Source organism: Centroberyx gerrardi, chromosome 18 (genome assembly GCF_048128805.1).
Source record: "Centroberyx gerrardi isolate f3 chromosome 18, fCenGer3.hap1.cur.20231027, whole genome shotgun sequence".
Taxonomy (NCBI): domain Eukaryota; kingdom Metazoa; phylum Chordata; class Actinopteri; order Beryciformes; family Berycidae; genus Centroberyx; species Centroberyx gerrardi.
In genome coordinates this window covers 24,782,904-24,854,992 of record NC_136014.1, presented here as the reverse complement: position 1 = coordinate 24,854,992, position 72,089 = coordinate 24,782,904, and the positions used below count along the sequence as shown (strand labels likewise).

The 72,089-nt window shown below is 40.2% G+C and overlaps 3 protein-coding genes across 6 annotated transcripts; 1 reads left to right on the top strand and 2 right to left on the bottom strand.

Annotated features, from left to right (window-relative positions):
- Window positions 1-36,863: 36,863 nt before the first annotated feature.
- Window positions 36,864-43,452, top strand: atf3 (activating transcription factor 3). Its single transcript, XM_071920221.2, has 4 exons — window positions 36,864-36,987; window positions 39,174-39,432; window positions 39,650-39,757; window positions 40,349-43,452. Exons 2-4 carry the CDS (start codon window positions 39,175-39,177, stop codon window positions 40,655-40,657), a joined length of 675 nt encoding a protein of 224 aa, XP_071776322.1. The 5' UTR covers window positions 36,864-36,987; window position 39,174; the 3' UTR covers window positions 40,658-43,452.
- An 8,482-nt stretch (window positions 43,453-51,934) lies between these two features.
- On the bottom strand, window positions 51,935-56,696 carry LOC139927913 (ladderlectin-like). Of its 2 annotated transcripts, none has more exons than XM_078289876.1 (6): window positions 56,620-56,696; window positions 56,389-56,477; window positions 55,743-55,837; window positions 54,475-54,609; window positions 54,265-54,376; window positions 51,935-52,445 (listed from the first exon to the last, which is right to left on the bottom strand). In XM_078289876.1, exons 2-6 carry the CDS (start codon window positions 56,447-56,449, stop codon window positions 52,375-52,377), a joined length of 474 nt encoding a protein of 157 aa, XP_078146002.1. In that variant the 5' UTR covers window positions 56,450-56,477; window positions 56,620-56,696; the 3' UTR covers window positions 51,935-52,374. The 2 variants fall into 2 exon arrangements, with proteins under 2 accessions (XP_078146002.1, XP_078146001.1); XM_078289875.1 differs by having other exon boundaries at window positions 56,625-56,696.
- A 6,892-nt stretch (window positions 56,697-63,588) lies between these two features.
- On the bottom strand, window positions 63,589-67,804 carry LOC139927916 (ladderlectin-like). Of its 3 annotated transcripts, none has more exons than XM_078290112.1 (7): window positions 67,679-67,749; window positions 67,456-67,544; window positions 66,776-66,870; window positions 66,182-66,316; window positions 65,972-66,083; window positions 65,625-65,661; window positions 63,589-64,176 (listed from the first exon to the last, which is right to left on the bottom strand). In XM_078290112.1, the coding sequence occupies exons 2-7, from the start codon at window positions 67,514-67,516 to the stop codon at window positions 64,104-64,106; spliced, it is 513 nt and encodes a 170-aa protein (XP_078146238.1). In that variant the 5' UTR covers window positions 67,517-67,544; window positions 67,679-67,749; the 3' UTR covers window positions 63,589-64,103. The 3 variants fall into 3 exon arrangements, with proteins under 3 accessions (XP_078146238.1, XP_078146237.1, XP_078146239.1); XM_078290111.1 differs by having other exon boundaries at window positions 63,591-64,176; window positions 67,684-67,804; XM_078290113.1 differs by lacking the exon at window positions 65,625-65,661 and having other exon boundaries at window positions 63,595-64,174; window positions 67,684-67,804.
- Window positions 67,805-72,089: the final 4,285 nt, after the last annotated feature.

The window sequence follows — 72,089 nt, the reverse complement described above, 5'->3', positions numbered from 1 at the left end:
CATTCCAAAATGCTCTGAATCTGTTTTTAGGGGAGAAAAAATCATTCCTTAAAATGTGACACTCAATAGTTAAGAAATATATGCGATTCCATGTTTAAAAATGTTCCTATTTGGTTGGCAAAGTTCTTAAAATGGCCAATAATTTTGATTATTGTGAAATTTCCTGTCATGCCATCTGTTATTTTGTAAGAGTGGGTGGCATTAGGTATCTCATTTTTGGAATGAAACCCTTTAATTTGTAGAATAGTGATTCCTTTATCCTTTTTGTTTACATTTTGTTTTTTGTTCTTTCACAATATTTGTTTATTTGTGTGTGTGTGTGTGTGATCATAAAAATCTGTAGTGTTTTTAGTGTTTTCTGTTGGGGAATAACACAAGATGTGGGAAACCTCTTTGACTGAGCTGACAACTGAGGCGTTTGGTTTTAATAATACAATATACGACACAACAGGTAGGTTCAGCCGAGCGATCTGATTGGTCAAGACGGGTTTCAGCCATGTTGATCACTCACTCGAAATCCAGGGATCAAGTGGGCGATCTTTCTCATTTTCTCCTGTTTTTGATTCTTATACATGTACACTACTTTGAGGAAACCTCTTGAGACAAAACACATGCGTTGGTAATTGTTGTATAAAAGTCATTAAACCCTAGAGGGCGCTGTTTACTGTGATTATAGGTACTTTGCATCACCTTTCTACCCAGAATCCCAGTAAAAAATACCTTCTTGAGTTGAAGTACCATTTCCAAATACTTCTTATACTTTGATTTATCCCTCTTGGCTGTCAGATGGGTGGGGTTTGCCACATGGGAAAGTGTTTGAAAGTCAATTTTTCCTATAATTTTCTGTGACTGACAGTTTACCTGATGCTATCTGAGTTGTCCTGATGTGGTAAACTCCGCCCATCTGCTACTCCAAGATGCAAATTAAAACAAACAAACTGAAAATTGTTTGCAAATTGAATTCGACCCAGTCCTGATGTGTTTCATTCAAGCCAATATTTGCCCAAACGCCCAACTGCTACTGTTTGTATTTGAGTTACTCACCGTCTGATTGGTCACGGGAGTCCAGTACTGAATATGAAATGATAGATCAACACCCGTCTCTCTTGATCTCACTGGAGAATGATGAGAAATCACCAACCAGCCAAATGCTCTTCAGTTTTTGGCTGATAACACCTTTATTTGGAGTCTTATTTTGTTCTAAAAAAAAAAACCTTGCTGGCTGGTTGGATTGTAGAGGAGAAAAGTTGATTTACTTGCCTAAATCTTTGTCTGTGGACGCTCATTTTGTCTCCATGCGTTGGATTTATCAGTCACACAGAAAGGTTCATTTCCTCGTCAGGTTCTGCTAACTTGGCTCCTGTTTGGGTTCTAATAAACAGTCAGGTGAGAATGTAAAACTCTGTATGTACTCTATGATATTATGCCTTTTTGTAACTTAATGTTCTGGATGACAACTGAAATGTATATGTTTGTAGCAATTTATTGAAGAGATAATAAAGTAAAATGTGATTTAATATATATCCTTTGTTGTGTGTTTTGTGTGTGTGTGTGTGTGTGTGCTTTTAAAGCCCCAAATTAGAAATGATTTGGCCTTGTGAATTTTGGTTATATACACCATAAAAAAGGGAAAGATTTTGATTTATACATGGAAAATAAGCTTTTGGCGGCTTTCATAACCCATTAGAATTTAAAATAAAAATCTGTTATATTTGCGTTTATAAATGAACAACATAAACCTTTTAAAGCGTTGAAATAAATGTAAAGCTCAAATGTAATTCAATTAAAAGCTGAAACAGTGGAAAAAAACTGCTTTCAAGCGAATGAATCAACAGGTAAACAAAGCCAGTAGAAGTGCCGCAGTGTTTCAACAGGGGGCGCTGTGCTGCAGCTGAAGAGTCTCATTTCAAAATAAGAGCCACCCATGGGGTAAAAAAAAAACTGACAGCTATTCTTATTGCAAAGTGATTGGTGGCATGAAACTAAAGCACATGATGGATTACAGAACTATTAAAGATCTGAGTCACTTTATGATCTTTGCTTACAGAATAGATCAGAGGATGACATCACCGTTGGTTTTGAAATATTGAACTGATGAATTTTGGGTAGGAAATGGATATCTAGCATTTTAGAATTAAAGTCAGCCTGGAGTGAGATTTCAGAAGACAGTCTGTTTAGATTTTGATATTTATAAGGAAATAGAGGAATGTTTCTAGAGAGGAATATCAGTTTATTATAAGAGCCGGGGTCTGAATCCACTCCAACTGAACTACAAAGAACTATTTTTTCTTTTCAAGAGTTTTTTTTTTTTACTAGGAGATTGAATGGGGAAGTACAGTATTTTCATCGAAACACCATATTTGGTCAAGTTTACTTATGGAGGCTCTTATCAAACAGGTCTGTATACAATAAGTGCTTTACAGAAAACCAAGGACACAGAAACAGATAAAAACAAGACAGTACATCACAATCTCTGAGAAATGTGGCCAGAGTGTGTGTGTGTGTGTGTGTGTGTTCTTGTATTTCTATGAGGACCAAATGTCCTCACAAGGATAGACAGATGAGGAAAATCCTCAAAAGTGAAGACATTTTGCTGCTCCTCACTTCTTTAAGAGACTAGTTGAGGATTTGATTTGAATTTAGGAATTGAGTTTAGGATTAGGATTAGGATTAGATTTAAAATTAGGGTTAGGGTTAGGCATGTAGTGCTGAGGGTTAGGAAATGAATCTAGTCAATGCAGGTCCTCACAAGTACAGTACAAAACCAGGGTGAACTAAGTTTTTTTATTTTTTTATTTTATTTAACCTTTATTTAACCAGGCAGGTCAATTAAGAACAAATTCTTATTTACAATGACGGCCTAGCAAGAGGACAAAAGGACCTCTCGAAGGGTAAAGGGAAAAGGGGACAAAAAAAAAAAAAAAAAACACGCAAAAGAAACTAAACAAAGAACAATCCAGATAAGACTATCAGACACAAATGTTCCATACATCGCAGTGGCAGAGAAACCCAACACAGCATGGGAACGGGGAAATAATCAAAACACACACCAAACAAACAACCAAATAAAATTACAAGTCATGCAAGTCATGAAGCAGAACAGACAAATTTCTTCGTCAGTTAAAAGGCTCGGTGACAGTTGCAGGTGTGTATGAACAACTCTGCAATAGAGTCCTTAAAAGTAGTGAGGGAGATCAATTTGTCCAGTTTGTCCATTTGTCCTGGGAGCAGCAGACTGGAAGGAGGACTGGCCAAAAGAAGTATTAACACGGGGAACTTCTAGCGAGATATGGCTGGCAGCTCTGGTGTTATAGGGAGTGGATGACAATTTTAACAAGTGTATCAAATAAGGAGGAGTCAGGAGGAGGGTTTTGTAAACGAGTGTAAGCCAACCTCTCGTCGAATCTCGTCGAATGTGTAACGATGGCCAATTAACAGAAGTGTATAAGTCACAACGATGTGTTGTATAGGGGGCATTTGTGGCAAACCTAATTGCTGAGCGGTACAAAACACTGAGGCGTTCAAGGACACTCTTGCTTGCATGCCTGTAAATGACATCGCCACAGTCAAACAAGGGGAGAATGGTCATTTGGACCAGGGAGCGTTTCGCAGAGTGAGTAAAGGAAGAGCGACTCCGGTACAAGAAGCCAAGTCTTGCTTTTACTTTTTGACTGAAGATGTAATAAGTGCTGAGAAAAAGAAAGAGTATTATCTAACCATATACCGAGGTTTTTATAAGAGGTGACTTTGTCCAGAACCGAGCCATTAGTTGTTGTGATGCTTCCAGGCGGGATAACAGACTTCCTACCAAACCACATAACTTTTGTTTTCGATGTGTTTATAACAAGGTTAAGACTAGAGAAATGCCACCTGTGTACCTGTATATTGAAGCTGTTAAACAAAGGTAAAACAATAGCAGCTTTCCAAGAACAAGGGCTTTCAGCAGTTTGAATGGAAAGATTAAAGAGATAAGAAACTGGGGCAGCAATTATGGGACCTTGAAATAGTAAGGGTCAAGGTCATCAGACCCAGACGGTTTTTTAGGGTCTAGCTTACGTAGCTCATCCAGCACTTCATCCTCAGTGATAGTGCGAAAACTGAAAGAATGTGCTGAAGATGAGATGGCACTGTGTAAAGACACAGCGTCAGACAGGCTAACAGAATTGGGATCAAATAAGAACCCAAATGTGATGAAATGGCGATTGAAGACCTCTGCCATGAGCACCTTGTCTGAAATGATTGTACCATCAGAGTTAAGGGAAACCGGGAGAACGGGTTCCTATCTTCCGTAACTCTGATCGTTTTCCAGAACTTATTTGGATCTGAGATACTACGGGAGAGCTGATCTTTACAATAATCAGCTTTGAGTTTTCGGATGGTCTGAGTGCATTTATTTAGAGGTTGTCTGAATGTCAGCCAGTCTGTAGGAGACTGTGAGAGTCATTTTTGCGATGAAGAAGCTCAACCAGATCCCGGTTAATCCATGGAGACGAACTAAGTGAATGACAGACTGCAGGGAAGTAAAGAAAAAGAAAGGAATGGTTGGTAAAGTGGGTTGTAGGCTGTTATGAATAAACCGGTTTTGAGTCTGGACTTAGATAATATTTGTTCCAGGGAAGGTGCAGCAACTGATGACGTAATAACTTGTCAAAATATAATAAATGTCTGTATAAATCAGTTAAATATTAACAGCAAAAACTGTTAATGTCATGCTGTTTTTTTCCCCCCTGATAATATAATACATTAGTACATTACCTCGCGATTATTATATTATCACCTAACAGGTTTTATAAGATTTTTTACTCCTTCAGTGGGACATTTTGACAACATTATTTACATTATTCAACAGTTATCACATCATCAGCTGCTGCAGAAGCTCCACTCCACTGTAACATCTGTCAGATATCAAATAAACAGAGATTTATTTTTGCTTTTCTTGTGTAATATTTAGTCATGATGATTTTATTTGTGTCAGAGATCACACCTCAGTAATCCAACCCCCCTTTCCCTGTTCCTCATATTTTTAACTCCTTAGCTGTATCTAAAAATGCAACCATCACCCTGCTGGCAGTAACTTATTCACACACTACCAGTCAAAAGTTTAGAAACACCTGATTGAATGTTTTATGTTTTTCATTCTCTTAAAGCCATTTTGATCTAAAAGCTTCTGCTTAAATGCTTGAAATTAGTTTCTTAGACAAATATAAATAGTGAAGTTGATCCTATGTATGAATTTCTTTCCTTTGCCTTTCCATCAAGGCAAAGGGCGGCTGCTTTAAATAATCTAAAATATAAGATAGTTTTGATTTAACACTTTTTTGGTCCCTGCATAATTCCATTTGTGTTATTTCACAGTTTTGAGGTCTTATTCTAAAATGTGGAAAATAGTAAAAATAAAGAAAAATGTGGTGCGTCCAAACGTTTGACTGGTAGTGTATGTTCTCTATTGATTCATATTGTGTTTGTGTGAATATTTTCAAAGTCTCTACCCCCCCCCCCCCCCCCAGAAATTTGGTTTATTTGACTTAAATTGGTACAAAAATGACCGGAGCTCTTTCCAGGAAGTCTGGAGGATGAAGCGTCCCTGGAGGAGCGGCTGAGGGAAGCGGCTCCGTCAGACCGACCCTCAGGAGAGTGACTCAGGAGTTTCTGCTCGGCACTCGTGTCACATCTTGAAACTCCTTCTCCCTCCATCCCTTCCTCAATCGTCTGAGAGCTTTCTCTCACTGTTGCTGGAACTGGTTTTATAGTTACAGTAAGCCCCGGGAGTTGCATCACCGTTCTTTAACAGGTGCAGCAGTCCATTGGGACAGGTGGGTAGGTGTATTTTTTGGGCAGATTTAAGGATATTGAGTAAAAATATCAGCTTCAATCCAAAATTATCAGTATTGATATCAGTGTTCAAAAACCCATATCGGTCAAAACATAGTACTTATTTATAGCAGGAACAATAAATACCAACAGATTCAGTTAATGACAATGTGACATTAGCGACATCAAATGGTTCAATTACAAATCAATCAATTATTCAAAGGATCCATTTATCTAGGGACATAAAATCTGCATTCCCAAAGTCTTTTAGTTAATATCTGTCTGAAATATTTTGCTGTCAGTGTAGCACACGCATTTCTTTTCTCCTAGAATTTATTGCAGTTTTTCATTCGAGTTAAACTTTTCAAAATGACTGCATATTATTTTGAGCTTATAGGAAGACAAGCTTCTCTTATTTTTCATAATCAACATTCCTTCTGTCGCTCTTTCTTTTGATTAATTGAACATGTTTCTGTGTCGTATCTCATCGTTGGACGTGAATCTGTACTGCATACTTTGCCGCAAACCAAATTTTCCCACGAAACCTGTTAACGTCTCTCCTTTATCCTTAAATAAACAGACATTTTGGTGATGAATCATTTCCAGTGGAGCTGACGGATTTAAAGTAGGTAACGAGGCCATTTGAGGGCGCCGTGAAGCCATTAGCCAACACTCTTATCAAACCTGCAGTAAGGGCAAACAGTGGAAAAAGCCAGCAGACAAATATCACCGCCAAGAGACGGCGTACAGAAGTACAAGGGTCAACAAAGCAAGAAAAACAGAATGAAGAGGTGGGGATGGCGCTTCAAAACTCTGATCAATCATCAACTTTATTGATATTGCATATTTCATACACAGAATATAACTCAGGGTCCTTAAAAAAGAGCTGGGACAAAACAAACTGTAAATCAAAGCTGTAAAAACAGTGACACATCACTCCGGTGGAAAATAAGACATAAAAACATAAAACAATTACAAGTTGTAATCCTGGTGTGTGTGTGTGTGTGTGTGTGCGTGCGTGTGTGTGTGTGTGTGTTTGTGTGCGCATGCTATCAGTCACATAATGATGATCCTAACAACATTCATTCTCTTCCTGGTTGTGTGTGTGTGTGTGTGTGTGTGTGTGTGTGTGTGTGTGTGTGTGTGTGTGCCTGTGTATGTGCTTTCAGTCACATAATGATGATCCTAACAACATTCTTTCTCTTCCTGGTTTTGTGTGTGCGTGTGTGTGTGTGTGTGTGACTCAAAAGATGACTTCATCTTTCTATTGACCCTCTCTTACATTTTACCTTATATGGGGGGTAGATGGGGGAGGGGTGTGCATGTGTGTGTGTGTGTGTGTGTGTGTGTGTGTGTGTGTGTGTGGAGTGGGGAGGGGTTGTGTGTGTCGATATGGATAAAAGATATTTTACTGAACTGCTGTTGTTTCCTGTCAGATGTCGGTGAGCTTTGAGAAAGGAAATTGCAATTTAAAACTGTATTTTTTTTTTTTACTTTGGCAGAATCTTTTCATTTCTTCATTCTTCATTTATTTATTTATTTATGTTCTACTCAGTTGAAGCTGAATTTCATGGCATCTGTGCTTCATCAGAGTAAAACTACCTGAGGTTTAATCGGGATTCTGAGCCTGTGAGGTCTCAGGTTCGACTCCAGCAGGGGGCTTTAATTAAATATCAGATATCGACCAATCGGTGTCGTCCACCTCTGATACGATGCAGGTTCCTCCCTGAACACAGATACAGAAAAACAGCCTGACAAGGAAATTTTCCTTTTTATTTATTTATTCATTTAATTGTTCAATTCTGTTTTCTGTGAATTTTGATCTCCATTGTATTCCTCATGTGCTCTGTCAATAATTCCAAATAATCCCAAAAATGGAAAAATACAAATAATCTCTGTAAAAAAAAATTGGGATTAAGTCTTTAAAATAAAAGTTTTTGAAACTGCTGATAGTCAGGGTGGGTGTTGATGTTGATTCTTCATCCATTAACTATGTGTGAGTTTGGGTCGACTAAAGTGATTAGAATATTTCATGTTAGATTACATTGGATTAGATTAACTCATGATTAGATGAACTCATATGGAAAATAATCGATCTATTTAACTAAAATGTTTACATTAGATTAACTCATAGTATGACTCAAGTGCCTTTATTGTATTATAACATTACATCATAGGAGTATGAGTGGAAAAGTGGAAAAAACAAAACTGGCTAAAGTGCTTATTTTATATTATCATGTTATATATTAGACTAGATTAGATTATATTAGACTAGATTAGATTAGAATTTTATGTTCATTTTTAAGTTTTACTTGATTTTTAACTATAGTTTAGATTTTTCAGCAAAAAATGTAAGTAAATTAAGTCAAATAAGAAAACTTTTTAAGTTTGTGTTTTACTCAATATCTGGAATAGAATAGAATAGAATAGAATAGAACAGCCGTTTGTCACATTGGCAGATATGGGTTTTCCTACTAACTTTTGTTGTATTCTATCCTTTCACACACACACACACACACACACACACACACACACACACACACACATACACAGGAGTAACAAACATATTAATATTCTCACAGTATGAGAAATTCCACATGAAGGAGAACACAGTGAACACAGTGAGTGTGATGTGTTCGACCCTCTGTAAGTTTCCCAGAGTTTCAACACAGAGCTGCCAGTCAGCCGCGGCGTGTGAAGCAGAAACAGTCTCGTGTTCTCACAACCCGCCCGCAAAAAACATAAGGGACAAACGATGCTGAGAGACGATAACATTCCTCTGCCGCCCGAACGAGGCGCGGAGGACCGAACGTTTCGCCGGGCCAGTCACGCTGACGAAATAGTTTTCGTGTCCCAAAATAGAGCGAGAGCCCCAGATAAACATGCCGAATCACACAGACTGGCAGAATGGAGGCTTTGTTACGTAAAAGAGCCATGAGTTGCTGAGTAACCGCGCGACGAGTCACGTTCGGCACGGCAAAACAGGTTCGGCTCAGATTAGCTCGTGTCACATGACCGTGTGTCACACTTTTGAACTTTTGTTGTGGTGCGTTTGTTCTCGCTGCTCTGTGCCCTCTCTGCCAGCTGTGGCGGCAGGCTGGAAATTCCCCAGTCGTGTGTCGAAAAGGCTGCGCTGCGGCTGGGCCTGTCTGGCTGCAGGGACACCACTGAGCCACACTGGAAATACATACTGGGGCAGGGAGAGATGGTTATGTTTCCCTGGAAGTGTCTGTTAGAAACCTTTAGAAATGCAGTAAGACTGTGTGAGGCGCTGGGAAAACGCAGCAAAGAAATGTCCATGAAAACCGGGTTTACCCAAACACTTACAGGGGCAATAAGTCTGGTTTTTCCCACCCCATAGCACAAAATGACCGTAATTGATCAATAGAGTTGTTGATCAATACCAATGACTCAACATAAACAAGTGCTGAGATTTCTGCCTTTCAAAACTCACTTTCCAGCCCAAACAGTTTGCAGACTGAATAAAACATTTTATTGGTTCATTATGCATGTAAAAGCATTGAGAGCTGCATTTTGCATTTCACATTGCAATGTAAAATTAAAGATAAATACTTTGAAATATGTTGGTCTAAGTTGACTGATTAAGTTCTTGGGGGAGCCCACATTGAGTGAAAAAGTACTTTAAAAACAATACAACAATGTGGGTGGAAAGAGGGATAGGGATCATTTTTCCAGTCGAGAAAAAGTTGCTGCATTGCATTCTGGTCTCTCTCCTGCTCCTGTGGGTGGAGAAACTGGTCTCTCTCCTCTTCTACGATGGATTTCTCCCTGTATGATTGTTGAGCGTCTCTTGGTGCAAAATGGCGGCTCTAGAAAGAAGCCCTCGCTCTTTGATTCTGAGGGACTGACACCAAAACCTGACGTTTACCGCTGATGTTTTACATCCTGAAACATTTTCTGATATCAAACTCCACTGTAGCAAAATGGGCTCAGAATCACCAGTTGCTGGTTTCCTAACAATGTCACAGTGTTTTTGGGTGGATTTTTTCCTCTTAAATATAGCAACAAGTGTGGTTTCTGTGCCTGGATCATTATGTTCAGTGGGACGCTCAGCTAAAAAAGACTAATTCCTGCCTGTGGAACCAGCCGAGTGACACAGTGACTCAAGGAAGTCATGTGATGTCTGAGCTGGCATCAACCTTTTACATAACCACTGTGCTGTGTGTGGCCTACGTGTGTGTGTGTGTGTGTGTGTGTGTGTGTGTGTGTGGTGTTGACAAGACTTTCCAGCAATGGGACATTTCCTATGGAGAGACAGGTTGGATCATTGTGGGTAAATGTTTCAGTCCAGTTGCATCAGTGGATTGTTCCAGATGTTTCCACAGTGTTCCTGCAGCTCACAGTGACTCAACAGCTTCTGATCTGCCAGTTCATTTACTAACTGATACATGTTCATGTTGAGTATTATTCAGTACTAATACTACTAGAATTAATACTACTTGTAGTGTCAATACTACTGCTACTACAACTGCTACTACTACTAATACTGTGACTACTACTACTACTACTGCTACAACTACTACTACTATAATACTGCTGCTACTAATACTACTACTACTACCAATACTGCTGCTACTACAATTGCTACAACTACTACTACTACTGCTACTACTACTACTACTAATACTTCTACTACTACTACTACTACTACTACCAATACTGCTGCTGCTACAACTGCTACTACTATTACTACTACTACTAATAATAATAATAATACTGCTACTATAACTACTACTACTAATACTACTACTACTACTACTACTACTACTACTACTACTGCTGCTGCTGCTGCTGCTACTACTAGATCTACTACTAGTACTAATACTACGACGATTATTACTATTGCAACTACTACTACTAATACTAATACTACAACTACAACTAGCCTACTAGTACTCCTACTGCTCCTTCTAATGCTATTAGTACTACTACTACTACTACTAGTACTACTAACACTACTACTACTATTACTGCTGCTGCTACTACTACTACTTTTACTACTACTAGTGCTACTACCACTACTAATCCCATTAACCGTACTACTACTACTACTAGTTCTACTTCTACTACTATTACCAGCTAAAAAAAACATATGAACTATATTATAAATAGTATTAGATCCAGGTGTGTGACCACCTGCCAACAGAAAACAGATGATCAGCAGTCAGTCAGTCAGTCAGTCAGTCAGTCAGTGATAGTGAGTGACAGTCAGTCAGTGATAGTGAGCGACAGTCAGTCAGTGATAGTGAGTGACAGTCAGTCAGTGATAGTGAGTGACAGGCAGCAGGAGCAGGCAGCAGGCTGACTCAGTAACACTGGTGTTAGATTGCTGCTGCTGCTCAGCTAATAGAGCCGTGAGTCACAGCTACTGGCAGTGAATCACACAGACAAGCCTGTCAACACACTGAGCTCACCAGGCCTCCTGCAGCTCCTCTCTCACTTTCTGCTGTTTCTCACTCTCTCTTATTTCTCACTCTCTTTCTTTGTTTCTTTCTTTTTCTATCATCGTCAAAATGCTTTGGTCATCCCATTCTCTCTTATTTTATTTCTCACTCACTCTTTAAAAAACATTGTCTTTCTTTCATTTGTTCTTCATTTGTTTCTTTCTTTTGTTGTCTCTCTCTTTGTCTTTTTTCTTTCCATCCTTCTATTTTCTATCACTTTGTCAAAAGGCTTAGGTCATCCTTTTCTCTCTTCTTTTCTTCTCACTCTTCAATTTCTTTCTTTCTTTCTTTCGGCACAGAAGTCCATCTCTCCCTCTGTCTCTCTCTCTCTCTCAACTCCGTCATTTACTGTAATGGTAGTAAGGGCAAGCTCAGGGCAAGCGTGTGTGTGTGTGTGTGTGTGTGTGTGTGTGTGTGTGTCTACATTATTGATTCCCTCTGAGCCGGTCCAGGCAGTAATCTGTACCTGAAATCTGATTGGCCGTCTGCTGTCAGCCCTCATTACCCGTTAATCCAGGCCTCTGCTGATTGGCTGCCGTCAGCTCCCTCATTATCAATTCATGATGATGCAGGCTGAGGTCACGCCACTGATCGGAGAGATGATGTCATCTCACCTGAGCCCTCTGATTGGCCTTGATTGACCCCCACATAGATAGATAGATAGATAGATAGATAGATAGATAGATAGATAGATAGATAGATAGAGATAGATAGATAGATCCTGTCTGACGCAGGTAACAAAAGCCATTGAATATGTTTTTTATTATTTTGAATTTTATGTATTTATGTATTTATGTATTTATTTTTATTTTATTTTTTTTTTTGGGGGGGGGGGGGTCACCTCACTACATATAGTGAGGTGACATATACTGTATACATATACCACAAATTATATGACATCAAATGAGATGAGGTGGGATGAGGTTAGATGAAGTTAAATGAGATGAAATGGAAAGATAAGATGAGGGTATGGGACATATGATGTATATTACATCATATGGCCATATAATGTCATATCGCATCATATCACATATCATTTCATATATCATATCATACATGTATAATGTCATATCACATCATATCATATATCATGTCATATATATTACATCATATGGCCATATAATGTCATATCGCATCATATCACATATCATTTCATATATCATATCATACATGTATAATGTCATATCACATCATATCATATATCATGTCATATATATTACATCATATGGCCATATAATGTCATATCGCATCATATCACATATCATTTCATATATCATATCATACATGTATAATGTCATATCACATCATATCATATATCATGTCATATATATTACATCATATGGCCATATAATGTCATATCGCATCATATCACATATCATTTCATATATCATATCATACATGTATAATGTCATATCACATCATATCATGTCATAATCATGCCATTCATACATCATATATAATATATCTAACATGGAATATCATATCTTATATCATATATCATGTCATATCATATCACTATTTCCTGTCAAATCATATAATTTCTAATCATATCATATCATCATATATCGTAATATTATATTGTGTATGATCATGTCATCAGATGAGGAAATCCCAGTGTAAGTTGGATCTGCTGTGTCATGCAGGCTGGCAGCATGTGATCAGAGAAGGAAAGAGGGAATAAACAAACGTGTTGACAGCGCTGGGGATGAGTCAGCGATAACATGCTGAGTCATGATTAGCTGACCGAGGAAGAGAGTATCAACAGAAAACAAGGTGTCTGCTTCTGTGTGTGTGTGTGTGTGTGTGTGTGTGTGCAGCCTGATATCGAGAGAGGAATCAGTAAACAGTTTCAGGACCAGTTTCACTTCAGCAGAGAATAGCGGAAGTCAGCATTAGTTTTGCTTATGTATATTGTTTTCTGTTGTCTGTTGCCACTTTCTTGGTCAGATTTATCTTGAAAAAAAACAAATTCTTGGTCTAAAACGAGACTTCCTGGTTACATGCAAGTTAAAGAAATATCCTTTTATGACATAAAATTGCTGTAAAATTATATCAAAAAAAGCTTATTAGCCTGTAAAGCTTAATGTTGGCTTGGAAGACAGAAATGTGATCTATGACTTTCAGTCTATTTACACTAAGTATATCCCACCTATTAATGTCCAAACAGTGATGTCATTTCTTTTTACATCACTGGTTTGCACCGCTTGTAAGAGACAAATAAAGATCAGTAGTGTTTTAACGTCACTGATATTTGAAATAGGTTGTGTGTGTGTGTGTGTGTGTGTGTGTGTGTGTGTGTGTGTGTGTGTGTGTGTGTGTGTGTGTGTCCCAGCTGCCAAGGCCATCTAACCCAGTTTACACAAGCTCCAAAAATACCACCGCCGAGCCGACAGGACGTGACGCCGCGTCGCTCTGTGACAGCCGAGGCCCGAGGGAGCTGGGAACCCTGGGACACGTCTCCTTCCAAAGCTCATGCCCTTTGCTTCATCCTCAAGTGCAGATGCAATGTGTCTGAATGGGTGTTGTCAGTGTGGAAAGAGAGGGAGAGGAACCATGTTAAGACTCAATAGAGAAGGTGATGGTGATTTTGGTGCTGGCTGATTCACAACATCTTTTATGAGACTTCGTAAAGACTTCCTTTGCCTTTATAGAAGTACTATATAAATAACGTTTATTATTATTATTTAGATACCATTCAGCTGTTTCAGACCGTTAAGGAAAGGACTAGGAAAGGATGCATCCTTTTCAGAATGGTCCTTTTTTATTTTATTTACAAATTTTCTTTTAAATCTATATCCCAATTTTTATCTATTTTTTTTTAAATATATATTCTAATATTCCTTGTTTTCCTGCACTTTGTTGCTTTTAGAGAAATGCTGTAAGAAAATGTATTATTGTTATTATTATTATTTTGATACTACTCAAATCTGTAAAGGACATAATAATAGTAATAATCTTTATTGATAGTGCACTTATCAAAACAGTGCGTTACTGTAAAAAAAGAAAATAGAAGAAATAACATACAGACCCAAGTTCAAGGTTAAGGAAACCTTAAGGAAACGACAAGGAAAAGGATGCATACTATTCAGAATGGAACGCGGCCCTGGCAGAGGCTTCCCTTCTCTCTCTCTCTCTCTCCCTCTCTCTCTCTCTACCTCGCTCGTCCGCATGTCTGCATGCCGGGGTGGAAGTCCGCAGGGTGTGAAGGGGCTTGTCGTCACGGCAACAGGCATGTAAACATAAACAGTGGGTTTTGTAGAGCAGAGAGAGAGAGAGGAATAGCTCTGCAGCCTAAAGCCTCGCTCAGGGATCCGCTGACACACAACGCATCATGAATCCCCAGTGTTCGCTAGCATGGATTTCAGAGGAAATATGAGGTAATTAAGCAGCTGAGTTTCTGCCAAAGAACTCCATCTGTTTTGTTACCTGAAAGTTGTGTCAGTCCTTAACAATGCAGTTGAATCCATCTTTGCACTTTTATAAATAATAAATAAAGAGTTGTTGTTGTTGTTTTGTTTTGTTTTTAAGATCTTATTTTGGAGTTTACTTTCAAAATGAGATATCCACCATTTGAAAGAACTGACACCTACAATTTACAAAACTTAACTTATAAAATTATTTTTGGCATGAAAGTAAAGAACATTATGGGGTTTATATTAAAATTATGAGTCATCTTCAGACATTTTGTTGACAAAATAGTTCTGTTCTTGAGGATAAAACCATCTGTGTTTTTAAAATATTGACTTGTTTCAGGCAGCAACAAAACAGAAGCATGCATAACACCACTGGAATGAAAACCTGTCTGGCTGCATTCTCTGAATTTGAACACATTGCCCACAGGCTATACCTATAATGAACTGAATGGGAAGTTCCCTCACTGCACCGGTTTGCAGTGGAAATGCCCTTCCTACCTGTTTCCCTCGAGAGGAAGCTCACTGCTTCCCTCAGGTATTTTGTTGTACTCTACGAGGAAATAAACAGCTGATGGTAAACAATAGGACGACGGAACAAATGACGCCCGAAAACAACGTTAATAAGAAATCGGCGGGACTTTTCTCGTCTTTTCCGCCTTTGTGAGATGACTTGGTGAATATTTCAGCCTGGTGTAAAAGTAAGACTCACAGCTGGTTGAGAACACACACCTTTACCTTCGGAGTATCCTGCACTTTACATGAATGGGGAAAAATCGTGGAATGCACCTTTAACTGAAGTAGCTAAGGAATTATAAATAGCTATGACTGGTGCGGCTGGAGTATGCTGCTGGTGTACAGTACGGGGGGGCGGGGGGGGGGGGGGTATGAAATGAGGTCGGGGGGAGGAGGGAGGGAGGGAATAAGGGAGGAATGTAGGGAAGGAGGGAGGAAAGGAGGAATGGAAGGAGGGAGAAAGAACATAAGGTGGAGTCTAGGAGAGAGTGGAGGAGCAAGGTAGGAGGATAGGAGAGAGGAATATAGGGAAGGAATGGAGGGAGGGGGAGAGGGAGGGAAAGAGGTAGGAAGGGAGGGAGGAAAGGAGGAACGTAGGAAAGGAGAGAGGAAGGAAGGGGGGGGGAGGGAGGGATGTAGAGAAGGAAGGAGGGATGGGAGAGAGGAAGTCAGGGAAGGGGAAGGAGGGAAAGCAGTAGGGAGGGAGGGGGGGAAGGAGAGAGGAAAGGAGGAATGGAAGGAGGGAGAAAGAACATAAGGTGGAGTCTAGGAGAGAGTGGAGGAGCGAGGTAGGAGGATAGGAGGGAGGAAGGGAGGAATATAGGGAAGGAATAGAGGGAAGGGGAGAGGGAGGGAAAGAGGTAGGAAGGGAGGGAGGAAAGGAGGAACGTAGGAAAGGAGAGAGGAAGGAAGGGGGGGAGGGAGGGATGGGAGAGAGGAAGTCAGGGAAGGGGAAGGAGGGAAAGCAGTAGGGAGGGAGGGAGGGAAGGAGAGAGGAAAGGAGGAATGTAGGGAAGGAGGAAGGGAGGGAGGAAGAAACCTGGGAGGAAAGGAGAGAGGAAGAAAGGGAGGGAGTAGGGGAAAGAAGTAGGAAGGGAGGGAGGAAGAGGGGAGGGGAGGGAGGAAGAAGGGAGGGGAGGAAGGAATGTAGAGAAAGAGGGAGGAATGGAGGGTCAGGGAATGAGTTTAAGAAGGAAGGAGATAGGAGGAAAGGAGGGAGGGAAGGAGGGATGAAGAAAGTTGGGAGGAGAGAGGAAGTCCATGAGGGAGTTGGGGAAAGAGGTTGGAAGGGAGGAATGAAGGGAGGAAGGGGTGGAGGAAGGAAGGGAGAGAGAAGGGAGGGAGGGAGTAATGTAGGGAAGGAGGGAGGAAGGAGGTCAAGGAGGGAGTTTGGGGAATAGAGATAAGAGTAAGGAAGGGAGGAAGGAATGTAGGGAAAGAGTCAGGAGTCAGGAAGGAAGTCAGAAAGTCAGGGAGTGAGGTGGGGAGGGAAGGAAATAGAAAGGAATGAAGGGAGGAAGGAAGGAAGAAGGGAGGAATGTAATGAAGGGGAAAAGGTGGCAAAGGGAGGAATGTAAGGAAGGAAAGGAAGGAGTGAGGAGGGGAAGGAGGAATGTAATGAAGAGAAGAAGTGACGAAGGAGGAATGTAATGTAGGGAAGGAAGGAGAGAGGAAGGAGGGAGGAAGAGAGAAATGTAGGGAAGGAAGGAGGGAAGAAGGAGGTAGGAAGGGAGGGAAGAAGGAGGTAGGAAGGGAGGAATGTAGGGAAGGAGGGAAGAATGTAACAGGGAAGGAAGGAGGGAGGAAGGAGGTAGGAAGGGAGGAATGTAGGGAAGGAGAGAAGAATGTAACATAGGGAAGGAAGGAGGGGGGAAGGAGGTAGGAAGTGAGGAATGTAGGGAAGGAGGGAGGAATGCAATGTAGGGAAGGAAGGAAGGAGGAAGGGAGGAATGTAGGGAAGGAAGGAGGGAGGAAGGGAGGAATGTAGGGATGGAAGGAAAGGATGAATGTAATGTCGGGAAGGAAGGAGGAAGGGAGGAATGTAATGTAGGGAAGGAAGGAGTGAGGAAGGGAGGGATGTAATGAAGGGAAGGAAGCACTGAGGAAGGGAGGAATATAGGGAAGGAGGGAATGAAGGTAGGAATGTAACGAAGGGAAGGAGGGAAGAAGGAAGACGTTTAGGGAAGGAAGGAAGGAAGGAAGGAAGGAGGGAGGAATGTAGCGTAGGAAGCGTTCTGGCACTGCGTTCCCACGCTGTGAGCTCGTCTGCTCCACTTTAGACTCCCAAACACTATATTTACACCGCTGTGCTAATGTTTGACTTTCACCTGTTAGTGTGTGTGTGTGTGTGTGTGTGAGAGAGAGAGTGTGTGTGTATGTGTGTGTGTGTGTGTGTGTGTGTGTGTGTGTGTGTGTGTGTGTGTGTGTGTGTGTTATGTAGCTCACAACTCTCTTTCAGCCCACAACTACAGTCCAAATCTATTAGAGTCGCCTGTTTTGGCATTTGCTTAAGAATACTATGACTCATCAACATTCAGCCTGCTTTACTTAACATTACATTACATTACATTATATATCATCCTATATATCACATAATTACATTACATTTCATGATATATCATAATGTCATTATATATCACATAATTACATTACATTATAATAAATCATTATATATATTTATGTGTCACTGTACTTTATTTTTCTATGTTAGTTTTTAATGTGCAAATCTCACTATGAAAACTCCCTGTACATTCATTGTATTTAGTCAATAAGGTGATTCTGATTGTCCAGTTTTAAATACATTGCAAAAAAAAAACATTACATTGGAAGACATAATGTTGTTCATATACTGTATGTGAAGCGAGGCAGGAAAATCACATTAGCAATTCCAATTCAAATCGCATCATTTTACATTATCAGTAGCGATATTTCCATCCAATCATCAAGCAATTTTTATGCATGAATTAAAAAAAATTTAAAAAAACATAAGAGAGTGTTTCAAGAATCGATCAGTATTGGGTCAAGTTGTTATTTTTCCTCAGTGTCAGTTATAATGCTGGTGATATTTCATGCTTTCATCCCAAGATCAAAGCAAAGAAACACACTTTGTAATATTCAAATGCAACAACTAACAGTTTGTACCTGGAGAAACAGCAGGTTTGACATTTCCGGAGGTGGTGGGGGAGTTATATTTCTATTTCACAGATGTCAGAAAGTCCAAAACCACTTTTCAAACTGTTGTGCAATGAGAACGGAATGATTCACCAGGCTGATCATGCCAAGAATACGTCATTATTTATTCCACAAATGTGTTTCCATCACTATTTATCACACATTCTTTACAGACAACATGTCCACCTCAAGGGAGTGTAAAAACTTGCACAATACTGAGGAAATTTTAGCAAATTTAGCTGTTTCCATTCATCTTTTTGAATTCGATACATGGATGGAAACCCAGCAAGTGAGCTAAATTTAAATTTTGTATATTTGTCAGTCTGTCGCAATGTCAGCCATGTCGGCTTTCACACCGCCTGTCTGTAAAGCTGATTGGTAAGAACCAGAGGTGTCACCAAGTCAACTTTGCTCCCAAGTCGGTCTCAAGTCTTGAGGCACAAGTCTCAAGTCAAGTCTCAAGTCTAAATGTAGAACAGCAAGTCAAGTCAGAACAAATCAAGACTCCAGAATCAATTTAATATCTTAAAGAAAACTAAATATCTGGGACTTTTCAATGCAACATGGTTTTAATAGGATAAAAACTTGGTAAGAGCATCATGAGTTTGATTTCTATAATCAGTTTCAACTTCAATAAATTCAATCATTCCATACAAATTCAGAAAACAGAATTTAAATTCAGTCGTCTGCTGGAACAAATCTCATCACTTTCAATCTAAGTCATTTACACAAACACAAGATCTCAAGTCAAGACTTTAGAAACCTTTTCAAGTCATCAAAGTACAAGTCAGAGTCAAGTCAAGTCAAGTCTCAAGAGATTAAAACCGGTCATGTGAATCGAGTCCCCAGCTCTGGTACTAACAGGCCTACTGAGACGCTGGCAGCATCAGTGTCCAGGTAGCTGGGCTCTGCAGGGTCGAGAGACTCCTGGTTTTCCACAGTTGCTTAATATCAGATGGCAGAACAAACTGTGCCAGCCTGAAGAGCGGAAGTAGGACAGTTAAGGACAGTTTCCTCAACCCTCAGGCTAAGTCAACATGCCTGTGTGTGTGTGTGTGTGTGTGTGTGTGTGTGTGTGTGTGCATGTATTAACCTGTGACTGTGGTTGAGAAACCACCGCAGGTCTGACATCTGCTTGAAATTCATGGTGAATTCTCAATAACTGACGTATTAAAAAAGCTGAACTCGCAGTGTGGAAAACACAAGAACCTCCTGCTCTTTCTATGAAGGATGAGATCAAATTAAAGTTTAACAATCCCTGTGGGGAAACTGGGGCGTTGCAGCAGTAAATAAAGATGCAGAACAAGAAAATAGAATAGGATTACAGCAAATGGGGCATATTTAAACATAATGCAACCTACAATTTCAAATTAAAGTATGAAAAAAAGCAACTACAGCAGTTTGTATGCAAAGTACTAGTAGATAAAGACAGACCAGGTGAATCCAGGTGAAAGCAGCTGTGATTCCTTATTGATTTCACCTGTTAAATCCACTTCAGTCATAAGTGCAGATAAAGGGGAGGAGACAGCTTAAAGAAGGATTTTTAAGACTTGAGGTAATTGCGACGTGGATTATGCAAAAGGCGATGCAGCTCAGTATCAGAGAGGTGATTCTAATATTTTACACCGGGGTCGAGGCCATTCGTGAATTAAACTGAGACTGCATGGTAAACTCCAGTTGAGCTCCTGCAGTTGCAGTGTGAATGTGAATGTGACCCAGCTGTCAGGAAACAGGATGTGAATTGAATGTGAACGACAGGAAAACAGAAATGGATTCCATTAAATTACACTTCTAAGAGAGTTTGTCTCGACTCGCTAAATATTATAAATCAAAACATTATGAATCAAATAAAAGGCAGTTCAACAAATCAAACACATTCAGTCATAATGTATGGATTACCATTACATGTTAAGCATCAGATACCACCTGAAAGGAACCTTTAACATTTTCTGATATTCAGTATTGATAATATACTGTATAACACTAGGTGTAATCTCAGATATGCGGTCAGAAAAAATTGGAATTTCATAGAATCTCCCAATTCAATTCCAATTCTGTTTCCTGTTGGTTTTTTCCAAATTCCAATTCCTCAGTTGAATTGGAATTGATGAGTTCATTCATGAATTGACCCCAAACCCTGTCTTGCACACTATGACGATGTGACCTTTGTTTGAAATAACAGCCAACAGCCAACAAAAATGCCAAGGCAGCTCCGCTTGTGATTACTTATTAAAAAGCCTTCATTCAGAGATACGAACGCCAGGAAACTTTCACAGAAATAGTGAGGACTCCTACCTGGAAGGAGGGGCAATCACTGACTGTACATACAGGTAACAAGCACTCAACTGCACATTTATGCCGCATTCACGTCATATCGGATTTACCGTAAATACGAGCTGCCAACTGGGAAACACCGCTCACATATAGTGGTAACTGCCAGTAGGGTAAATGGGACTTTTGTGGGAGCTCTGATTTCTCCCATTTGGCGTCACAAATTGTGGAAGTGTGTCGACACAAGCGGTAAATCCACTGATGTCGACAGGTTTTAACAGTAATATACAATCAAGTCTACTTACAAAAAGCGAGTAATGGCTGCTGCACTTCTTTATATTTTATTTTTTTGAATTTAAAATCAACCATAAACGATTTTTGAAGTTAAACATGTGAACGCTTCCAGGTTGTAGCAACGAGACGTCGTCCCCATTCTTACACTTCTTCCCGTATGACTTGAACGCAGCATTAGGCAACAAACCACAGGAATCCATTTGAGTGACATTTCTACACTGGAACCGGTTGCATAATTAGGGTATACCAGCCCTAACAGTAGAAAAACACATAGGCTTACATGACATGCAAGCAAGACTATACATCTGAAAGACTACCAGGAAATACAGAGCATGATTAATCCTGTTATTCATACTCTCTATTTCCTCTCTAGTTCCAAGAAAAGCTGCCTTGGTATTTTTCTTGAACGTACACGTTTGTTGTTTCCCAACCAAAGAGCGCTTTAATTTTCTTTATTTTCTTCACTGATGTTATAAAACTAATCATTTTCGGACCGCTTTTGTTGTGATGCGGACCAGATGACATCAGAAGATGACTTAACCCTCTCCGAAGTGAAGAGATGAAAGTTTAATGAAGCCCGAGGGGAAACTGGGTCACTGCAGCAGCAGCAGCAGAGAGGAGAATAAAGGTAAAACTGCAACAAAGGGAACTTTAGTGAAGAGTGGAGCTGCAGTGTCGTCATCATGCTAACAGAGAGACACTTCAGCTGCGTTGCATACGGTCTCCAAGTGAATCAGATGACTGTTTACCTGACAACGCAGCTGGAAAACAAACCACCACTCCTTCTCCCTCGTACAAAAAAAGTTGATTTTAGTACATTGTATTATTATCTTTAAAATTTACAGTAAGAGAGTATACTTTTATTTTATGTTTGTTGTACTTGCAAAATGTATACGTGAGAATAGATACTTAGGCTTCTACTTTACAGTTTTTAATGGTACTTATACTTGTTGAATACTAATAATAATATGTTGAATACTTTTTTACACTTTTGCAAAAGGTACTGAGAATAATATACTGAGGCTCGTACCTGTACTTTTAATGATACTAGAAGTGTACTTGCACTTGTAATGATACTAGAAGTATACTTTAATAAACTTAAAAGTGGTTCAATTAAGTCACAAGAAGTTCATATACACCTTAGTACTCTTTTAGTATTTGTGTATAATAAAAGTATACTTTTTGTAGTTGTATCTGTGTATCTCTTTTATTTCTATTTTCTTTCTTTCTTTATTCTTTTTTATTCAACTTTATTTCATTAAATTGTGGTTCTTTTACACCACTCTCTTTGGGTTTTATTGTATGTAAAGCACTTTGAACACATTGTTTTTTTAGAAAAGTGTTATACAAATACAGTTATTATTATTATACAGATATTAACTTAAAGTATACCTGAAGGTACACTTTTATAAGCTAAAAAGGGGGCAAATTTTCTCCCAACAAGTAACAAAATAATACACTTAAAAGTAAATTGTTTACCAAAGTTAGTACATGTCTTATACTTAAGTATAGGCTTATAAAATACACTTCATGTTTGCTACTTTTTGTAAGGTTTCCAGTCACATGATTCATCCCACACATGTAAGACAGTCAGCCACCAAAATGTGCTTCCTTTATTACAAACCTATTATACTGCAATACTGCAACCCGCTGCCTTTGTCCCAGTCACACACTGCTGATCATTTCCATATCGCAATCACACTGCTCCGTAAACCACAGTCAACTCTACCACACATACACTCACACACACACACACACACACAGATTAGTCATCAAAATGTGCTTTCTTTATAATAAACCTATTCTATAACACCCGGCCTTTAGCCCAGTCACCTACCGGTCCATCTCATGCCAGTTAGGTGTTTTTTCATTGTGTGAGTGCACCATGCTGCACCATGCTGCACCATGCTGCACCACACTGACAGTAGTGTGATTTCCCTTTATGTTTTCCTCACAGTTCGGTTGAGTGTGACAGAACCATACAGTGTTGGGGAAAGTTACCTTTAAAAGTAATTACTTTACTTCGTTACCTTAAAAAGTAAGTAAATAACGGTACAAACTTACTCTTTATTAGAAATAACTTGCTGAGTAGTTTTGTGTTGTCCAGTTTAAAAACAAGCTGTAGCATTGAGGCTCGTGCTGCCAAGTGTGTTTGTGTCGTTCATCATTTTAAAATGCAATGCAAGACTGTTGCTCTGGTTTTAAAACAGTGAGCCGATCTCATTCAGATCAAGAAGATTAGATTGTGTTTTTTTAATTGGTAGCATGTTGTCTGCTCTACATGTTGCAGGATTTCCAAGTTTTTCTAACTTTTTTTTTTTTTATTTGTGCTAGCAAAATAAAATAAAAAATAAGAACCCTAACCCTAACCCGTAACATTCTAATTTTAAAAAGCCCTAACCCTAACTACTGTAATAATGGATTACAGTAATTGAAAAACTCACCTGTTAAGTTACTAGTTACCACAAAAAAGCAATCTAAGTACTATAACAAGTTACAAAGTACAAAATAACACATCACTCCCAACACTGCTGGTGAGGAACCCCAACATCATTCGTATCATGTGAAAACCTTGTATCTTTGAAATGTCAGCTTTTCAGGAAGTAAGAAAAAGTCTGGTATTCAGATTGATGACAAAGCATTTTTCAGTTTCTCTGAAAAAGGGTTTCATCAGCCTGAGAGGTTGGAGGATTTTCTCGACCACAGAAGAGCATGAAATCCGTCAGTTGAAGTGAACACATGAAAATCACCAACGTTTTTTTTTTGTTTTTTTTCCAGGCTGCTGGCAGGGTTTGCATGCTGGTTTCTGTTTGCTGCTCTCCTACACAAAGAAGGAAACACCTGCTAATGGGAAACCAAAGGCTGCTGAGACTGTAGCAGAGCCACAGCGGGACCAGGATGGTGTGACTGATAGGCCTTTCCCACTGCACTAGTGCACCGTACTGTACCTGTCCTGTCACACTGCTGTGTGTTTTTCCACTGTCCTTTGTTCCTGGTTCAGTTAAAGGTCAGCATCATGCAAGAGACGCACAAGCAACACACAAAGGTCAACGATGACTTACAACCGGCATTTTTAAAGATCAGTTACAACATTTTGAAATTCCCAGCTAGTGGAAAAAAACAGCAGAAAAAGTTGAAAAAGAGACAAAACATAAACAACAAAACACTGAAATAAAGGGAAACGGAAGAAATTCAAGCGCTGATCGCATCATGGGCCGAAATCAAAGTTTAGAATGAACTTAACTTCACAGTGCACCACCGAAAAGTGTTTTACGAAAATAATCAATATTAATCACTATATACAGTATAGCTAACTGTTGCTGCTGTAACTTGTGTGGCTGCTGTGTTTTGGTGCAACATTATTTCAAAAGAAAGATAGCCTATAAGCTAATCCCCAGGCAAAATACAAAAAAAGACTCCGCTGGTTTCATTGTGTTGTTGATGTTGACCCTGGTTTCTATGGTTCCGCTGTTGCTATAGTTACACCTGTGCATTCTGGACAGGGTTCCATATGTTCAACATTGCAACGGGAAACCAAAGGGTGCCGATCCTGTGCCATACTGTGCCAAGCCAAACCGGACCGAGGCCGAACACGGGTGCAGCACAGTGCTTTCTGCTGCACATGTGGACCGTTTTAACGTTTCGTTCTTTCACTCTCCTGTACTCTGTACGCTGTACTACGTTTATTTAATTTTACCGCGTCATTTTGTTCGCTTTTGATTTCACGTCTCGACTTATTTTAGAAATTACTTTCTCGTTGCTCCTGCGGAATTAAGATCTTTCTGCAATTCCTCGTCGGCCCATAACGGGATAGGCGCTTGTAGTTCTTCCGTTTCATTGTTGTTGCTGTGATTTGATTTGATTTTTTCGTCTCTTTCCCAACTTTTTTGGACTTTCCCCCCTTTGTTCCAATTGTTTCCACCAGCTGGCGATTTAAAAATGGCGGGAGTAACTCTCGCTTGATGACGAGTTCCTGCCAGCAGCTTGTGAAAACAGGCTGGTATCAGACACAAAAGGCTGCTGTATCTGAACACTTTTACTGTACTCTAACCGTACTGAACCAGGGACAAAATACAATGGAAAAGCATACTGAGCTGCGGCAGGACGGGCGCAGCAGTGCAGTGGGAAAAGCATGACAGTGGGAGCAGTATGGGTTCATAAAAAACACACTGAATCACGCGGTTCACAGTCCGGTCTGACCCGCGACACATTAGTCAGCACACTGCGGTTCCTTTGTAAAACTATTATAAGATCACAGCATAATGTGCTGCCTTTGGCCCCCGTCACATACATCCCACAATCCCACTGTTCAACACAGCAGCGCCTCTCAAATGTTGGAGGCCAGAAACGCCGCCCACACACCCCCTGCCCCCCCCCCGATTCCCCCCTCCCCTCCGCCCCGCTGCAGGCTGACAAGCAGAATATTAATGAACTTTAACACCAAACAATGGTTTTTATTTTTCTTTTATGCGACTATTGGAGTATATTTATGATTGGAAGAAGCCTGGAGGCTGCGAATAATATTTTACAAGCAAAGGAGAGAAAATAAATTCATCATAATACTTAATAATAATAATAATAATAATAACCTTTATTTGTATAGCACCTTTCATACACAACATGCAGCTCAAAGTGCTTTACATCAATAAAAGGCAGATAAAAGACAGATTAAAAAGATAAAATTCATATAAAAGAACAAGCAAGATGCATTGCATTAAAAGAATCAAATCAAGTAAAATAGAAAGATAGAAGAACACAACAAATACTCCCACTTTTAGATGCACATTGTGAGTGAACCCATATGTTTTTCTTTAATTTACTTTTCCCCTGTCCTTCCTGATTCTACTCTTGATCTGATATTTACGTCAGATCTCACTGCCTAAGGCAGACGAGGATCATAGATTCTCCTCTTGGTCAAAAACCTCCCCATCCACAGATGGATGAGAATCATACAGGGTAAAGCTCTGTCCCCCCCATAGTGTTCACTCGTGCAAGTAAGCATTACCCGGACAAGACCAATGAAAATTTGTACTTGCCTGTGTCAGCTCTGTTGGGATCCTGAACAGAAACAGTTAAAATGAAGGCTACTTAAAAGCTAAGCTGAAAAGATAAGTTTTTAGCAGTCGTTTGAAAATGCTTACAGAGCCCGCCTCTCTAATACTCTTTGGGAGGGTGTTCCACAGTTTAGGAGCAGAGTTAAAAAAGGCTGCATCCCCAATCTTCTTTTGAGTGGGGTTTTGTACTTCTAACAAACCAGCAGTAGAAGACCTGAGGGCTCTTGATGGAATGTAGAACAGCAGGGATTCTGTAATGTAGGCCGGTCCTAAGCCATTGAGAGCTTTGTATACAAGTAAAAGAACTTTAAAATCAATTCTAAAGGACACTGGGAGCCAGTGCAATGTAGCTAAAACCAGAGTGATATGCTCTCGCTTCCTTGTTTTTGTTAAAAGCCTAGCTGCAGAGTTTTGGATAAGCTGAAGCCTCTCAATAGACTTTTTTGGGAGGCCGGTAAAAAGGGAACATTATTAAACATAATAATAATTAATGATAATGAGACATTTATTTTTTCCCATTCCAAAAATCATCTCATGACCTCCAGGTTGAGAACCGCTGCAGTAGAGTGCATGTGATACAGTAGAGTCCAATAACCAACATCATTTCACTTGAGTAGAGATCATCTGACCCAGCAAATCACCTGCAGGGCTGAATGGAATAACGCTTCAATAGGAAATGTAAGTCTTACATCGAAAAATTATATTGATAATGATGAAGTCAAATATTGAAAATAAAAATCTTGGCTTTAGTTTAAAGCCAGAAGCTCGCAAACTCACAAAGGATATTCAGTTTATGAATAAGTGAAAACCTGCATGTGAAACAGAGCTGACTTCACTGGTTTCTAACCTTAAAACCTGAATCATCAACCTGTAGTTCACATTATGCCTGTCTAATCATGATGAATCATAATAACATCAATTATTACTCAGTCTAGTTTCAGATATGATCTAATCTTTAGATATCTTTTCTGCCTGATTGTTGTTGTAAATGTGATTGTTGTACTACTTTTTCATTAAAAATGGAAAAGGAAAAATCTGGTTTTGCTCTCTTTTCAGCTAGTTTCAAAATATATATAGGCTATATAAAAAAATTGCCTGCTGTTCTGTCACAGAAGAGATACAGGCAGGGATGTAAACTCATTTTAGCTGCATTTGTACCTGCAGAATAGACTTTTCCACCTCACATAAATCTGTATAATGTAAATTCATAGTAGTATAAGTCGTATCAAACTGATATAAGCTATGTTACGGTTGGGTATTCGAAGGAAGGGCATAAATTAATGCTTTTCTGAAAATAAAATCTATGTATTTTTGTCATCCACATTTTAATTTTCCACTACGTTTCAGGATAAATGCACACTGGCTTTACAATGGCTGCCACAGTATACAGCACTGATGCAGGATGGATGCTGACTGCTTCCACAAACTGTATTCTGATGATAAAATCGAGAGTTACAATATTGAAATGTATCTGCAGGGAAGACAAGCGGATAATAAAGCTGAAGCGTGGTTTTGAGGCTGTTATCTGATGTTATATATATTCGCTGTGGTCGGGATGTCATCAGCGACCATTAACTGCAACACGGAGATTTTACCGGAATGCGGTGATTCACTCAGATCGAAAGTGCAAATGATCCCGGCTGCCGTAACCTAAATAACACATTTATTACCCATCCTCCGTTTCTCCTTCCGCTGCTGATCAGTGGCGTGATGCCGGCACGAGGAGGAGGAGGAGGAGGAGGAAGAGGGGGGGGGGAGGGGGGGGGGGGGTTTCCCGGATCCCCCCTGAAGAAGAAGGAGGATGAGAAGCGCTACTTCCCGGAAAGGATGACGCAATCTGAACCTGAGGAGAATGAACAAGTAGGAAGAGAGGAGAGGAGCTGGAAATAAAATACTAAATATTTAATAAAATAAAAGTAAAATACAAAAAACAAGGAAGAAATTAAATAAATTGTTAAATACATTCCCATTATATTCTTATTTTTTATTTAGTTTTTGTTGTTGTTGTTTATGATTCTGCTGCTACAGACTATGATAAAATAATAATACTGTCATATAATAATGTCATACCTGCAATTAATACCAATATTACAATTGCAATTATTCCTACTATAGTAATAGTAGTAGTAGTAAAATTGTAATGACAATTTTTTTTATTTTTCTATAATAATAGCCTATATTATAATAATAGCAACAAGAACAACCACATTGTTATAATAATCATCATAATCAATAAAAAAAAAACCTTTAATAATATATTTAATTTTTATGGTATTTTAATTTTGATTTTTACTATAGGCAGTAGCAGCAGTACTAAACAACAACAACAAAATAATATCAATAATAACAATAATAATAATAATAATAATAATGATAATTTCTATTGTAATGTTGGTATTTATATCTGTATATTCCCTATAGGCAGCAGCAGCTGAGCCGTAAACAAAAGCTCCTTTCTCTCTCTCTCTCTCTCTCTCTCTCTCTCTCTCTCTCTCTCTCTCTCTCTCTCCTCCTCCTCTTCTCTCCTCCTCCTCCTCCTTTCTTCTCAGCAGGATTGGATTACGTCAGCCTTTCCTTTCCGGGAAATAACGCTCCTCATCCTCCTGGTGGCTTTACCGGGCAACCGGCAGGCAACCGGGAAACACAGCCTCCTCCTCCACCTCCTCCACCTCCTCCACCTCCTCCACTAATCATCATCATCATCATCAACATTAATTATTATTATCATCATTATTATTGCAGTTCAAAGTTGCCGTCTCATTTAGGAATCCAGGACATAGGAAATGTGATTTTCTCCTGCACCACCAATACCAAACAAAATAATAAATAAATTAAAAAATACAGAACAAAATAGACAGATAGATAGATAGATAGATAGATAGATAGAATATTAAAGTGAGGCATCATTGGCAGTGATTGCATCATTGTAACAGCATATTGATATATCTTACAAATGCTCATAAATGAATTGAACTTGACCCACAAACATACATATTACGATGACATTTTTACATTTCAGATATTTAGTTGATGCTTTCGTATCACCAACATTACAAGCGTCTGATAGAGAGGAGGTCAAGGGTCAGAGGTCACAGATGGAACCACAGCCAAAGAAGCACAGCGTTTCTGGCTAAATAACATTAGACTGAAGCCCAGTGAAGAAGACAAGAGGTAAGAGAGGAGGAAGGTAATATTATGAAGTTAGTGATGCTTAGTTAGTGATACTAACTGAAAAAATACAATCTACCATACTAAGTTATCTAGGTTAGCTTGTTAGCTAGCTGAGCTTCAAGTTCAAACTAGCCATACTAGCCTATAGCTATCTAGGTAAGCTAGTTAGCTAGCTGCTGACCTTCAACATCAGGACGAATGACAAAAATAATCCATTGCCATTTTTATTTTTTATTTAGATTTTACCAGAGTTCCTTCTTTGCCATATGAATTTGCCAGTTAGCTAACAGTTAACTGCTGTGAAAGAGTGTGGTTCTTTGGCTCCGCCCACTGAGGTCTAACTAGTTTGAGCTTGGAAGGTCAGCAGAAATAAAAACAAGCAAGGAGGTGATAAAGCATAATATTATTTTGTTTTGTTGCTCTTGACGATTTTGTGGCTGAGACCTGGAGGCAACGAGTACAGGCTAGTTATATTAAACGTCACAGATCACCAACGATTACCAATGTAATATGAATAGTTTATTATTGCTTTATTTATTATTATATATGCTGTTGTCAGCCATGTTGCCAAGGCATCACAACTCATACACCTGGTATACCCAACAGTGTTTGATTCACCAGAAAAACTGTGGTTCTTTGGCTCCGCCCACTGAGGTTTAAATCAACCAATGAGATTATTTCTGTCTCCAGAACAGAAACGTTCAGATAACTAAAACTCCATCTGTCATCCTTGGAGTGAAGCTGCTCTCTGATAGTGATTAGACGTCTCTGATAGTGATCAGACGTCTCTGATAGTGATCACTCGTCTCTGATAGTGATTAGACGTCTCTGATAGTGATCAGACGTCTCTGATAGTGATTAGACGTCTCTGATAGTGATTAGACGTCTCTGATAGTGATTAGACATTGACCCAACATGAAAACGTGACATTTTCACTTTCCCTTCAGCCAGATCTGATAGTGTGAGAAACCCCCTGACATCCTGAAGCTGTGGTGTCAGAGTGAAACCTACAGCTTCACCATCACTCCCACTTTCCTCACCTGACCTCTACTACGGCTTGAGGTTCACACACACACACACACACACACACACACATACTTTGCAATCCAGAAGGCGAATTGAAACCTGGCGTGGAGTCAGAGGCGGACGTGAATAGAGAATGATGACAGATTATCTGATCTGAAGTCCAGTATCAGTTTGAATTAGAATCTGAAAGCTACAGCAGTGTGTTTACATGTGACTATGGTTCATAATGACTCAATATGATATGACGTAATATGATTTATTGTCCTGAGGATAATTTATCTTACATGGCCAACAACCAGCAAAAAACCAACAGTGGACTTAATACACACTAGACAAGATTCAACACATTCACCCTTTAATAACAGTTAAATACTAGTGCTGTTGAGAGCAATCACAGTCAAATTCACAGATAATTAGTTGTTGTTATTGTTTCTTCATACATTTAGCCATTGAAATAGGTTATGGAATACAGATTTATTCATTCTCAAAGGATTTACAGTTGTTCACTTATTTATCATGGATGATTAGAAAACATAACCTTAAAAAATAATAGTAAAAAAACACCATACTGCACCATACTTGATATGGTGATATGATCGAGATCCAATTTTTCATTTTCTTTTCCTTTCTTTTCTTTTTTCTTTTCTTTTCTTTTCTGTATTTAAATTCTAAAGCCTGTGTGTTCATTGTAGTTTTACAAAGAAAGAGTTTCTGTAAAAAAAAAAAAAAAACTTTAAAAAAATGTGAAAATAATTTGAAGAAAACACTTCAAACACCAACGAGGCTAAACCTCGCTCACATCTATGATCTACATCTAGTTTTTCTTTTTCTTTTCTGTTCTTTTCTTTTCCATATTCAAATTCTGTGTATTCATTGTATTACAAAGAACGATTTTCTTTCCCCAAACTGGGATTTCCACCATTTGAAAAGTGCGACACCTCTCCTGACCAAATGACTTGAGGCATGAAAAGTAAAACACCCGACTGAATATTATGAAACTTATTAACCATCCTGAACCCTACACAAACATCTTAGACATTATGATCATCTGTGCTTTTTTGAAATATCGACTAATGAGCATGAGCTAATGTGTGTTTTTTCCTACATGTATATACACAGCGCTTTGGTATGAAACCCTTCAAATAAAAATAGAGAATGTAATATTTAGCCGGTGGGTTCTATCATGTGGTATAAATAGTAAACAGGGTCAGCATCGACGACGTCACAGCATCAGTCTGGACGACCGATGGCCTCATAACCTTTAAAACACCTGTCTGCCTGTTGAGTGTGTGTGTGTGTGTGTGTGTGTGTGTGTGTGTGTGTTTCTGCCTATCTATCTGTCTTCTTGCTCGTCTGCCCATCTACGACAATGAAGATACCACTACAAGCTCGTTATCTCATTAGATTCGACGTCACACAAACATCGTTTTCTCAAGTTAACTTAGTTTGAACCTCCTAGTTAAAACCCGTATGATGTCATTTCCCAACTTTGCTGCCATGACTACCACTAACCTCGTATTCACGCTGCGTGATTTAGATGAAACGTGAGCCCCGAATGTAAAAACAATACCTCAAACTGCACTGTGCTGCGTTCATTTAGTTTAAAATAGAGCGTTATACCCGTATGATGCTGTCTCATTCTGAAGCTGCATTCACACTACATGATTTTACTATATTATATACTATATTACATGATTATCAACGCACATGTGCTGTCTGAAAAGTTAGTGTATATACAGTATGAATAAAAAACAAAAGAAAACAAGAAAAAACATATATATATATATGGAAAAATTGCTTTATATCAACTTTAGAAACATCTTTTCTACCTGAAATTCAATAAAATCGCAAAATTTCAGATTCTATCCTCAAACACACGCAACTATTTTATGAGCAAAATGAGCTCTAACTCTGATATTAACCCACATTGTGCAGCTGTCACTTTTTTCCAACTTTTTCCACATTTATTATACTTCCATATTGAAAACAAACAAGCTCACAAACTTGATCTAAAGGCTGTCACAAAAACATAATATTTGCAGAGGCAAATGCAAGCCGACGCAGTCATCAGGTACTGGCAGGAAGACAAGAGCAACAACTGACTTTATTTCAGTCGACTTTACTAAATGAACTACTTTAACTGCAGTTCATTTATGTGCAAAAACCCACCAGACTTTACGCAACAAGCCGCCTGGATAAAAGTGTCAGTTGTGGCACGTTGCTTCTTGCCTCGGAGGAATGTTTGGATAAATAAAACTCCAATCTGCCCCTTTTTCTTTTGAATCAAACCATTTTCTAATGATTTAACCCCTCGCACCCTGTAACTTTCCCCTTAAATTTCCCCTTAAGTAGCTTCAAAGTTATACAGAAATGTTTTTTTCTGTAAGACAACGTCACATCCACATTCTGTATCTGCTCGTTCCAACTCTTCATTGAAGCTACAGCCGCTTATTTTGAGTGAAATATTCAAACCCAAGGCAACATTTTCTATGGCTGCACCATTACAACAAATGGAAAATTCGGCCTGAAATCCAGTAGTTGTTATGTTTGGAAACCTTGGGATCCGGACTAGAATTTAAAATAAAGTTCTGTGGGTTTGAACGACGCTTGGCCGCTTAACATGTGTTTGTGGAAGAGGTTAAACTCCGACCCAACATTACTGTCACACTTTGATGTTTTCTCACTTGCCTTTAAACGGAACAGAAACTTAAAGCAATGTTTGTAGAACTTAAACTCCAATCTGCCAAGTAGGCCGTTTCAGATTTAACTTTATCTACAAACCCATTAACCCTTTGACTTGGGACTTGACTCTGACTTGTACTCTGATGACTTGAAAAGGTTTCTAAAGTCTTGACTTGAGATCTTGTGTTTGTGTAAATGACTTAGATTGAAAGTGATGAGATTTGTTCCAGCGGACGACTGAATTTAAATTCTGTTTTCTGAATTTGTATGGAATGATTGAATTTATTGAAGTTGAAACTGATTATAGAAATCAAACTCATGATGCTCTTACCAAGTTTTTATCCTATTAAAACCATATTGCATTGAAAAGTCCTAGATATTTAGTTTTCTTTAAGATATTAAATTGATACTGGACTCTTGATTTGTTCTGACTTGACTTGCTGTTCTACATTTAGACTTGAGACTTGATTTGGGACTCGAGCGAAGTTGACTTGGTCACACCTCTGGCATTAGTCTAATGTTTTTTACAAGAGCACTGATAAAACTTTCACTTAACTTCTTAACTTCTCATAACAGCTTAAAAGGCAACTTGGGTGATTTTCAGTTTCCAGAGTGAAGTTGGAGTGTTTCCACTGGGAGGCCGGCTCTGTTTCTCAGCAGGGGAACACCGATTGGTCGATTATTAACTGTTTTACAGCTTTTACAGCTGCCTGGTATGTACTTTGACGGCCCATATATGAGCAGTATTAAACACACACGCACAGTTTTCCTGAATGGAAAATCGAGGCGGTGTAGTTGTCAGCACAATGCCAAGGCTTCCTCGGAAACAATGTGTGAATCAGGGTGAATGAAAACACACACAATCACACACAATCACACACACACACAGACACACACACACACACACACACACACTGACAGACGGGATGGAGGGTTCTAGGTCACGACGGTCAAAACAGCTGCTCCAATGTCATATTTCCAATTCGGAAAATTTGATGCTATTTATACCTCGTTATATTAATCATTTCTACATCATGATGCAGGTAAAGCAATGAATCCATACAGTGGGAATGTGTGAGTTGTTGTTTGCTTGATTTTGATATTTAAAAATGTTTTTTTTTTTTTTACTGTGTTTTTATTAGGAATTTGAAAGCAGATATACTAGCAGAGATAATTTCACAAAATTCAATTAAGCCCCGCTACCTTAAGCCCACCCCCACTCCCCATATCATGCACCCTAACTAAAAAAAAAAAAATTTTAAAAATGAATGTTGAATGTTGAATGTAAATGGATTAATAAGAGACAAAAAAAAAATTTTAAAAAATAATTTTTGATAAAGCTAATATAGCTAATATAACATATTTAAATAAAACTGGGCATCATATCCACAGTGGATCTCTTATTGAATATATGATATTTCAACATTTTTAAACTGCTTTGACAATATTGTTTCTGAGAAAGAGTCAAGCTGTGAAAGTGAAAGCTGAAATAAATTGTGGGTTGGGGAAACAGCTGGAAGTTTCTCGATAACAGCAGTTTTATAAAAGAGATGAAAACTCAGTTTCCTCAGTTTCCTGTCATGTTTTAGCTTGAACAAATCAGCTGAGAACACTTTCATGTGCGGGAAGTCAACTTTTCTGACTGACCATTTCTAATCTTACTGAGTTACTACTACAAATATTATAAATAATACTACTACTACTTCTAATAGTAAGATAAAAACTCTCTGATTCAGTATGGGAGTAAACAAGAACAACAAACTGAGTCCAATTTAGTCACAGAATCTCTCCATGTATTAGATTACAGCCCGAATTTGGTTGAAAATATAGACTGGTCCACCATAAGCAACTTTGAAATGTACAAATCAGAAAAGAGAGCAAAAAAAAAAAAAAAAACATACAAAGGGGGATTCATTCCCAATTGCTATAAATCACTAGAAAAAGCTTTTCTCCCTGAAATTCATTCACCACTATCTCAAAATAGCAGATTCTAGCCTCAAAACACAACTATTATATGAGCAAAATGAGCCCTAACTTTAATTTCAACCTACAGTGTGCTTTTCATTTCACTTTGTAAGAGTATTATTCATTTTAGAAGAGTGTAGGTGTCATTTTTTTTTCCAAATGGTGGATGTTTAAATTTGGAATAAACCTGTCTGTCAAAATGTGTTTTCTTTACCTGGAGTCGCAGCTGATCCTCGCTGAAGAAATCAAAGCTTGTGTTCACAGTAACATAAAGTCTCGATTAAGATTTTGTTTGCTCACTTATAAATGATATATTAAATATTCACTTAGAAATACATCCCATCATCCCTCTCTCTCTTTCTCTCTCTCTCTCTCTCTCTGTAACTTCATACTTTTATACCCAGCTGGTCAGATGTAACGACAGAATAAATAACCGTCTGTCTCACAGCGTTACTCACCCGTTAGTGTGAAGCATCAGGAATGGAAATCTGGCTCAGTGTAAAAACAGGGAGGGATGGAGGGATGAGAGAGAGAGAGAGAGAGAGGGAGGGAGAGATAGAGATGTTTATTGAGATTAACGTGTTATCAATTTGTTCTTATTTTTATTCAGTTGTGTTTAGATGCTTTGGCAACGCAGCCAGGATCTATACTGAATTGAATTAAGTGAGGGAACGAGGGAGGAAGAGAGTGAAGGAAGGAGAGAGAGAGAGAGAGAGAGGGAGGCAAGGGAGGCAAGGGAGGAAGAGAGAATGAGATAACAAGAGAAAGGGAGAGAGTGAAGGATGGAAAGAAGGATGAGAAAGAGAGGAGAAGAGGGGGGAAGGGAGGAGAGAAGGAAAGGGGGAAAGAGTGAGGAATAGAGAGATAGAGGGAGGAAGAGAGGGAGTGAAAGAAGGACTGAGCGAGGGAGGGAAGGAAAGACAAAAAGAGAGAAAGAAAAAAAAAGCAGAGAGGGAGAGGAAGGAAGAGAGGATTAAACAGAGTGAAAGAAGAGGAGGGATGAAGAAAGGAGAGAATGGAAAGAAAAGAAGAAAGGAAAGAGAGTGAGTAAGAGGAGGGAGGAGATAAAAAAGAAGGGGTGAGAGCAGGAGAGAGAGAGAGGAAGAGAGGAGGAAAGAGTGAGAAGAGAGGGAGGAAGGAGGGGAGCGAGAGAAGGAAGGAATTGGAAAGAGAGAGGGATGGATGAGAGAAAGAGAGAGGGAGTGAGTGAGAAGGAAGGATGGAGAGAGGGAGAAAGAGTGAGAGAGTGAGAAGGAAGGATAGAGATGGTGAAAGAGTGAGAGAAGGAGAGAGGGATTGAGAAAGAGAGAAAGTTGGGAGAGAGGAAGAGAGAAGGAAGGAGAGAAAAAAGAAAGAGAGACAATAGAGGAAGGGGAGGAAGGGAGGAGGAAAGGAAGGAGACAGGGAAGGAGAGAGAACGAGATAGTGAGTGAAAGAAGGAGGGATGAGAGAGAGAGAGAAGGATGGAGAGAGAGAGGAATGGATAAAGAGTGAGGGGAAGAGAGAAGGAAGGAGAGAAAGAAAGAGGAAGGGAGGAGGGAAGGAGAGAGATGAGATAGTGAGTGAAAGGAGGGATGAGAGAGAGAGAAAGAGAGAGAGAGAGAGAGAGAGAGAGAGAGGGAGAAGGGAGACGGAGTGAGATAGAGATGGAGAGAGAAAAGAAAAGAGAAAAATAGTGAGAGAGGAAGAGAGAAGGAAGGAGAGAAACAGAGAGAGAAGGGAAGGATTGCGAGTGAGAAGGAGCAAATGAGAGAGAGAGAGAGAAAGCGAGAGAGGGGGGGAGAGAGAGAGAGGGGGGGGGGGGGGGGGGGGGGGGTCTCCTGTCCCGTTAAGGCAGAGTAACTCTGTCTTGCTGGATTGCATCACCGCAGGATAAGCCTTCTATAAATAGGATGACGTCACCCCCTCCCTCCCCGCCCCTCCCGTCCCGTCCAGCCTCCTAGTAAAACATGCCTGAGCGCGTCACCGCCCCGTCCCGCCCCTCCGGCACTATAAAACAGGGTGATGCAACGCACCGGCCACAAGCGCAACTTTACGCACCGGAGGAAGAGAAGAAGACCGAAACTAAACCTCCGAAAGCCCGAAATAAGAGAAGAGTTACGGACTTCACTGACTCCACTTCTTCTGATCCCTCTCCCAAAGCGTTACCAGGTAGGTTTGATTTGTTTTGCGGGGTTTATTTAGGAGGGAGGCTGTGTTTGGCTGTTTTTGTGCCGGATAGTAGAGGAGAGATCCCGGTGGTTCCCTTCGCTGGCTGTCCCGGGACAGCGACCAAAACTTCAAAACACGCTTATATTTACCGATTAAATTCATATATAAAGATTTAATTTGTTGGAACAAAATGGAGCAATGACTTATGACTGACAAGATGATATTATTTGGTTAATATGATGAATTATTACACCTAGATGAACCAAAATATAAGTTTGGAGGGAACTTGAACGCTCCACTGATGGGATTAGGTCTAATAATTTATCACAGTGACCGAAAAGTGACATTTTTTAAAAATATGGCTTCCAAATATATTTCTTCTTGATCTTTGCTTTACATTGTAATGATAAAAAAAAAAAAACTACAACATCAAATTTGACCTCATTTAAGAGGCTATGGTCATAGTGACGCTCAAATGTTTATTTACATGTTTTGTGAATGAAACTGTTGTTTTTTTCACTTGTTTTTACCTGGGAGTTGAAGACAAATGTAGAAGAAAGTTGTATTTGAGCTTTATTGAGATGAAAAAGAACTATAGTTACATTTCATGATACATTCTAAAAAGATATTATACAGATGTCACAGCAAAACTATAAACAACTGTGTCATAGGAATATTATAGTGCTACCATAGGAGATAAAATGCCATAAAGTCTGATTATTTAAGTCTCTATAAACTCACTGTTGAGCACAGAGAGTCCCTATGGAAATATTATAGGAATACTGTAGGAGATAAAAATGCCATAAAGTACCATAAGTTCACTATAAACTTGAGTACCACTAGAAGTTCCTATATTATAGGAATATTGTAGTAATACTCTTCAAACTGAAATATATTTTTATTTTTTATCATATTTGTTTTAGTTTTAGTCACAACAGTCATCTTATTGAGTTGTAAATCATAATATTTCCAAGAGGCAACTCTCTGTTTAGATAAGAAGTTTCCCATCAACGCCTATTACATTAATGATCCTGTCTAATTGGTAATGGTAATTTTCCAAGAAGCAAACATTGCTTGGGTAAGAATGAATCCCTGCCAATGCATGTTTATCTATGTGACCATAAAGCCTCCTCCTCAGCTGCCATTGCATCACCCAGTGTTGACATTTAAACCCAACATTGTGTAACTTTCTGCTCGTCCCACAACTTTTTCTTGTATTTTTCCAAATTCTTGTCTCAAGTTTGAGATCTCTCTCCCTGTAATATTCTTATAGATACTTATTACTATGTCTGTGGTACTAAATAGTACGTTTATAAAGACCTTATCATACTCAATGGCATTTTAGTCTCCTATGATATCACTATAATATTCCTATAATATTCCCATAGGGACCTATAGTGAGGTCAGTGGTACTCAATAGTAAGTTTATAGTGACCTTATTGTACTTCAGGGTATTTTTATCAACTGTGGTATCACTATAATATTCTTATAACATTACTATAGGGACTTAAAGTAAGTCTGTGGTACTCAATAGTGAGATTATTGTACTTTATGGCATTTTTATCACTTATAGTATTCCTATAATAGTCTTATAATATTGGTACAGTGACTCATAGTGAGTCTGTGGTACTCTATAGTGACTTTATAGTGACCTCATCATACTTAGTGGCATTTTAATCTCCTATGGTATCAGTATAATATTCCTATAATATTCCCATAGGGACCTATAGTGAGGTCAGTGGTACTCAATAGTAAGTTTATAGTGACCTTATTGTACTTCAGGGTATTTTTATCAGCTGTGGTATCACTATAATATTCCTATAATATTAGTATAGGGACTTATAGTGTGTCAGTAGTACTCAGTAGTGAGTTTATTATACTTTATGGTATTTTATCTCCTATGGTATCACTGTAATATACCTATAATATTCCCATAGGGACCTACAGTGTGTCAGTGGTACTCAATAGTGAATCTATAGTGACTTTTTTTGCTTTTTATGGTATTTTCTATGGTATCCCTGTGATATTCCTATAACATTCCTATAGGAACTTGAAGTTTTGCTGGGATATTTGCATTGATATTACATGATTACTATAGTTTTTTATGTCCTAAGCATACTACTAAGCGCACCAAATTCCTTGATCGACATGTGAATAACCCGCTGCATCCTGTCTGTTGTACCCAGAATGATGCTGCAGCACCCGGGTCCCTCGCTGGCCGACATCAGCTGCTCGGCCCTGGTGCCGTGTCTGTCCCCGCCCGGCTCGCTCACCCTGGACGACTTCACCAACTTCACCCCCATCGTGAAGGAGGAGCTCCGCCTGGCCATCCAGACCAAACGGCTGTCCGGCGGGCTCAGCGTCGACATGAGCTCCGACTGCAACAGCTCCAGCTCCGACCGGCCCGGCGAACACACCGCCGGGGGGGGCGGGGCCAAGAGAGAGGTGAGAGGGAGGGGGTCAGCTGCTGTCTTGTCTTCTTTTCTGCTCCTCTTCTTCTTTCTCTACTTGTTTTTCATTAGAACTAGATGACCACAGTCGTTACAGATGGGGGTTTACTCATAATTTCACAGAAAAAGTTGTAGCTTCTGTCGTATTTGAAGCGATTCATTCCAAAATTAGATGTCTCTGTTGACGGTTTTTATTTCTTTGCGTTTGCCAGGCGACCGTTGAAGAGCATGACAGGAGGAAGAGGAGGAGAGAGAGGAACAAGATCGCTGCCGCAAAGTGTCGCAACAAGAAGAAGGAGAAGACAGACTGCTTACAGAAGGTATGGACGAGGATGACGCAGTACATGTTTATTCATTACTGCTTTAATTTCAGTTTGTATACTTTATTTTTTTATACCAACTCCCAGTTTTTTTTTTCACACATTCACACCAGAGAGCAGCCCAGTAAAATCACAGTCTTCTACTGTTGCCAACTGAGCAGCTCCGCTAGAATAATTTGGGTTATTAAGTGCGACTTTACACATTGGCGATGTGAGGTAGCTGTTTGAGTTTTGAAGACTACATACCTAGAAATCATTTCACTCTAAGGTTTTGATTCTTTGAGAATTTAATTTGGGCAAATAGGACAAATCTATGGTATCATAAATAGTGGGAATGGGACGCTCTTGTCTGTTTCAGCATCTCTTTGTGATTTATACTGGGAAACTGGATACTGGGGTGGATTTTTACATAAAAATCTTGGCTAGTGCAGCTTTAATTGCTGAATTCCTTAATAAACAATACAGCACAGCATTGCTAATCATTCTTCTCTCTCCTTCCAATTCTCTTTCCTTGTCCTCCTTCCTTCCCTCTCGGTCTCCTTCCCTCCCTCCCTCCTTCCTTCCCTCCTTCCCTCTCTCTCCCCTCTGCAGGAGTCGGAGAAGCTGGAGAGCGTCAACGCCGACCTGAAGGCTCAGATCGAGGAGCTGAAGCAGCAGAAGCAGCAGCTGGTCTACATGCTCAACCTGCACCGGCCGACCTGCATCGTCCGGGCGCAGAACGGCCAGACGCCCGAGGACGAGAGGAACCTCTTCATCCAGCACATCAAGGAGAGCACCTTACAGCTCCACAGCCTCACCGTCTCCGCCTCCACAGCGCCCCCTCTGGACGGAGGACTCCTGACCCTCGAACAGGTCCAGTGTCACAGCGCCGCCGTGCCGACGTCGTGCGGTCACCTATGAGCGGCCGGGGCGCTTTCCTCAGCTTTCTAAGACTTCATTGAACTTTATATCGTGTACCAACGCCGCCACCTGCTGCCACCAATGTAGCACAGACTGTTTGACAGGCAGGTGCAGCAGCTGTGCCTCAGACTTGAGACCTGAGAATGACAGTAAAGTATATCCAAAAAAAAAAAAGAAAGAAAGCCCAAGTAAAACGCCACCTTCGGATAACTCCTCCGTTTCATTCGCCGTCCACGAAGCTGCTAGAGAGAGTGGCGTGCGAGATCTGCCGGTGGCGAGGCAGAACGTGACCTCAGCACCTCCCGCTCCCTGAAACCGTGGCTGCTGATTGGATAGGAAAACCAGGAAGTGACAGACAATGGACAGTACCGGGAAACACCGTCTTTTTTTTTTTAGGGTTTTGGATTGGATTACAAATAGCCGTGGGGGGGTGGAGGGGGACTAAAAAACAATACATCCATTGCATTTTTACACTGCTGTTTTAAATAATGTCTGATTTTGTACCAAAGCATGATTTCATGGTGATCAAGGCACACAGACTTAATTGTTCACCCTCAAAGAAAGTTCGAGCGTGTGCGAGTACAGATGTGCGAGCGAGTCAGTAAGAGCTACAAGTCCCTGACGTTAAAAAAAAGACATTGTTGCTTCTGCTCAGTGTATGAATACTAGATTATGAACAGTATATTTATTCAGTACCTACTGTATAGCCTGTTGTTAGTCCACAGACTGTATCGCCCCTGTCTGCCTTGCCTTTATATGACGTAAACTTCGAAGGTTGCTGCTACTACTAACCACTCAGGACCTACGCTGTCTATAGAAGTTGATTTCATAGGTATTTTTGTCTGATTTAATGAGCTAACTCCTCAAAAAAGTGTGATTCGAGGTCAGGTTGTCAAACAAGGGACCTCCATCTTTGCCAATTCAAGTTCAAAACTTTATTGTCCTATAAGGGAAATGTGGTTTGCAGACAGGGTTTACAACTCCACACAGTAGAAAATACAATAAAAACAAACACACACCTGTAACTCCCACACAATGTTGCTTCTCTTGGAAATTTGTATTCCTTTGGCAAGCAATATTGTCCAAAATCGCCCCGTGCACCATGGACGTGAACAGCAGTCTTGTATACAGTATATTATTTCAAAAGTAGACTTTATATACCGCTGTGTTCCTTCTAAATAGGGCTCAGTGTTATTCCTTATATGCTCTGTGATGTTGAAGTTACACGTGTGTGTCGGCGTTACTTTTCTGACGCATTGTTTTCTACCTACAATCTTGTATATTGCATTGACTGTCAGCGCTGACTCTGTGCTACTATATATGTAAACACCCAATGCCTCCTTTGGTCTTGAAAAAGCAGGAAAAAAAAAAGTTGTTTTTATAATGTATTTATTGACGATTGGTTTGGAAGTCGTGTTCACTAGATATCAGTAGCTAGGTATCGGAAGTGTGACATTTAGCTTTCGGCTCATGCCTGACTCTGAAGTTGTGCAAGATGATGTGATGTGTAAAATTTGTACGTTATGAATTTCATCAGTGTCCAGGCTTTAACTGCCAAATATTTCCCCCTCCTCCCTCCTCCCTCCTCCCACTCCCTACTCCTCCTCTCTCTCTGCTCTGTTAACTTTAGTCTGAGAGACGGTTTATTGCGCAAACAGAAACTGAGGAAACACGAAACGGGGATGGCCTAGTTGTCAGAGGTGGGTACTTGAGTCACATGACTTGGACTGAAGACACAATTTAAATTTGACTTGATGCATGAAGAGAAGACTTGAGACTTGACTTGACTTGGGTTCTGGTGGCTTGGGACTTGACTCTGACTTGTACTTTGATGACTTGAAAAGGTTTCTAAAGTCTTGACTTGAGCTCTTGTGTTTGTGTAAATGACTTAGATTGAAAGTGATGAGATTTGTTCCAGCAGACGACTTGATTATAGAAATCAAACTTGATTCGTTCTGACTTGACTTGGTGTTCTACATTTAGACTTGATAATATTAGACTTGGGACTTGACTTGAGACTGACTTGGTCACACCTCTGCTAGTCCTGACCGTCCTGTAACCGATTGGCTTAATCTGATGCGTCTCATTGGTTTACCTTTTAAAAAAGGCTAATTTAGCGCTACAAAGCGTTTGGTAAAAGCCTCATTATGGTGAATGTAACATCACATAACATCTTAGCATTGTCTCTGCTCATTGGTTTCTACGGTTCCCACTCCTAATATTTCTGAACAACATGTAACAAAGGTCTAATTGTCCCTAATAATAATCTATGTCTTTGGTTTCTGAATAGCACACGTTTTTGGGTCACGGTGAGGATCAAAGTTATATATTTTGTTTATGTTTGATTAGAAGAAGTTTTACAGAGGATGGTCTATTTTGTTTCTTTATCATGTGTGTGTTTGTTAGCAAAACATTAGAGAGTGACACGGCAAGAGACGCAGGCGTCTGTGTGTGTTCATGGTGCGTTTGTTGTTTTTGTGCTTGAAGTTGTGCGTTGTCCCATGCGAGTCGTGACTAGATAGCTACTGAGCACTGAGTGTTTGGAAGACTCCACACAAAACTACTTCACATAGATCAGAAACTCGTATGTATTCTACTGTGTCTAGCTCTACCATCTTTTTTTCTGTAGCTGCTCATTGAAAGTGTTGCTAGAGACTGTCGGAGCATCATAGCCTAAATGAATAAACTGTATCAGGTAAAACTGCACTGCTACTACCAATGTGTACTTTCATCTTTGCGATCTGTCCATTTTTGTTTTTGATACTTTGTTAATTAAACGTATGTACTGCGAATGATTCTGGTCATGTCATTTCTTGAGAAGGGCTGTGGATAATGCTCTACTTCTTATTCCAGTGGATTCATTTGTGTATTAAGATATGGAAAGGTATTGTAAATACACAGTAATATTCTGTTAGGACTTAATACAAATATTCCCAATACATAATGTACTAGGGTGTAACAACAAAGTGAATGAACAGTGTGCACATGTAATTGTTTCTACTTTCATAGTGTGGTTATATCCTTGTAAATACATTTTGTATCAGGAAATTTCATTACTAGCGCACTAGTACTTTTCCAAAGGTTAATACACAGATCAATACACTTGAATAAGGCCATTGTAAAGTGTTACTTTTCAATAACTATTAGGGGCATAACATCTCCAGTGAGGCTATAAGATTAGGGTTAGGTTTAGAGGTTTTGGTTAGTGTTAAGGTTAATTAACATTAGGTTTATTAACAATTTTTAGGTGAAAATTATCAAAAGTTCTGCCGTTGCAGTTTGCCCAGGAGGTACAACTCTATCTTGGAAATGCTTAGTGAAAGGTTGACGGAAACCGATGACAAAAGCTGAGCCAAAACAAATCTAAAAGTTCAGGTTTCAGTTTTCTTTTGACCACATTTACAGTAAACAGGATCTGACGTTAGTCCCTTGCACCATTTGGTGTGAGAGTACTATATCTCCTCTATCTCTGGTAGAAGCACAGACTAGAAGTACTGTACTATGCTGAAATATTACTTAAGCAGTTCAGTAGCTTTACTACATTGATGTTTCTATTTGCTACTAGCTGTCCAACCAGCTAGCTAGCAAACTAGCTAACCAAGAACCAGGCAAATGCAAACCAATAATACTGTAGCTGGATGGATGTTAAGCTACTATCATGGATACATTTCAGCATTTAATGTTACAGTTAGTTAAATATAATGTTTTTACCACATGCTAGCACAGGTTTGATGCTGATGCAGTTTACGATGGTCAGTTTCTGATGCAATGCTAACTGAGCCAAGATTTGTACTCTGTAATGAATGTGGTTTACAATTCTTAAGTCAAAACATACTTAACCACTCACCTTTCCCCTTAAACTTCCTTCCCTTTAAGAAGCTTAGAAAAAATATTTTTTTCCATTCTGTACGACAGTGTCACATACACATGTATTCTTTATTTCTGTGTTGTATACATATTCTGTTTTTTATGGCTACACCATTACATGAAATGGAAAAAATCTAGATATGTTGTAGCCTACATTATTTTATACACATTTGGTATCTTTGTAAACCTTGGGATCTTGACTAGAACTTAAAATAAAGTTCTGTCTGTTTGAACAAAGTTTGGCCACGAAACACACGTTTAATGACGGACCCACCAGGACCGGCAGGGTTGAAGAGCTTTTAAGTAAAAGTAGAATTATTTCCTTCAAACTCCAAAAAGTAGAAGTACACAAATAAGCCACTCAGCTACAGTAATGAGAGTAGATGTAATTTGTTACTTTTCATCCTTAGTGAAACCTGGATGATTGAGGATTTTTGCAATAGATTGGTAGCCTGGTAAGACCATCCTGATCACGTGACCTCACATTCTGTTTCGCTCCACGGATCAGTCTGGACTTCCAGCCGCCCACATCGATTTCAGTGGGCGGGAGTACTTGCCTTGACAGACAAACTCCTTCAGCCAATCAGCTCGGCGAAAACGTCTTTTCCGCCGAGAAACTTCGCTAATGCATACTCTTGTTCTTGTTTAATTGTTGTTATTGAGTCTATTTCTGCAATAACTGCACTTACGGCTGTGTTTACTCTACTATCGTTAACGTTACCGCTCGTTGCTTCGGGAGACGCCATTACTGTTTTGCCAGCGGCGGCCTGTATTTCACGTCATCAACTACGAACAGTCCCTGATTGGCCCGGTTACGTCATCAACTACGACGCAGTCCCTGATTGGCCCGGTTACATTGTAATTTCAGGAAATCGATGTGGGCGGCTAGAAGTCCAGACTGATCCGTGGAGCGAAACAGAATGTGAGGTCACGTGATCAGGACGGTCTTACCAGGCTAATAGATTGGTGTCAAAGGCACAAAATTTTAAATTTGGCAGACTGTCCCTTTAGGCAGAGGCTGGCTGCACCGTGCGCTTCTCATGAGCAGGAATTTCATAACAAGGTTCATGAGACCACAAAACCTACATGCCCGTTCAGAACAGCTGTGTTTGTATTGAACTGAGGGACAAGACTGGACATGTTTCAGAGAGAGAGAGGGGAAGAGATAGGGGTGTGTGTGTGTGTGTGTGTGTGTGTAGGGGGGGTAGTCTCCTGTACCAGCTGGTCGGTTATGACTCAGTGTTTATTTGTTATCTGTGAAGATAAGCTGTGAAATACCATTCAAATAACAACCAGCCTACCCACCGATACCAAAACCACTACCGGACGCACAGTAGCCTGCGGTGCATCTAAAAATATTCCACTCCCCTTGACTTTTTGGAGTGAGTATTTTACAAAACACTTTTTTTTTTCTGTAATTAGAATTTCATTCTTTCATATAAATTGCTTGAATTTCCCTTCTAATTTGTTCTAAAAGTGTTGTTTGTGTAGATTTTAGGCCACATATTTTGTGGACTAATTGTGTTGCATAGGAATATGTGCAAAAAGTCAAAGGGGTGAATATTTTTTATACTCACTCACTGTAAGATTATATAATGAGGTATCAAATATTTTTATATACATATATATATATGTATATATATATATTCATTTCAGCCAGTTGGTTCTTGTCAGGTGAGTTGCCTTTCTCTTTTTCATCTTCTTACCATATCAGGTTTTTGGTTGTGAATACCAGACCTGGGTCAGACTTTTCCTCGTTTGTTTTATGCCACTTGCGTGCCAGATGGGTGGGGCTTGCCGCGTAGGATGACGCACTGAGTGCCAGAAAGTTTCGACAATCACAGGAAAGTATTTGACAGTCAGTTTAATGGACTTCTCTCTGATTTACGACTAATCCGACACCATCTGAATTGGCCCAAAGCAGTAAACCCCACCCATCTGGTACTCCAAGAAACTTAAAACAAACACTAAGAGTCATTTGCAACTACTGTTTGATCCAGGTCTGCGAGTGCTACACCCCACACAGATGGTTTCTGTTTAAAAGTTTAAACCTGATTTAACCCCATCCATCTGGTACTCATAACAGATTAAAACAAACACTAAAAATTACTTTACTGCTATTTGATAATGCTGTTTGATCCAAGTACTTGTTAAAAGCTTCTGCTAGGCTGATAATGCTGCTAAACCTTTGACTGGTTCTGATTAGTTACTCTACTCTAGCAGCCACTTTGGCAACCAACTATCATATGAAAGTTCCTTTATGTTACAAAAACTAATTTAAAAAGACAAGAAGAAACTTTAAATAATCCCTGTGCAGAAATTGGGCAGCAGTAAATAGTAGGATACATCAAAAATGGAAAAATTTAATATAAATACGAATAGAGCAAATTGGGGGTATTACACATAATTCAATCGACAATTACATCACTAGAACGCAAAGCAAAAGTAGAAAGTAGAAATGTTAAGAATGAAACAAGACAGGAACATGAATGACAAAATGTACTGTATGTATGATATGAAAACAAATACGAAATATATGCACAATGAAAATAAATGACAAACTAAAAATATAACGATTTATGTAAAGCTTAACAAATGAGAAAAATATGGGAGTATGAAGAAAACGAATGTGTGAATGTGCAGCATTTATACAGGATGTGCAACATGTGAGGTGTGATTGCATTACTGTAAAGCCGTTGTCACATTCACATCAGCAGAGTTACAACACTGAAAGTATGTGGGTGGTGTCCTGTTCCTTTATGGCAAACAGAAACCACGAGGCAAAGTTTCAACATGCTTTCATGGTGTTTGATATAATATAATAAAACACATATATCCTGGTCATAATCCATGAGTAATGTCTGTTGTCTGGATTTTGTGTGAAAATCTCGGCTTTGTATCGCCAACTGCCGGTTGAATTAAGCAGTATCACACAAAAAGGGAGTGCTGTTGTACTTTATATCAGGAGTTTTACCACACAACTGATTAATCAGCGAACGCCATGTCGCCAGCTACTGAACTGAGAGCTTGTTCTGTTGTCACTGAGTTTGAAAAATGGAGGAACAGTCTGTAATTTCCCAAAAACTTAATGACATTAATGAGAGAGCCCAAAGTGTCGGTGCATGAGCGGGTGTATCAGGTACAATCCAGTAGCTATACTGCATATGTAAACATATGCAAATGTTAACGAGCCAGCTGTCGTTACAGCAGCATCTTGTAGACTACACAGCTGTTTCCATGGCGTGGTGAGTGCTGCAGAGAGGCGGTGTGAGACCGCATGCGGCTGTCGCGTCCCGTGTAAAAAAAAACATAACTCTTCATGTATTACTTAAACATATCCTAGCTTTAAAGGAATAGTTCAGCATTTTGAACCCTGGGCCCAAATACTGACACCGGTATGATTATACTGTGAGCGTCGTGTTTTGCAAAACAACGTTTATCATAGTTTTCAAAGACTGTCGCGCATGCCCCTAGGTTTCTATTGCAGTAGAGTAGGAGGGGGCCGCCCGGGGGCCGCCAGGTTAGCCAAGGTTCAGCTGCCTTTTCGGTGTGGTTTAATTAAACGCCGGGAGCAGAAACATTTGTGCCGTGAACAGGATCTGACATGAGGCTGTTTAGACATTCAATTAAATTCAATTAAGCCTCTTTTTCTGTGGGGAATCCCGCCGAGAGCAAGCTTCTCTCTCTCTCTTTTTTGTAACCTTCATTTATCCAGGGAAGGATGACAGAGCGTCGTAAGGTTTTTCAGCAACGCCCTGCTTCACATTCATGCAGCTACACACATTCACACTGGGAGCTGACCAATACAAACACTCCTCTATCTACAATACCAGTCAACAGTCTGGACCCACCTGATTCAATGTACTATTCATTCTCTTAAAGTCATTTTGATCTAAAGGCTTCTGCTTAAATGCTTGAAGTTTGTTTCTTAGACAAATATAAATAGTGAAGTTGATCCTATGTATGAATTTCTTTCCAAAGCCTTTTGCCTTTCCATCAAGGCAAAGGGCGGCTACTTTAAAGAATCTAAAATATAAGATAGTTTTGATTTGTTTAACGCTTTTTTGGTCACTGCAGAGTTCCATTTGTGTCATTTCATAGTTTTGATGTCTTTACTGTTATTCTAAAATGTGGAAAATAGTAAAAAATAAAGAAAAATGTGGTGTGTCCAAACTGGACTGTCTGGTAGTGTATACTGTATGTTTTGTAAGTTTCAAAAAAGAGGATTCTCAGACTCTCTTTCTACTCTCATTTTATTAAGTTAATTGGTCACACTTTATTCAGATAGTCCAATGCTGATACTCAATTTACTGTCAAATGACTATAATGAGTCACTAAAAAGTCTAGGAGGAACTTGAAAGGGAACCGGTCTTTATGTATTTTAGGGGGTAAATAAAATCTGGATGGAACAGATCATCTTTATGTTTGTCTTTAAATTAATTTCTTAAGTATAAGTATATATAAGATAAGTAATCAACATTGTCTGATTCAAAGTAATCTAATACTTTTATCCTTCTTGGGTTAGGGTTAAAATTAGTGTTAGGGACAGATAATCTGGAGAGGTTCAGCAGATAGACAAGTGACTCTTTCTTGAACATCTACCTAATAATTGAGTTTTAACACTGAATCATCCGAATCAAGAGTTACCAATTAATCTAAGAGTTTAAAGACAGGATGTGTTGCAGAGTGAGAGGAAAGATGGGAATCTGAGCGACGGAGCGGACTAGATGACTAGACTTTTTGACGTATGAAAAGCTGGTAGAGGTGAAGTGCAGTACGTTCATACTACAGGCGGAAGCAGAAGTAAAGAGTTCACATTTCAACACACTCTCTAAGCCGAAACAAGTACTGTCATCTCGGGGTCATACTGGAGTCATCGAAGGTTGAGTGTTTCTCTAATTGAGCTGGATTCCTGGAAGTCATCACAGTTTTTATCATAAAAGTTGATCATATCGTATCATAACGAATATGCAGCTGCTTTTGACATTTTGATATTTTGTTTTATAGGCTGTCGAGTGAAACCTGAAGTCTTAAAACATTGTGGCCTGATGTCCAGACCTTTGGTTGTTCTTCTCACACAGGATATTGGTCAACATGAGGCCAAGGTACACACACAGACACACACACACACACACATACACTCACACACTCACACAAACACACACACTGAGGGGAAGAGGGAGAGAGTGAGAAAAGAGCGGATGCTTTGTCATTGTCTCAGTTGAGGGAGAAACTGATGTAACTCAGTTACAAAAGGAGGCAAGGTGACTGATGCAACACCGATGTCATAAGCACAGACCAGTAACATCCTGTGTGACGGGGTCAAAGGTCACGGCCAAATCCACACCCACATTGCTTTTGAAAACCATGACTGGTTAATCCGGTTGATCAGAATCACTTTAATCATGAAGTAGAATCAATTCACAGGAATATGTGTTGTTGAAACTGGTGCGGAGACATACTGACAATTTAAGAATAACTATCTATGATATCTATGATAGAGATACAGTGAGATGACAGTAAACACTACTTACTCACACATGACAGTACAGGGACAACATTATACTATCTGTTCTATAGCTGTGTGCATTTGAGGAAGTTACACTGGATAAAATGAGATGCATAAAAATAAATTATTATATATCAGTATTGGTATTATTAGTATTAGTATTGGTGAGCCCACAGGATGGTGTATTCTCAGATAAATAAACTTGTTGCAGGTTTCACAACTATCTCATAATGATAGTTACAACAAGTGAAAACCTAGCTTAGCACTAGTTACATGATTGCTAGCTGTGAGCGTTTTGGCAAATAAAAATGTAACAATGAGGAATAAAACCAGATCACCAACAACAGCTCACTACTACAACTTAACAACTAACTACTGCTAACATACACTATGCACTATGAGTATCATCTTCCATTTACAATGAAGAAGTTCACAAACAAAATGCAAAACCTAAATCAAACAATCTAATGTTGTAAAATGTCATAACTTCCTCTAACATGAAACCAGAAATTAATCTTCTACTAGCTAGCAAAGCACTTCCTCACTCTATTTGAACTGTAGAGACATGTAAATAGAAAATGCTAATTTCAGTGCAACTGGTAACTATCACAGTCAGTTGTTGTGTGTGTGTATTGGGTTTTATTTACCTTGCAGCAAAGCAAATTTCCTTGCTACTTGCTTACTTGTTCCTGTGTCATATCATAAGTAAAAACACACACATTAGCTTTATGTGGCTGTTATCTCTGCTGGGTCAATTAGGGTTTTTATGTTTTATCCTACTTCGGTGCCAGAGGGGAGGGGTTTGCCACACTGGATAACACAATGAATGTCAGAGAAACATTTTGGCAATCACAGAAAAGTATTTGAAAGTCAATTTAAAACATTCTTTGGGGACGGTCACCATGTTCTGATGTGGTAAACCCACTGATACAAAGTAAAAGACACAGGCTTTGTTGTTTTTTCTCCTAAAGCTTAAATTTTCATCACTCCAGCCATGTTTTCACAGCCGTTCCACTGCAGCTTGTTCCCTTCACAATCAGTGGCATTTTGGGTATGCAAACCTGAAGAGCCTGCAGTCAGCTCCATCAATCAGTAGTAACGTACCACCCATCTGTTACACCCCACAGGTTAAAACAAACTCCTAAGGGCCACACAATTGAGTCAGTGTATCCTCGATGGGGCTGAGTCGCTGACGGATGACAGAGAGAACGGATGGCTGTGCATCTTTTTACGCAGCGTTGTCCGTATATTTTTCCTTACATCAAAAGTTTAAACCATTTGAACCTCTTACCTAATTATCCGTCAGCTGTTCACTAACCTATCTGCGAAGGTTGAGTTTATCTTTTCTCTCCATTAGCAAAAAATGGAAGAGCAGCTACTGTCTGGCTGTAGTTCTTGGACGAGGGAGCGGTACTTCCCATTTGCTTTTCTCCGTAAATTTATGTTACGCACCCATAGCCTGGAGCATTTTTCTCTCTTTCAGTGGTGAATGAGAATGGCAGTTGCAAGGAGCTTAAAGGAATAGTTTACCCAAAAATGGAAATTCTGTCATTATCTACTCATTCTCATGCCAGTTGAAACACAGGTGAAGTTTGTTAGTCCATATAACACACAGAGAGGTTGTGAGCACAACTCCGTAGCAGACTTCTCCAAGACAACTGTCAGAAGGGTCCGGTTCTTTAGTTTAAAAAAAACTTCACCAAAGTGTAAGACCACGTTTGATCATGTTGAATAGCTCCACCATCAGGACAAATTTACAGTTTTTCAAATGGCAATATCTCAGGCACCGTTTCACCTGCAGTTGTCACTGAAATGTTCAATCTTTGAGATGTAGAACTTTTCCAAAACCAATTTTTTGCTACTTCTGCAAAGTTGATCCGATCTCAATGACATTTTGCACACACCATAATGAACTTATTTGATTATGGCTATCACCTCACAGACTCAAAGATCAGCTTGTTTCAATGATTGATCCTTTTAATTTTGCATAAGACAAGTAAGAACAGGTCGCTCAGCAGCAGAAGGTTGCGTTTAAAATATACTTTTCATTACCATTCTTTCTCCTCTTATTGAAAGCACAAGGCCTAAGAGTCACTCCAGCTTAATGTCACTTGTCGCTTCGTCCCTTAAGTAGCGTTACAGCAATAGCAAAGCAAAGCAGTACAGTGGATTAGTGAGATTATTATGAGAGTCTTCAGGTGGTATACGAGAGTGAAGACACAAAGACAGACAAGTATGCCAACATACACACAACCAACACACATCCAATGATTTTTATATCTCATCTGTGTTATGCTTGTGCTTGTTATTGGTCCTGCATGCCTCTGTGTCAGTCCAGGGTTTAGCAGAGGTTTTTGGCGCAGAGAAACGGGCGCTTTGTGGAACAACTCTGGTCATCCCAGCGCCTCTGCCCTGTAAAATCCAAAAACACAAAGGAGGAAGTTAGAGATACACTTCCTGCTTCCTCGGTCAACCAATCAACAAACCAAAACCTGAGAATGTCTAATGAGCCTGTGCTTCACTACATAGATAGATAGACATGATGTTTGTGTGTCTGATCATAAGGTATTTTTATTTAACACTGAATTGCCTCTGCCTACTCCAAAATTGACTGCTACTGTCTGCTACCGCATAATCAAACCTTCCACATTTGTTTCCCATGCATACAGTGCAGTTCCTACCACTTCCCTTATTGAATACTCTCCTCTCTATTCAAGTACGGAGGACTTAATAGGCCTCTTTAATCGTTCCTGTTTGTCCATCTTAGACTCCATTGCCCCTCTTCAGATGAGAGCTTGCAGACCTAAATCTGATCCTTGGTTACATGATCAAACACGCTCTATTAGAAGGAACTGTCGAAAAGCCTCAGTGCAGCCTTTGATACAGTTGACCACACTATTGTGATTGATCGGGGATTGGCCCTTGATTGGTTCCACTCTTACATCACAAATAGAAACTTCATAGTCTCTGTAGGAAATTCATCATCCATGGCTGCATGTATTTCTTGTGGGGTACCCCAGGGCTCAATTTTGGGTCCATTATTGTTTTCCCTATATATGCTCCCACTGGGAAAGATTATTCAGAACCATAACATCTCTTTCCATTGCTACGCTGATGACACCCAAATCTATCTCCCGCTCAAGTCTTGCAACCAGGCTGAGCTTATTACATTGATGAAATTGTTTGGACCTCCGCACTCCACAAATGTCATTGCTCAGAACCTGGATCAATTCTCAACCTATATCAGACCACATGCAAAGAACTGGTGTAACTTTCTATCCCCCTCCGACCTTGAAAGAGTTATTTATGCTTTCATTTCCTCCAGATTAGACTACTGCAACTCTCTATATTTTGGTATTTCCCAGGCTTCCATTTCCCGCTTACACTCGGTTCAAAAGGCTGCTGCCAGACTGTTGATCAAATGTAGAAAAAAGAAACCACACCACTCCAATCCTTGCATCCCTACAGTGGCTCCCTGTACACTTCAGGATTCATTTCAAAATACTGCTGCTTGTGTTTAAAGCTCTACATGGTCTCGCCCCTGCCTACATCTCAGAACTCCTCACCCCCTGCAGCACTGACAGGTCCCTTAGGTCCTCGCATCAAGGTCTGTTGACTGTCCCTTGGTCTCGTCTGAAAACTATACCTTATATTGATTATGTGTGTGTGTGTTTTGCTCCTTTTTCTCTGTTCCGCTGTATTGTTGTTGTGCTTTGCGTGTGTGTGTGTACATTCTGTATCTCTGTAAAGCACCTTACTGCACTTTGGTACAAACATTGCTTTGTTTTTAAAGCGCTATATTAATAAACTTAAACAGACAGACAGATAGACATTGAATTGCAACAACATTGATAGAACTTATTTCTGGAAATGCCACCATATCCATGGTGAACCGTGGCCTGTAATTGATACAAACAAAGTCACATTATACATACATACATACATACATACGCACATACGCTTAGTGTTTTTTTCTTGTTTTTTTGGGGGGGGAGGGGATACCGTATTGATCACTGAAAGGGAATTTCAGAAATGTTTTCTTTTTTTTGTCTTTTATGTTTTTTCTTGTCCCTTTCCATAAGGTCGAGGTCATGGACAGGTGGTTGCTGGCATGGAGGCATCCTGCTGCTCCCAGTTGCTCTCATTGTAAGACACTGTCAGAAACTTCACTTGTTTAAATGCATCAGCTACCCACCTAAAATCCAAATATAAAATGCGTGTAGTGATTTACCTCTATAGTTCATGACTAAGCAGTCCTGATTTTTCCATTTATTATCTGGGTTTCCTGCAGACCAGAACTGATAGTTGAAATGCTGACCATCACTCCAGAGCCAAACACCCTCCTAGAAGACAGAATAGAATCAAATAGATATATCATTTAAAAAAAAAAAAAGGTTTCATTGAATGATTGTCAGACCCTGGTTATTGGTAAATAATATACCCTTTTTGCATCAGTGCCTCCAAGCCAAGTGGTAGGATACTTATGAGTGATCCTCCTTATCATATTCTGAACTGCTTTGGCCTCATGATGGCTGTGTATCGATGCAAGGTGACCACCCAGAGACACACAGTGTTTCTGCAATGGAATTAGAGAGATAGAGGGGCAGAGGGAGTGGGGTTGTCCAAGAGAAAAAAAACATAAAAGAACATTTAATAAATACTAATACTATTACCATTACTACTAATACTAATAACTAGAAGGCACCCGGTAGAGCGCAAACCACCACCAACACTGAACAATTCTCCAACTTGCAAGGCTGCAAAGCCTCCTTATGTTTGTCGTTTGTCTTCTGGGTTTGATTTGCCAACAAAATAGCACATGAATTCAATCCTGTTTAGCAGCCGACTTGGAAGTCCTGGATGTCAGACCAGCCATGCCCACACCTGCCCACCATAGGGTTGCCAACTCAATGTGTGTGTGTGTGTGTGTGTGTGTGTGTGTGTGTGTGTGTGTGTGTGTGTGTGTGTTGGGGGGGGGGGGGTTAGACAAGCTCAAAAACAAAATAATAAAACTAATAATATGATGCCCATTGTTATTGCCACACAATCACGCACAGCATCAATCAGTTCTCTCTCTCTCTCTCTCTCTCTCTCTCTCTCTCAAACACACACACACGTTACCATGTAAAACTAGAAAAATAGGATCATCTACTATGAAAATGTGCACTTTACTTCATTCATGACATGTATGTTGTTGCCAAATTGCCTTATGCTTTCACCATTACGCAATGCCAAATGCGCAATAACCATCATCACACATAAATACGCAACCTACAACCAAGAAAAACAACACAGTAAATATGTAAAGAGCACAGCCCAGCAAAAAGTCATTAAAGTCATTAAAACGTTACGCTACATTCAAAACAATTTAGTAAATCCTCCCCAGTTATGTCTCATGTCATTTAAATCAATCAGTTTTTATAATTTTTTATTTATTTATTCTTCTAATTTCAACCATCAAAAAATCTCTGGGAATATATTTTTTACATCCCGGGAGACTGAGGCTAATTACCGGCCAATCCGGGAGGGTTGGCAACCCTTTCCCACCAGCGCATGAATGCAGCATAATAGATATGGCGAAAACAATGGTAATGATCATTATAGTCGTAAGAAAAAGAAGCCGCCAATTAACCAAATTTGCAAGTTTATACCAACAAAATAAACATAGCCCAGAAGCATTCTGCACTGAAACCAATTCATTCTGATTACCTCAGCCTGATGCCAACTGATGCATTTTGGCACGTAGAGGAAACAGCGATGGTTCAACCAAGTCCAATAGTGAGGGCACCGTCTGACATGCCATCCTGAAGAGAAATAGGGAAGAGAGGGGAATGTTGAGTCTGGGGGTAAATTGAACCACCACTTTTATTTAGGAAAAATAATTGGTAATTTAACACCACATGTAACTTTGTGTGTTCAGATCAAGTCTATTTGTAGTGGTTTGTTCAAACTCTGGAGTGTTTACTCCTTTACAACAACAACAAAGTCAACTTTTCTACTATAGTTCAGATCAAAGAAAACCAACTGCAGGTGTGATTGCACCCTTACGCCTGAACTACACAGCATGTGTAACGTTTGTGTATCTGAACTTGTTGCGGCCCAGTTGCAGCACGGCAGTTTAGAAACACAACCGGTAAAGCCGTTACTATACTAATGTGTGTGTGTGTGTATGTGTGTGTGTGTGTGTCCAGTTGATCTGGGTAAGAGGTGTAATGCATTTCAGTAAAATTAAATAACTAAATAAAAAAAAGCCCTCTCATCTACTGAGGCTAATTTTATCAAAGTTCCCGCTTCTACTTTCCAGAAGCAGAGACACACACACACACACACACACAGCATGGACACTAACACTCACCAGTAGCTCTAGTCAGAGCCATCGTAGCACAAAGAAGTAGAGACACAGTCAGGATCTTCATGGTGGAGATGATGCAGATGTTGCCTTCACTGCAGAGAAACAGACATGTTAGTAAGAAGCCGTTTGAGCAGCATCATCTGTGGCAGTATATAAGAAGAAGGACAGAAGAGGATCAGAGGAGAAAACAGAACAGAAGAAAAGAGGTGGAGAGAGGAAAGAGAAGAGTCGTACCGAACCTGCTGTAGAATTATCTTCTCTTCTTCTGTCTCAGCGTCAGTCTGTGTCCTTGTCCTTCCTATGCGGTGGTGCTGAAGAAGAGAAAGAGCAACTCTTATATACAGTCGCTATCACAAGACACCTTTGTTGTATCAGACACGGTCAGTTTATTTTTGTTTATTTCACCTTTATTTATCCAGGAGCTGGGTTTGCTCCGCACACATGCACTTCTTCAGAAACGCCCTGCTTTACTTTTGTGCATGACCCATGGGAACTGCCCTGTGCAGCCACAGCCTTCTAATGTCTGCAAAATGATTTGAAACTCAGGCGCCCCGGTGGCTCACCGAGTAGAGCATGTACCATAAGGCTCAGTCCTTCCCGCAGCGACCCGGGTTTGAATCCAGCCCGCGGTCATTTGCTGCATGTCCTCCCCTCTCTCTCTCCCATGCCTTCCTGTCTCTCTCTCACTAACTCTGTTGAATAAAGTATAAAAATGCCAAAAATAAATCTTAAAATAAAAAAAAATTTGAAACTCTTCATATTGACGTATGTCACAGACCGGCTCATGTGTGTGACAAAAGATGGGAGACCACGCAGAACTTTAAATGCCAAAAGGATTATTTATTTATAACTAAGGATAATAAATTATATCAAATGAGGAAATGGGATGTGTTAGCCAGTATAATCAGTGGTGCATGGCTGAGTGAAAAGTATGGTGCAGGGGTGTTGTCTGGTATAAAACAAAAGAACTAAAACCATACGCCAACCAAAGTGGATACCTGTTGAGAGGGAGAGAGACAGAGTGTGAGTGACAGCCAGCTTTATATTATAGGTGTACTCCATGAGCACTGATGACTCCTGCTATCACTCCCTGCCAGCCCTCTGCAACAGAGCCAGTGACAGTTAAGGAGAGCAAAGCAGGCGGGTCGTCACACCCCCCTCCACAAGAACTGGGTCCCACCCAGTAACCCAAAAGCAAAACATTAATACATTTAAAAAACATGTAATAAACAGGAAAAATGTTTTCTACTTTACTTTTTGTCCCCAAACCTCCAAAGGACTGCAGTAACACTACAGTAAGAGGGAAAAATATAGGTCAATACCTCACCTTTTTTTTTTTTTTTTTTTTGTTTACCAACAAAAGACCATTTACGACCCATCTTTTTGCAATCCGTCCAGTCCATCTCTCCCAACTCCAATCTCAGCAGCCTCGGTACCTTAGGAGCAATTTAAGAGAATGGACAGAGAAACCAGACGAAAGGACAGCACAAACACAAGACAGCAGGCTAGTTTATGGTAACACATTTAAGGTAAGGGTGCACGGGACAGTGCATCGGCGATTATGTTCTCCGTGCCCTTAATATGGCGAATATCTAAGTGATATGGTTGTAAGAACAAAGCCCAACGCATCAATCGTTGATTTGGATTTTGTAAGGATCGCAAGAAGGTAAGCGGATTGTGATTCGTATAAACCACCAAGGGAGCCAGGCCTGAACAAATGTACACATCAAAATGTTGGAGGGCCCAAATTAATGCGAGAGCCTCTTTTTCAACCACTGAGTAATGGAACTGATAAGGCTTGAACTTTTTTGAGAAGAAACTGACAGCTCTATCTACTCCCTGGTCATCTGTCTGCAACAACACTGCTCCTGCCCCCACATTACTTGCATCCACTTGGAGCTTACAAGGTTGATCTAATTTTGGGGCAGCCAACACTGAGGCACAACACAGGAGCGCTTTTATGTTGCCAAATGCTCTCTCACATTTAGAGGACCAGATGTACTTCACTTGGGCCTTCAGCAAATCAGTCAAGGGTGCCACTACCGATGCAAAGTTTTTGCAGAAGCTGCGGTAGTAACCCACCATGCCAAGAAAACGCATTAGCTCTTTCTTGGTGATGGGACGCGGGTAGTTTTAACGGCACTGACCTTAGCCTGCACCGGGCGCACCTCACCCTGACCCAGGGGCGGAAATTACGGGGGGGACAGGGGGGTCCGGACCCCCCCTTCCTGGGACTAACAGAGAGTTGTCCCCCTCAATATATCATTGTAAACATAACTATATAATTTTAAATAATATAATAATATGCATTGAAAGCACTTGTGCTAATTATAGACGCAAAACAATGCGTTTTTAAGTTTCGAAAGATTGCGCCCCCCCCCTCATACGCCTCACAGTGGTTTGGTCCACTGCCTACCTGCCTCCCCGAACCCCCACACACACACACACATTAGCCCTCGGTACGAGTGTCTGTGGAGGATCTCTGGAAGTGTGTCAGAGGTGGCTGACCTCCAGTAAGAAGCTACTTTGCAAAGGTTAACTTAAAACAAAGGATGTGTCAGACATTTTTCTTTACTTCTACCACTCAATAGAATAAAACACATTCACAATTGTAACCAGACTACATTTTGTTCGCTCCATTACCTCGCGGTTGAATCTCGTGCGTCAACGTGTTGGTACGGAGCAGCCGCGTCTCCTAATGCATGTATGTCTATGGAGGCAGGAGGTCTATCCACAATTAAAATCATCATAACTCACTGAATTTTCGACCGATTTTCAAGCGGTTTGGTTTGTTACAAATGCCAGACATGTATTTATGATACAGGATACTTGGTTAAATTAAAATGCCGGTTTTCATACCAAAATACTTTATCTTTTGTAGATGGTAACAGTAATATTTCTATAATATAATATTTAAGATTAACTTACCCTACGTAATTAGGTTCTAAGTATATTATTTTTTTCTTACTGCATGTAAAATGGCTGCCACTATGTTATTTTGTTCATAATTTTGGAAATAAATGAAGACTTACTTAATAAAAAAGACATAATTACAACAAACATTATGTTAAAATATAAGTAAGTTTCTGGCAGGCTTCATAGCGTTCTGGACTTTTACACATTGACAGCAAAACATTAGAGATCTGCTTTTTCGGGAAAACTAAATCTAATTAGGCATATATTAGCTTTAGTTCAGTTAATGGGTGTTGCATCTCACCTACTACTGTAACTAACCTGCATGCTGTGTGTGTGTGTGGGGTGTGTGTGTGTGTGTGTGTGTGTGTGTGTGTGTGTGTGCCTATTTGTCAGCCAGTCAGTTAAAATGGCAGAGAAAAGAAAAACAGACATCCGATCATTTTTCAGTGCACCGAAACGCCAAGTAGAAAGACCCCAGTAATATCAAAGGCAATTTGATAAAATCTTCATAAGAAAGGAATGAAGTGCTTATGGAAATGTTTCATAATGGACCTCTATATACATTTAATACAACAGTACTTTTGGCGGCACCTTTGGTGTCCCCTTCAGGAATTGCTCTTGAGAAATTTTTCTGTTTATTGTCCCCCCCAACAGTGAAATTAAATATCCGCCCTTGCCCTGACCGACCACCTTTCCCAGGTAAGTCACTGTTGCTTTTGCAAATTCGCATTTGGCTAGATTTACAGTTAAGCGTGCCCATGCCAACTTATCAAAGAGAGCCCGTATCCGCTGGACATGATCATCCCAAGTATCACTGTAAATGACCACGTCATCTAAATAAACTGCGCAACCAGCCAGCCCAGAAACCACGCTGTTCATCAGACGCTGAAATGTTGCCGGTGCGTTGCGCAGACCAAATGGCATAATTGTATAAGTATACAGTCCTGAAGGTGTAATAAATGCACACACTTCCCGAGCACGTGCAGACAGAGGAACTTGCCAGTAACCCTTAAGCAGATCAAATTTACTCACATACTTTGCAGAACCTACTTGATCCACGCAATCCTCCATACGAGGCAATGGGTAAGAATCAGGTTTCGTAATGTTATTAACTTTACGGTAGTCTGTACAAGGCCTGTGAGTAAGATCTGGCTTCTTTACAAGAAGACACGGAGAAGCCCAACTGGAACAGCAAGGTTCAGCAATATCATTATCCAGCATATACTTAACCTCTGCATCTAGATGTTTACGTTGGTCAGCTGACACACGATAGAAACGTTGCCTAATAGGTTCTGCATCTCCAACATCAACATCGTGTTCTATGAGATGGAGTATCTGACAACAAACAAGGATAACTCTTGATAAGGTTAACCAATTCCTCACGTTTTAAATTATCCAAATGGCCCACGAAAGTATGCAAGTTGCTAAGGGTTTCCGAGTTTTTCAGACGACCCTGCAACACACAGTCATCAGGTGATGCACTCCCCTCCTCCCCACACTCTGCAAGTGCATGAGAAGCCAAGGAGCACAACGCCTCCGTGTTTGCCAAAAGGGCAGGTTTAGCTTTCTGTGACAGCTCTTCAGCCTGTGACTCACCAGATTCAGATGCCCGAGCATAGTAAGGCTTCAACAGGTTAAGATGACAGAGCCAGAATTAAATCCTGCCTTGAGATGTGTCATGTATGCTGGATCAGTACAGAAGTGTGTCGGACTCCCTTGGTTATAGTTTTGCCTTGTAGTTAATAACAGCAGAGAGCCTTTCTCATCTCCCACGGTAAAGAAATTTTAATGTATCAGAGTTTCAAACAGCTTGGAATTAACGTACTGTATTTCTGAAATATCAGTTAGAGTCCAAATAAGAGGAATAATATCATCCCTGACAGTTCAAGCATGCACACACATATGGGTGGGTGGTGGGTGACCTGCAGCGCCCCAGCACAATGACAGAGAACAGGTAAGAAGATCTGAGTCCTTTAAACAAGGCATGCTTGAATGTGATTGATGTTAATATGTGGGTGGAGAAGAGTTCAGTCTCTCAGTTGAACTTCCATAAACTCCCATTACAAAGAATCTGTGCTTCCATTGTGTTGTTACACCTTTATAAATGCAGTATGTAAGCTGAGACACTGTCAGAAACTTCACTTGTTTTCAAGGGGCGCCAAAGTGTAAGACCATGTTTGGTCATGTTGAATATCTCCACCATCAGGACAAATTTACAGTTTTTCAAATGGAAATATGTCAGGCACCATTTCACCTGCAGTTGTCACCGAAGTGTTCAATCTTTGAGATGTAGAACTTTTCCATAATGATGAATCAAGCTCATATTCTCACTGTCAAATCATTTACACTGTAGGCTTGGACTCCACTAATGGCCGCTATATTTCTTCTCATTTTTCTGCCCTAAAACGATCTGTACCTCAAAGGCCGCAAGTTCTAGAGCAACCAAGTTTGGTTGATAGATTTCAAATCTCCCCCACTGCTCAGGCAAAGAAATTACACCGGTGGGCCAGATGGTGGTGCTATAACAAGCAACTTTATGTTTTGGCCAATAACTCTTGAACCATAAGGTCTAGAATCAAAATGGTTTTTTTTCCATAAGATTCCTTGGTTCAAGCCGAATCCACTGCGCATACAGATTTTCATCTCCACCATTTCGAATTTTATGTGAACCCTACTTTTTTGCTATTTCTCCCGCAAAATTGATCTAATCTCAACGAAATTTTGCACACAACATATATGGACTTGCCAGATTATGGCTATTACACAGAGTTTCGAAAATCCAAACCGTTTGGCCGTAGTGCACAAATGAATTTGACGTCGAAGACATGGAAACAGGAAGTCAGATATAGTTCCTAAAGGCTTGATGCTAGAGCAACCAAACTTCAGATATACAGTATGTATTTGGGATGGATCCCACATCTGGTCACGCTCTACAGCACCACCTTCAGGCCAACATTGAAACAGCAGCTATTTTCTAACATTTCTCCAACAAAATTGACTCAATCTCCACCAAATTTTACACACAGCATGACTGCTTGTCACGGGGATGCCCGATGCCCTATATTAACATACACCGCCAAACATTACCTGCATTAACTTTCATTTCTATATCATAGATTACATCTTGGCGCCACTAAGAGATGTTAAGTGTTACTGTGTTTTGGTTTTGATTGTTAGATTCTCGCATTTTCATTGTAGTCTGTGTCTCACTGCAGTGTTCCAGCCATACTGGGAGGCCTACCGGCATTGGCGTTATTTAACATTCCCGCCTGCATTGTTGACGTAATTCCGCAATCTTTACACATTATATAATTCATTCAAAAGTTAAATAAAGAAGTGGAGACATTTCATTATTTATCATGTTTAATGAAACAGTTTGCAAATTACTCTTACCCCGTGTATTTTTCTTCTCCTGCACTTGGCAGTTCCAGTTTTAGACCCAGAGTGCGAAACTGAGGCGGAGGAGTCAACCTCATTTGTAGAGAGGGGTGGCAGTGGAATGTGCCAAGTGTGGTTGAGTAGAGGGGGGTCCAAATTGATAAAAGTATACATCTATTTTTTTATGCATCAGACTGATGATAGGGTCATTGCAATTTATTATGTGTGTCACATAGTTATATCAATGTAATAATAATTGTATTGAATCAGACCCTTGATGTATTGTTGCATTAATTGAAGACTAATTATGTTTTGTCTTCATAGGAGGGGCTTAGAGTATATAGGAGGCCAGCACCCATGGGTGCCCGCTCACTCTGCCTCGCTCCAGCCAGGAATTGGGACCAGGACTGCTGGCCTAATAGCATAGGGCCCACGTCAGGGGCTTAGCCTATGTTTTGGTTTATAGCTTAGTTCTGCCTTTGTTATTTTTGTAGTTTTCTTGATTCATTATCTATTTCTTTATTTTTTCTTTTCAAAACATTTTGAGTATTTTTCATTTTTGTGTTTTTTTACAACTCATCTTGTAAATACTCCTGGTTTCTCCACAATAAATCCCACGTGGTGATATTGAAGCCTGCCTCAGCCTGTGCCTTCCTCTTCTACCCACTCGCCATCCTAACAGAGCTGCCTTCATCATTCCTCTTTTTGATACTCATAACTGTTTGGCCTTAAGTTTAAAATCTCCCTCACTACTGAGGCAAAAAAAATAAAACGTAGATGGTGGCGCTATCACATGCAACTTTACAGTCGTAAACTGTGCGGCCTAAATTTCAAATCTTTCCCCCTCAGATTCAGTTGCTCACCACAAACCCATTGGACATATTGGTTTTCGTTTCAGCTCTGACAGTTTTCTAATATTTTTATGCAAAACCTATTTTTTGATGCTTCTGCAAAGTTGATCCGATCTCAATGACATTTTGCACACACCATAATGAACTTATTTGATTATGGCTATCACCTCACAGACTCAAAGATCAGCTTGTTTCAATGATTGATCCTTTTAATTTTGCATAAGACAAGTAAGAACAGGTCGCTCAGCAGCAGAAGGTTGCGTTTAAAATATACTTTTCATTACCATTCTTTCTCCTCTTATTGAAAGCACAAGGCCTAAGAGTCACTCCGGCTTAATGTCACTTGTCGCTTCGTCCCTTAAGTAGCGTTACAGCAATAGCAAAGCAAAGCAGTACAGTGGATTAGTGAGATTATTATGAGAGTCTTCAGGTGGTATACGAGAGTGAAGACACAAAGACAGACAAGTATGCCAACATACACACAACCAACACACATCCAATGATTTTCATATCACATCTGTGTTATGCTTGTGCTTGTTATTGGTCCTGCATGCCTCTGTGTCAGTCCAGGGTTTAGCAGAGGCTTTTGGCGCAGAGAAACGGGCGCTTTGTGGAACAACTCTGGTCATCCCAGCGCCTCTGCCCTGTAAAATCCAAAAACACAAAGGAGGAAGTTAGAGATACACTTCCTGCTTCCTCGGTCAACCAATCAACAAACCAAAACCTGAGAATGTCTAATGAGCCTGTGCTTCACTACATAGATAGATAGACATGATGTTTGTGTGTCTGATCATAAGGTATTTTTATTTAACACTGAATTGCCTCTGCCTACTCCGAAATTGACTGCTACTGTCTGCTACCGCATAATCAAACCTTCCACATTTGTTTCCCATGCATACAGTGCAGTTCCTACCACTTCCCTTATTGAATACTCTCCTCTCTATTCAAGTACGGAGGACTTAATAGGCCTCTTTAATCGTTCCTGTTTGTCCATCTTAGACTCCATTGCCCCTCTTCAGATGAGAGCTTGCAGACCTAAATCTGATCCTTGGTTACATGATCAAACACGCTCTATTAGAAGGAACTGTCGAAAAGCCTCAGTGCAGCCTTTGATACGGTTGACCACACTATTCTGATTGATCGGGGATTGGCCCTTGATTGGTTCCACTCTTACATCACAAATAGAAACTTCATAGTCTCTGTAGGAAATTCATCATCCATGGCTGCATGTATTTCTTGTGGGGTACCCCAGGGCTCAATTTTGGGTCCATTATTGTTTTCCCTATATATGCTCCCACTGGGAAAGATTATTCAGAACCATAACATCTCTTTCCATTGCTACGCTGATGACACCCAAATCTATCTCCCGCTCAAGTCTTGCAACCAGGCTGAGCTTATTACATTGATGAAATTGTTTGGACCTCCGCATTCCACAAATGTCATTGCTCAGAACCTGGATCAATTCTCAACCTATATCAGACCACATGCAAAGAACTGGTGTAACTTTCTATCCCCCTCCGACCTTGAAAGAGTTATTTATGCTTTAATTTCCTCCAGATTAGACTACTGCAACTCTCTATATTTTGGTATTTCCCAGGCTTCCATTTCCCGCTTACACTCGGTTCAAAAAGCTGCTGCTAGACTGTTGATCAAATGTAGAAAAAAGAAACCACATCACTCCAATCCTTGCATCCCTACAGTGGCTCCCTGTACACTTCAGGATTCATTTCAAAATACTGCTGCTTGTGTTTAAAGCTCTACATGGTCTCGCCCCTGCCTACATCTCAGAACTCCTCACCCCCTGCAGTACTGACAGGTCCCTTAGGTCCTCGCATCAAGGTCTGTTGACTGTCCCTTGGTCTCGTCTGAAAACTATACCTTATATTGATTATGTGTGTGTGTTTTGCTCTTTTTTCTCTGTTCCGCTGTATTGTTGTTGTGCTTTGCGTGTGTGTGTGTGTACATTCTGTATCTCTGTAAAGCACCTTACTGCACTTTGGTACAAACATTGCTTTGTTTTTAAAGCGCTATATTAATAAACTTAAACAGACAGACAGATAGACATTGAATTGCAACAACATTGATAGAACTTATCTGTGGAACAGCCACCATATCCAGTGTAAACCGCGACCTGTAATTGACACAAACAAAGTCACATTATACATACATACATACATACATACATACATACATACGCTTAGTGTTTTTTTCTTGTTTTTTTTTTTTTTTTTGGGGGGGGGGGGGGGGTTCTTTTTTTTGTCTTTTATGTTTTTTCTTGTCCCTCTCCATAAGGTCGAGGTCATGGACAGGTGGTTGCTGGCATGGAGGCATCCTGCTGCTCCCAGTTGCTCTCATTGTAAGACACTGTCAGAAACTTCACTTGTTTAAATGCATCAGCTACCCACCTAAAATCCAAATATAAAATGCGTGTAGTGATTTACCTCTATAGTTCATGACTAAGCAGTCCTCATTTCTCCATTTATTATCTGGGTTTCCTGAAGACCAGCACTGATAGTTGAAACGCTGACCATCACTCCAGAGCCAAACACCCTCCTAGAAGACAGAATAGAATCAAATAGATATATCATTTAAAAAAAAAAAAAGGTTTCATTGAATGATTGTCAGACCCTGGTTATTGGTAAATAATATGCCCTTTTTGCATCAGTGCCTCCAAGCCAAGTGGTAGGATACTTATGAGTGATCCTCTTTATCATATTCTGAACTGCTTTGGCCTCATGATGGCTGTGTATCGATGCAAGGTGACCACCCAGAGACACACAGTGTTTCTGCAATGGAATTAGAGAGATAGAGGGGCAGAGGGAGTGGGGTTGTCCAAGAGAAAAAAACATAAAAGAACATTTAATAAATACTAATACTATTACCATTACTACTAATACTAATAACTAGAAGGCACCCGGTAGAGCGCAAACCACCACCAACACTGAACAATTCTCCAACTTGCAAGGCTGCAAAGCCTCCTTATGTTTGTCGTTTGTCTTCTGGGTTTGATTTGCCAACAAAATAGCACATGAATTCAATCCTGTTTAGCAGCCGACTTGGAAGTCCTGGATGTCAGACTTTCCCACCAGCGCATGAATGCAGCAAGATAGATATGGCTAAAAAAATGGTAATAATCATTATAATCGCAAGAAAAAGACGCCAATTAACCAAATTTGCAAGTTTATACCAACAAAATAAACATAGCCCAGAAGCATTCTGCACTGAAACCAATTCATTCTGATTACCTCAGCCTGATGCCAAGTGATGCATTTTGGCACGTAGAGGAAACAGCGATGGTTCAACTGAGTCCAATGGTGAGGGCACCGTCTGACTTGCCATCCTGAAGAGAAATAGGGAAGAGAGGGGAATGTTGAGTCTGGGGGTAAATTGAACCACCACTTTTACTTCGGAAAAATAATTGGTAATTTAACACCACATGTAACTTTGTGTGTTCAGATCAAGTCTATTTGTAGTGGTTTGTTCAAACTCTGGAGTGTTTACTCCTTTACAACAACAAAGTCAACTTTTCTACTATAGTTCAGATCAAAGAAAACCAACTGCAGGTGTGATTGCACCCTTACGCCTGAACTACACAGCATGTGTAACGTTTGTGTATCTGAACTTGTTGCGGCCCAGTTGCAGCACGGCAGTTTAGAAACACAACCGGTAAAGCCGTTACTATACTAATGTGTGTGTATGTGTGTGTATGTGTGTGTGTGTGTGTCCAGTTGATCTGGGTAAGAGGTGTAATGCATTTCAGTAAAATTAAATAAATTAAATAAATAAATAAATAAAAGCCCTCTCATCTACTGAGGCTAATTTTATCAAAGTTCCCGCTTCTACTTTCCAGAAGCAGAGAGACACACACACACACACACACACACACACACACACACACACACACAGCATGGACACTAACACTCACCAGTAGCTCTAGTCAGAGCCATCGTAGCACAAAGAAGTAGAGACACAGTCAGGATCTTCATGGTGGAGATGATGCAGATGTTGCCTTCACTGCAGAGAAACAGACATGTTAGTAAGAAGCCGTTTGAGCAGCCTCATCTGTGGCAGTATATAAGAAGGACAGAAGAGGATCAGAGGAGAAAACAGAAGAAAAGAGGTGGAGAGAGGAAAGAGAAGAGTCGTACCGAACCTGCTGTAGAATTATCTTCTCTTCTTCTGTCTCAGCGTCAGTCTGTGTCCTTGTCCTTCCTATGCGGTGGTGCTGAAGAAGAGAAAGAGCAACTCTTATATACAGTCGCTATCACAAGACATCTTTGTTGTATCAGACACGGTCAGTTTATTTTTGTTTATTTCACCTTTATTTATCCAGGAACTGGGTTTGCTGCGCACACATGCACTTCTTCAGAAACGCCCTGCTTTACTTTTGTGCATGACCCATGGGAACTGCCCTGTGCAGCCACAGCCTTCTAATGTCTGCAAAATAATTTTCTTCATATTCACGTATTTCACCATTTGACACACAAGAGAGCCTCGTAGTATCCAGTATTTTTCCAGTCACTCTTGAATCGGTGGTGAAGTATCTCAAAGCCCCTGACATCGGTGTGTTCATCTCCGGACCCCTTCCCCTGCTTACGCTTCGGGGAACTGAGGTGTTCAGTCGCATATTTGCTCTGAATGACTGGTTGAGCAACTGGTGCCTTAACAATCACATGTGGGGAATTTCAACCTTTTCTGGTTACTTGACTTATTTTTCAGATCGGATGGTCTACATCCCAGCCAGGTCGGCACTGTAATGCTATCCGGCAATATTGAAAAGTGTACACGGGATTGATTCTTGTATAACACTTCAGCGGTTCAGTTAGAGCCAATCTATGAACCAATAGCGGCATTTTGAGACTACCTCGCTTAGGCCTAACTCTGTAAATCATAAAAATGTAGTTGCTATTTGACCACTACCACCTCTATGCACCACCCTGAACATGCCCACTAGGTTTGGGCTGCTAAATGTTAGATCCGTCACAGATAAAACCTTAATTTTCCATAACAATTTAAACTTTTTCTTGGTAACAGAGACCTGGCTTAACCAAACATACACTATACCCTTGATTGAGACAACCCCTGTAAAATACTCCTTCTTCCATAAAGCCAGGCTTTCTGGTCGTGGTAGTGGAATAGCAGTAATACATAAAGATAGTTTCAAATGCTCTCCTGTAAAATTCTTTTGGTGTTTTTAATTGATTTGAAATGCTTTGTTTCCTGATTAATGGTAAGCTCCATTTATCGTGTGTTGCAATTTATAGGCCGCCCAAGATAAACAATTTGTTCATACATGAGTTCTCAGAGCTATTATCTCTGATAGTCCCCAAATATGACAATATTGTCATTCTTGGAGATTTTAACATTCACGTCTGCTGCAATTCCCATGTGCTCGTTAATGGTTTTATTAGCGTTATTGAGTCTTTCAGTATGGTCCAGTCTGTCAAAGAACTCACACATAATAAACAATAATATGATCAACAACATAATATGATCTTGTGCTCTCACTTGGTGTTTCCCATACCATGTTGGAGATTTTAGAAAAGATTCAAGAAAAGGTTGAAATTCCCCACATGTGATTGTTAAGGCACCAGTTGCTCAACCAGTCATTCAGAGCAAATATGCGACTGAACACCTCAGTTCCCCGAAGCGTAAGCAGGGGAAGGGGTCCGGAGATGAACACACCGATGTCAGGGGCTTTGAGATACTTCACCACCGATTCAAGAGTGACTGGAAAAATACTGGATACTACGAGGCTCTCGTCTGTCAAATGGTGAAATACGTGAATATGAAGAGTTTGAAATTATTTTGCCGACATTAGAAGGCTGTGGCTGCACCGGGCAGCTCCCATGGGTCATGCACAAAAGTAGAAAGCAGGGCGTTTCTGAAGAAGTGCATGTGTGGATTTCCATTAGGAAAGAAATCTGTAGATTATTGTGCGACTGCCAGAACTTTGTGTGTTTGCTGTATCTGGAGAAATGAGGTTAATTGTTCAGCCTTCATGTCCCTTCAGTCTCCCTCAGAGCAGACATTACATATCCCATATACACCTACTTGATCCAGTCACCAGGTTAGTAAAAGTAAATGCCTAAATGATTTGCCTGGTGTCCAGCCCCCATGAATCGCAGTCTTTAGCGCTTCTTGAATTTGCATGGTGATTCATTGTGAAGGATTTAAGGCCCTGACACACCAAACCGACGGTCGGCCGTCGGCCAATGTCGGGCCGTCGGTAAGCGTCGGTGTCCCTAGTTTTTGCGGTGTGTTCCGCACCGTCGGCACTAGTCGGACCCTGTCGGCGGCTTTTCGGCCGATTGAGCGTGTTGAATCGGCGTCGGAGCCCGTCGGTGAGAGAGATCACTCTGATTGGTAGTTCGTGTTTTGCCTCTGGATGATTGGACTGATAAATTCCTTCAACATGTGGAACTGAACAGGAAAGCAAAAATTTTAAAATCGGAGGTTTCATTTATCTCCAGCTCTCGACAGGTTGGGGAAAGCCCCTTGAGCCTGTCGCTGGAGTAACGTTATTCATGATTTCACCCATTTAGTGCGGCATTATTTATTTTTCGCCTCCGCCTCTTCCTTTCTTCTTCCACAACCAAAAGACCAAGGGCTGACAACACCAGTGCCATTTGCAACTTCTTATCAGACATAAGGTATGGAGAGTTATTTCCCCTCACGCAGGCGCAGAACGTACGTGCTAGTTGGCCGTTGGGTGTAGTCTTTGCGGTGTGTTCAAGTGCAACTTTTTGGACCAGACGCAGGCGACGTGAGGCGACGCAACAGTCGGCCTTCGTCGCCGCTGGTTCTTTGACGTCGGTTTGGTGTGTCAGGGCCTTTAGGCAACCTAAATGCTTCATTATTTTCGTTTTACCTATGCTGCTAACTTGAATGAGTGACTCCACTGTCCAATCAGCCACCAACTCAGTAGCTAGATGGCGAGCTTGCGGCGCACTGCTAACATTTCAGGATTTTTGCACTTGCTGTGGAGGTACGATCCACAACACAGCAACTTTTCACATGTTTTTCAATCTGTTTAAACATTGTGGTTTGGTCTCAATTAAGCTCACTAACTCTTCAATATGGACGAGTCTGGACTAGTCTTCTTTCCCCCAAAAGGGGGCGTGGCCCTGGCTGAGTACGCTCAGTGACCCGGGGTCGGTTTGGTCTATCCACCTGCCTTTTGGGAGAAATGCCTCCATTTCTCATTCTAATTGCACAGAAGAACGGAGAATGAGAGTAGAAACTTAATCTGTTTATCTGTCTCTGTCTGTTTGGCCCCAGTTTGTCTGTTACATGGAATCGGTCGTCATGAAGCTGCTGGTAAATAAAGGGATGTTGGCTTACTGACTGAGTTCCTGCTAACTTGTTCCTCTCAGATTCCTCTCTCTTGTTTGCATGGTCTTGCTTTGCTCTTCCTGGGAACTTAACTAAGAATTCACCAGAAGTTTGTGTAAGTGTACACATGAGTGTGTGTGTGTGTGTGTGTGTGTGTGTGTGTGTGTGTGTATGGGCCTGGTTCCAATATGTGGATTTATGTGCTTCATTAAACATGTGGTGTTGAGTGTGTGTGTGTGTGTGTGTGTGTATATGCATGTGTATGTTCTCCATAGAAATTGCTTGTGTGCACGTGTGTGTGTGTGTGTGTGTGTGTGTGTGAGTGTGTGTGTGTGTGTGTGTGCATCTGTGTGTAAGTGTGTGTGAGTGTGTGATGGTGGGAGGGAGGTGTGAATTTGTGTATGTGTGTGCATGTGTTGGTCAGTGTGTCTGTTTTTATGTGCATGTGTGTATGTGTGTGTGTGTGTGTGTGTGTGTGTGTGCGTGTGTGTGTGTGTGCATGCATTTGTCTGTGTGTCTGTATGTGTGTGTGAGTGTGTGTGCAAGCTGCTCATTCCTCAGAACTGCTCTAAGTGATGTCATGCGTTACTTCCTGCCTCTGCCCACGGCCACGCACTATTTCCTGTGTGGCTAGGCGACGGGTGTTGTCATCACCGTGGTTATTTTAACCCAGTTAACAGCTGATCTGAGCTCAGTTTTTCAATGACTTCACTGTCCGTTTCCTGCAGAAGCCTTGTGTCTGGGGTATTCGCCTAACAGACCAAATGGTATTTCTAAATACTTCTCGGCATTTGTTTTATTCTTCAGGGAGTACCAGAAGGGCGGGGTTTAGCACATCAGGACAGGTCAGAGTTCAGAGTGGGAGGAGTCAGTCGCAGAGAGCAGACTGACTCGACTCTGGTGCTTTGCTGGAATTTTCTAACACTTCTTGACATTTGTTGTGCGGTCCTATGTGACAAACTCCACCCATCTGGCACATAAGAAGGTCAAAAACAAACCAGTATTTGGAAATACTGCAATGTCTAGGAAGTCCAAGTGGGTCAGTGGTTTAAAGTGCAGGTCATGTACAGTACAAAGGCTCAAATCCAGCTACTTCTCATCAAAAAACTATCAGCATCATAGAGACATTCTCTCTTTAATCTTAAGTATTTTATTTTATTGTATTTTCATCCATCCATCTGTTCAGTCAACCACACAGCAAAATCATCAGCGTCAACTTAACTG

Coding starts and splice junctions, on each gene's coding strand:
- atf3 (XM_071920221.2), top strand. CDS start 39,175: ATGATGCTGCAGCACCCGGGTCCCTCGCTGGCCGACATCAGCTGCTCG. Junction 39,433..39,649: donor GGGGCGGGGCCAAGAGAGAG/GTGAGAGGGAGG, acceptor TGCGTTTGCCAG/GCGACCGTTGAAGAGCATGA. Junction 39,758..40,348: donor AGACAGACTGCTTACAGAAG/GTATGGACGAGG, acceptor TCCCCTCTGCAG/GAGTCGGAGAAGCTGGAGAG.
- LOC139927913 (XM_078289876.1), bottom strand. CDS start 56,449: ATGAAGATCCTGACTGTGTCTCTACTTCTTTGTGCTACGATGGCTCTG. Junction 54,610..55,742: donor TCAGTTGGCATCAGGCTGAG/GTAATCAGAATG, acceptor ATTCCATTGCAG/AAACACTGTGTGTCTCTGGG. Junction 52,446..54,264: donor CTTAGTCATGAACTATAGAG/GTAAATCACTAC, acceptor TGGATTTTACAG/GGCAGAGGCGCTGGGATGAC.
- LOC139927916 (XM_078290111.1), bottom strand. CDS start 67,516: ATGAAGATCCTGACTGTGTCTCTACTTCTTTGTGCTACGATGGCTCTG. Junction 66,871..67,455: donor GGCTCTGACTAGAGCTACTG/GTGAGTGTTAGT, acceptor ATTTCTCTTCAG/GATGGCAAGTCAGACGGTGC. Junction 66,317..66,775: donor TCACTTGGCATCAGGCTGAG/GTAATCAGAATG, acceptor ATTCCATTGCAG/AAACACTGTGTGTCTCTGGG.